This window comes from Amphiprion ocellaris, chromosome 16, assembly GCF_022539595.1.
Source record: "Amphiprion ocellaris isolate individual 3 ecotype Okinawa chromosome 16, ASM2253959v1, whole genome shotgun sequence".
Lineage (NCBI taxonomy): Eukaryota > Metazoa > Chordata > Actinopteri > Pomacentridae > Amphiprion > Amphiprion ocellaris.
Window position 1 is genome coordinate 7,364,319 of NC_072781.1, and position 72,089 is coordinate 7,436,407.

The 72,089-nt window shown below is 39.4% G+C and overlaps 2 protein-coding genes across 3 annotated transcripts; one reads left to right on the top strand and one right to left on the bottom strand.

Moving 5' to 3' along the window:
• The first annotated feature begins 9,262 nt into the window (after positions 1 to 9,262).
• Positions 9,263 to 15,885, top strand: LOC111566901 (indoleamine 2,3-dioxygenase 2-like). The gene is made up of 10 exons (XM_023267711.3): positions 9,263 to 9,413; positions 10,263 to 10,358; positions 10,466 to 10,585; positions 11,256 to 11,374; positions 11,518 to 11,532; positions 11,654 to 11,753; positions 11,894 to 12,011; positions 12,127 to 12,178; positions 12,421 to 12,569; positions 12,742 to 15,885. The coding sequence occupies exons 1-10, from the start codon at positions 9,324 to 9,326 to the stop codon at positions 13,116 to 13,118; spliced, it is 1,236 nt and encodes a 411-aa protein (XP_023123479.2). The 5' UTR covers positions 9,263 to 9,323; the 3' UTR covers positions 13,119 to 15,885.
• A 59-nt stretch (positions 15,886 to 15,944) lies between these two features.
• On the bottom strand, positions 15,945 to 40,001 carry insyn2ab (inhibitory synaptic factor 2Ab). Of its 2 annotated transcripts, none has more exons than XM_035946998.2 (6): positions 39,769 to 40,001; positions 39,388 to 39,550; positions 31,347 to 32,517; positions 27,189 to 27,260; positions 17,501 to 17,956; positions 15,945 to 17,348 (listed from the first exon to the last, which is right to left on the bottom strand). In XM_035946998.2, the coding sequence occupies exons 3-5, from the start codon at positions 32,510 to 32,512 to the stop codon at positions 17,773 to 17,775; spliced, it is 1,422 nt and encodes a 473-aa protein (XP_035802891.1). In that variant the 5' UTR covers positions 32,513 to 32,517; positions 39,388 to 39,550; positions 39,769 to 40,001; the 3' UTR covers positions 15,945 to 17,348; positions 17,501 to 17,772. The 2 variants fall into 2 exon arrangements, with proteins under 2 accessions (XP_035802891.1, XP_023123488.1); XM_023267720.3 differs by lacking the exon at positions 39,769 to 40,001 and having other exon boundaries at positions 15,945 to 16,422; positions 17,186 to 17,348; positions 39,388 to 39,756.
• Positions 40,002 to 72,089: the final 32,088 nt, after the last annotated feature.

Below are 72,089 nucleotides of genomic sequence, written 5' to 3' on the forward strand. Positions count from 1 at the left end.
AATAGATTAAACCCTTTCTGCTATCATAACAATGTATGAAGGCTTAACATACACTCAGACCCATGAATCAGTATAATATACCATTTAGTGTGGTAATAGAGGATGCAGGCTTACCTTTTAACTGTACATAAATGTTTCAGGGTCTCAGTGTGGTCCCAGTCAAGTGGCACTATATGAGGGTTCTACAGTGATAACGCAAAGGTCAACATGCATAAGGCTTTATGCAGCATAAGCATTCCTGGAGGGAAAAAAATGCACAGGCTCTGCTAATGGCACTGTCAAAACGAGTATATAAACAAACACACTTAACCTTTTCCCCAGCACTTGCCTCAGTGCCCCCCTGAGCAGTGTTATGCTTATTATCCATTTAAGAATGTGTGCTCGTTCTGGACAACTTGCTGTAAATGATCCAAGACTGAACAGGAGAGTGAAGAGCCCGAAATTCAACTTCTCTTCAGCTTTGGTTTCCATTATTTAACATTTTTAAGATTTTGATTGTGACTTTTAAGTGGGTATGAGATTAGCTGCAGGATATATGACTGACCTTCTAACCCCATGTGAGTCTGAGTGCACTCTGTGATCCTCTAGTGGGTCTTTGTTAGTGTTTCTGAAAGCTGAGGTTAAAAACCTTCCAACTGGACTTTTCCAATGAAGGTCCCGTCTCTATGGGATACAGTAACTCAGCTCTTTATGTTCTTTTTTTTTTTTTAGGAAAAAAAACTAATTTTAAAATATGCTACATTATTAAAAAGCAATGTTTGCACCAGCCTAATTTTTTCATTTATTTATTTCTTCTTAGAAAAGTACTTTACCAAGTATATGTGAAAAACGCATTACGAGTAACATAAATGTGCTCGTGTTTCATAGATGGCTTATTTTGTTGTTTTGTTGTTGTTGTTATGTGGCTAAAAAGTAAAATTCTGGTTGTAGTTGTAGTAATTGCTCATGTTATTTGCGAATCAGAAAGGATTTATTGCAAAGTAGGTTTTCATATACAAGGAATTTGACTTGGTGTTTTAGTGCATAACGTTGAACAGCAACATACAGATTAAAAAATGTTGCCAGTTGTAGGTATTAAGTGGAACAAGATAAATAAGAAGCAATGTTATTAGTCAAATTAGCAGTAAGTGTAATCAAGGGTTTGTAAATTGCAAAAAGTAACAGAAATATTACCATGGTGGAGGAATGTGCTAATTAGTCACCTGTGACTATACAAGGTTACATGTCATGTAATGACTACTGAAGTGACATGTAGAGACTACATATAGCACAGAGTACAAACTGAGAAACTCCAGTTTGACTACACCAGGTCATCACTCAGCGCTGACTCCAGACCTCCTTGTTACGGAAGCAAACTTCATATTGTCTGAATGGTTTGCTTCCAGTGTTGCCCTCAGCTCTGGGCTCGCTGTCAGTCCAGCTGAAATATGGATGTAGTTCAGGACAAACACAAAGGGAAGGCTTTCTCTGTCCATCCCAACAGGCAAAGACAGAAAGCCGTCCTGATATCGTGCAGAAGAGATACTACACACCCAGCTCATCCTCCAGCTTTGACTAATGACTCACCCTTTTTGCTGTGTCCAGCTGCAGATTGTGGATGTGAAAGTAACAGAGAGGGTGGCTTGTGTTTGCATGCCTGTGTGTGTTGACATTGCTTGTGTGGCGGAAACTGAAATTACAAAGACAGATGGAGGGAACTTCAGCTGGCTGTGTTCTTTATCCTAAATGTTTAGTCTTTGTTGTCGTCCTCCGCTGACACGTCGCATATGTTAGAGGCATGACAAGGAGCAGAATGGATTCTGTACTTGTCTTATGTGACACCGTCTGGAGATATACTAGACACAGTGGATAACAGGGAGACTGATAAATTGGCTGTCATAATATGTCATGCCTCTCATTGTTCAGCAGACTCATAGTTTTCACAACTCAGAAGGATACTCTGTGTGTAATGATGCACTTTTAAAGGCCCTTTAACAAAGATAATTGAAGGTTTATGATGATGATTGTCGTTAAGCTTGCTGCTTAATGAATTCTTGAGCCTCAGCTCTAAATTATTTTGAAAAGAGTATATTTATGAAGTATGTATTATTGATATACTGTATTACATAAATAACTATTTGCTGTGGATCACATTCTACACATTTTTTGCCTGGTACATGCGAGATGATCAGTGTTTTAGCATAAACTTACACTAGATACAGATATGTGTAGTTAAGAATCCATCCATTATCTGTACACTGCTTAATCCTCATTAGGGTCACAGGGAGGCTGAAGTCTATCCCAGGGTCAGTATATAATTGCGGGACTTTTTGAAACACAGTTAAGTATCATAGTTGACATTTTTGCTGTTTTCAGGCCTAAAATCAACATGGCTGCCTATAACCAAACACCACATGGCATTTTTACACAAAGATTCTTCTAAAATATTATATACACAATTGAGTAAAATTGAAATTGAAAGTTATTCATAAAGATATTGTAGTAAACCTGCTGACATGTGATAAATCCATACTTGACTCACACACTACTTTATATTAAATAACTCTGGATATGGATTGAGATAAAATCTGGTGTAGACATACATTGTAAGCAGATAATGTATCTCCAACAGGTTGATTAGTAGCTTTGTGCTGATATTTCTCCACAGTTCTTGAATAGAGTGCCTATCAGAATGAATTATAATACTGAAAGAATTGTAAGGGTCAATATATAATGGCGGGAATTTTTGTGACATAGTTGTAACAAATTGAAAGTTATTTATAAAGATATTATAGTAAACCTGTTGACATGCCATAAATCCACACTTGACTCACACACTACTTTATATTAAATAACTCAGAAAGCCTTGGAGTCTGGCCAGTCTTTTCTTCAGGAGGAAATGACATCATGTGAAGCAGGTCATGTGATCTGGAATTAACACACTTGCTTGAGAGGTGTTTTTGTAATGGGTAACTTAGTGGAAAGTGATTTCTGGGACACAGATACAATTTGCTATTTTCCATATAAAATTTGATATATTACCAAAAAAAGAAATATCTGTCATGATTATCTCAACTTAATAAAAAAAGAACACAATCAAAACAATTTGTGAATAAACTCATTTTATTATTGTTTAGCTAATTAGAAGGTGGCTGTTATTAAATTCGGATGGTTATTTAGTTGACATTTTAGTGATATCCAGTCATTTTTTATTAATAAGTGATTGTTTCCATAATAAATAATTATGGAATTTGTAAAGGCATGATCATAATGAACATAAACATTACTTTTTTTTCTTTTTTTTTTTAAACTTTTAATAAAAATGTATGCAAGATAAATCCCATGGACTTCAAAAGTCCCTCAGTCATATATTGACCCCCCAGCTGACTTGGGGACACCCTGGACAGGTCACCAGTCTATCGCAGGGCTGCACAGACCCAGACACACGTACAGACAATTTAGAAGTACCAATTAACTTCTGCATACGTAAACTCTATTCAGAAAGATCCCAGGCAGGGACACGAACTGGGGATCCTCTAGCTGCAGGCGACAGTGCTAACCACCGAGCCACTGTGAAGCACCTAGTTAAGAATTTAAGTTTAATTTAGGGTGTGTTTAATCTCTCTTTAAACATTTGTGTCATTTTTTTTGTATAAGTACTTGTTTATTTGTTATTTTTCTTCCTGCTGGGCTTCTTGCCAGGTCATCATTGTAAATGAGAAATTGTTCTCAACTGATCTTACCTGGTAAAATAAAGAATTTAAAAAAAAAGAATCCTTCAAACTAAATTCTCCTGCTCAAATGAATCATCTCAAAACAGTAAAAAGTCAGCCAGAGAGTTTTTTTTTTTTTTTAAATCACTTAACTAATGTTTGCTTAATCAGCTGGCTATAGTTTCAGCTGATGATATCTGACAGCAAAATTGACCAGCAATGAAAAGAAATTAAAGACCCACTGTTTCAAAAAAGGGTGAGTGGTTGTTATTAAGGCACCACGAGGATACATTTTGGCAGGCACTGCAACAATAAGTAAAGGGGACGGAACTTAACAAATGAGAATCTGATTTGTACTTCATGTGACATTTCACATTATTCTCAGTTAAAATATTTTATTTAAATGCACTATACGGAATATGTGCTACTTTATCAAGATACTGATTCATACAAAGTCGTATGATTGACTTTGTAAATTATAGTTATTAAAGTGTCGCAGTGAGATTTTTGGACACCTTAACTGTAATCCTTTGTATGAACAAACCCCTTATTTGACCCAGTTTAACCCCAATTAAGCATTTCTGTGTATGCTGAAAAGGCTGAGCTCTAAATCTCAGGTTGTGATAGTTCTCATAGGCTTTCTCAGAAAACAAAGATCCTGAAAACTTAGCCAATTATTGCAGCAGCAGTAGCTGTAGCATTCGGAGTTTGATGGCTTACAAAAAAAACTTCTGTATAAAAACGTCAGCCAGGATTTTGTTACTGAGTGCAGTGCAATAAGCATGGTGCAGCATTTTCTGAGGCACCAACCACTTTCACATAACATGGTTAAAGCCAAGCGAAGCAGTGTGTAGGAGTGATTTGCTGTGAAATTAGTCCAGCGGTGGGTAAGTAAAAAAAATAAATAAATAAAAAAACTGGAATTAGGCAACATTTGAAAAAAAAAAAAAAATCCCCCAAGGATAGGACTGTCAGACTTAAACAGGCTTATGTTTGACACTTGGATGGTGCAACATTTGACACATTTCGTAGTGAACATTTAGACAAGTCCTTAACCTTAGCTGCATTGCTTAGCTTGCCTGAAGCCAGGATGACTGTGCATGGGGAATTATTTTGAATGAATTACAAATAAGGCAATTTGCAAAACTCACCACAGGAGATGACAAAGCCAAAGACCTTTCAGGAGACTCTGTTAATTGAAAACAGAGATTTAAATGAATCTAATCGTAAAAGTACATTATTCAAAAGAAAATATATATAATACATTTGAATCAGATTGATTTAGTTTAGATCTTGCACACCTCGTGGGCAGAATATCCTTTGTAAACATGTGCATATAGAAAAACATAATGTATTAGATGCACATATTTTGTACAAGTGAGAAACGCTTGGATCGGTAATATTATGCCTTATGGGATTAGATTATAACTATAGGAAATGAGAAATACTTTCCACTACATGATAATCTCATTCTTATACATAATGTAGCACAACTAACACTCAAAGGAGCACATGAAGGAAGGCATTTTGCTGAGCGCCTCTCTTTCCATCAGTAGATGTGCCAGTTGGACTCCATACCTTTGCCTCCAGACAATGTGGATGTGGGAGAGGAAGGAAAGCAAGATGAGGAGTGTCAGACAGTGAGCAAGAAATAACAAGGAGTGAAGGATGGCAGTTAGAAGGGTTCGGGACTGAAATGTTGCACAATTCTACAAGATGAACCTCAGCTTCAAGCCCTGCTGCTCTTGGTCCCACTTCTTTTCCCACCTTGAAGTATAACATTGTACAGATGCTGCCCTGACTTTGAGTTTCTTTTATCAATTCGTCTGCTTCTCCCCTCACCTGAGTAAATTTACTGTCACTTTGCTCCCCCTGCGTCTGATGCCTCGTCTTGAAATTAATTTGAGCACCACAGCTTTCATCCCTCCCGCTCCTCTCTCAGTCCTGCTGGTCTCTCCTGCTGTTTTTGAGGGTTAAATGGTTTGAGAGATTGCTGGCAGTGCCAGTAGAACTTGCCGACAATGGGAGGCAGAAGAGGAGGGCTCACATGATAGGTGGGGGGTGGAGGAGGGACGCTCTACTAATGTTGCTGTGATGCAGCCGTTTGACAAAGAAGCTCAAATGTGGGTCTAAACTCCAGACCTGATCAAATCCTAGAGAGAATTTATCCAGGACCTCCTGCTGACAGAGGACAAAGCAGCCTCCATAAAGCGGTCACATGTATGAAACCGATTTACCCACTAGAAAAAAAAATCTAGCTGCATTTTTGTATGGACAATAAGATAAGTTCCATCTCATATATAATGCACACTGACTTCTAATATCACTTTAATAATGATTTCCATCTACAGGTATAAAATGCACATATACATTGTGGCTGAGAGCCAAATATTTTAGCTGAGATTCCAAGAGTTTTTCTGTAAGAATAAAAAAGAATGATGCACTGATTTAGCCTTCTGGAAATCCATTCTGCTGATGAGATGTTGCTAATTATTTGGACTGAGCTTGCAGTGAAGTGTAAAGCAGAGAAACTGGCACGGCCTTCCTAAAGGCTCACATTTGGTGCACAGCCTTGATCAACATTACAAGTTTCTTTTTTCTTTTTACTTGGCATCTCACTGTTCCCCACTGGGCCTTGATTGTGGAGCTACTGCAGATGCATCTGAGTCCATATAATACATGCATTTCAAATGGAGAAAAAAAAAAAGAAGCAGAAAATGTGCCAGGGACGAAACAGAACGGAGCAGTTGAGTTAATTATAAAATCTCACACAAATGTTACTGGAGATCAAAATTCCCACTTGTTTAATTTCATGCCGTCATAAACTTATGACGGTGGATACTAAGCTAGCAGTTGACTTTTTTTATACGAGCTGCAGTGCAAAGTAATCAGATGAAGATGCTGTGGTGGGATTTACAACACAAACTGATGTTTCCACCTCTGCACTGAGTGTATTCTGTGGTACTGCATGTAGTTTTGGGAGTCAAACATACTAGTCGGACTGTGCTGCTAAAACGAATATTTCTTCTACTATTTGTTGTATTATAGTAATTATCTCAGCAAAACCACAACACACAAATATTTGTCACTACCAAAATTATAAACCTTGCTAATAGGGTATTGCCTTAAATAAAATTATGTCTGAAGTAAATAGAGTTTCATGCACGATTATTTGTATAACTTAGTGTATTAGATATATCGCTGGCTGTGCTTGTACTTCAAGCAGGACCATCATACATCAAAGCTTGGTCAGCAGGAGTCTGGATTTACATGAATATTAAAACTTAGGATGAATTACCTGCTGAACTACAACAACATGCTTCTTATACAGTCTTAATCAATACCATAAATATGAAACCACAACCAGCAGGTGATTGACTTTGCTTATGTAGCAACTGAAAAAGGAAAACAACTATTTGCTTAGTCGCAGTTTTAAGAATCTGTATCTCAGCAAATTCAATGTAAATTCATTTAAAACATGGTATCTTGTTGGTTCAATTTAAACACAGTATAAATATAAATGAGGTTGTGGTTCATGTAGATGAGTTATATGTAATAAAATACCTGAACATCTGTTTCAATTCCACAGTTGTGGTTGTGTTTAAAAACTACAATACAGGGGGGTCCTTGGTTTACGACGTCATTGACCTACAGTGTTTTGTCGTTACATCGGAGCTAGTTATGGGCCGGTCTTCGGTTAAAGGTACGGCGTTATGTCAGAACTGGTTACATGGAACTATCTGACGAGTGTAGCGGACAAATACGTCATCACATGACGGTATAAGATGCTTTGTTTACATTCGCCGGTTGTACACCACCTTGGATTGTGCTACATTCACTAACTTTTTGCCCTTCATTATGGCTCCCAAGCCTAAGTCAGGCTCTTCTGATGGCAGTGCTTTGAAGAAGAGGAAAAGGGACTTACGTAGATGAGCAGGAATGGAACTCTGACTTAAGTCGAGGACTCCCTGTATCAACACAATAAATACCACTTTAACTTCCATCCATCCATCCATTATCTATACACCACTTAATCCTCATTAGGGTCACAGAGGGACTAGAGTCTGTCCCAGCTGACTTAAGGCAAAGGCAGGGGACACCCTGGACAGGTCGCCAGTCTATCACAGGACTACATATACAGACAATCACACTCGCATTCACACCTACAGACAATTTATATTTGACAATTAACCTGAGCATTTTTTTAGACTGTGGGAGAAAGCCAGAGTACCCGGAGAAAACCCACACATGCACAGGGAGAACATACAAACTCCTGCAGAAAGATCCCAGGAAGGCGGGGATACGAACCGAGGATCTTCTAGCTGCAAGGCAAAAGTACTACTGTGCAGCCCAAACTTTAACTTTTATTCTTATAATTCAAAGGCCTAAAATATACTAATTATAACTTCAGGTGTATCATTTTAGCACAGCTGAAGGGTTTAATTTTAATCAAACATAAATGTGCAAAGTCAAATATACATTATACATGAAAAACTACTATTTCTATGTGTTTAAAGAAATGCAGGAGACAAATAAAATGCATTAAAAGTTGATGAATAATTTAATTAAACACAATCGCTCGATTTGTCAAAGCTTAAATGATCTCGCCTGGAAGACATCTTTTTCTATGGAAAATTTAAAACGGTGTCATTGTCCCACTTATATTATTGTCACCATCTGTTTGCATTCATATCACGTTGTTTTTTGCCGTTTTGCTGAGGATAAAACGTGACCTAGTCTGAGACACCTTTCTCAAACTCACACCCTCTGTTGTGTCATTTGTCAACCACCAGAGAAACAAAAACTGAATACATTAAGGATGATTTTTGGAGGTGCTCCATCTTCAGTTAATGAGCTGGAAGGATGATTTGGACTCTTTGGGGTTTGTGGGTTAAGTTTGTAAATTTTAGTCTCAGTCTGGTGTTTTAACTACACCTCTCGGTCTTATTGTGGACTTTTAGAACAACAGTGATGATGAATATCTAAATATTGGGTTAATATGTGATACAAATGCAATGACCTGCTTGTAGATGCACAGTGGAGTGGAAAGGAAATAATTCAATACTTTTATCCGCAAAGAGCTTTTCTTCTGATATTACAAAACACATTTGAGCCTCTTCAGTTTTCAGTAATTCATGTTGTGTTTGGAACAGAAAGCAGATATGTATATTATTCAATCTTTTGGTATTTGTGGCAGTAACTGATTCACATATAAGCATCACTACTGCAAAGGCTGAGTCGCATAAACGTAGCAACTATGGTTATGTCATTGAGCAGTGTAGATTGAAGGTTACATAGGGAAAAACCCTCATACGGGATGGACTATGCACTTCAGTAATTTTCTATTACAGTAGCTGGTATTGTTTTCACTTTCTTTTGTCAAAAATGGAAAATTGGAGGATATTCTTTATAATGCAAGCTGTAGAAAGTAGTTCAAAGTTTCAGCTCAGTTCTGTGAACTCCTGACATTACAGAATGAGGAATCTGATTGGCTCTTTGCTGTTGAGAGTTTGCAGTTAAAAAGGGATGTGACAAAGGTAGTGAAAGCAAGCTCGGAGCAAGTTGAACAATTGATATCTGTGTGTCAGACAGTGATTTTCCTCCTCAATCCAAGCTGCTGTGGTGGAGCATATGGAGACTAACAGCAGAGAAACACTGCAGGCAGACTTTGATACATTTGATATTTCTGAAGAGCTTGGGTTTGTTCTTGAAGAGCCACTGGTGAGTTTCATTGACATCTTTTTTATTTTCTCACACAGCAGACATGCTCTCTCTATATATATTTTTTGCAATATATCTCAAAACAGATATGAAACAAGGCCACAAAATGTTAAAACAATGACGGTACTGTAGATAGTGTACAAGCAGAGATATTTTTGTTTACCCTTGAGGGTTATTTCCACTTTATCTATCTCTTTTATTGAAGTGTTTGGTCAGCAGCACACATAGTCCCTCTGGGCTGAAACTGATAATTATGCTTGTTTTTGAGTTAGGTTATAGAGGTTTATTGATCTGGTGAAGGTCTGTTTCTTCAAGTTTCTGTTGAGTCTTTCACATGACTGGGCATGTTCGCTGTCCAGGACTGTGCGTAAGAGTTCATTACCCTCACAATGCCTGATGTGGACATTCTTGTTAGTAGCTAGTAGTCTTGGGAGTCATTTTATAGAAATATTTAACTGTATGTGGCTCAGATTTGTATAGATTTCTAAGTGTTATGAAATCTGCATATCAGCATCGACACAAATGATCAAATTTTAGTTAAAGAATTAATCATTAGCATTAAGAGCCTACTTGTTTGTTTATACAGTATTTCCCCTTCTGGGCACCCCATGTTTTCTGCTTGGTTGATTTTTTTTTTTCAGTTTTTTTTTTTTTTTTTTTAAACTGCCTTCTCTTTTAAATTGCTTTCTGTCTCTGATTGATAGCACCAGTCATTCCCTGACATGCAGGTCAGGCACCATGACAAACGTGAGCTGATGATGTTGCTGATTACACTCTACATGAAAATCCTCCACACAATAAACAGTCAAAAATCAATGAGCAAGTCATTTGATTCTTATTATCTTCTAGACTCACCTTCCAGACTATTATCGGGTGTGGCTGGACCTGGCAAACAATCTCACGCATCTGATAGAGTCACGTAAACTGCGTGATCTGGTTCATAATGTAAGAAGGAGTGAAGCCTCTCCAATGCAAACATGAAATGCAAGCAGAAAATGTGTAAATTTGGGCAGACGTCGGCTATTAAAACGCGATATCTGACCACAATTCAGATGCCGGTCTTGAGTCCTGATCTTTTGACCAACCACCGGGAGCTCAGGCTGGCTCACTTGTCACTTGGATTCATCAGCATGGGATATGTATGGCAGGAAGGACAACATGCACCCGCTCAGGTAAAGCACCATCTCGGTGGAATGGCATATAGTAAAAATGATATATTTCTGTCAAAGATGCCCTGACAGTGTGTGACATATGTTGAATATCCATCTGCACCCCTATGAGCAGCTCTCTGAGGCTGTGCTTAGGCATAGGATTGCTTTGAGGTAGATGTTGAAATCAAAATGATAAACTGTTGAAGGTACAATTTTAGCCATCTTGGTTTAGCTGCCAAAGTTTGTTAGCTAGTACTCAGTAGATGGGAATGTCAATGGACAACCTTACATGTTGTTTTGATGATGGTGCCAGACAAAAAGTCAGGAGAAGCACCAAAATAGAGGAAATGCAATTTATCCTGAAGGAGACATGTTCAGAAGAAATTATATGGCAATCTTTGTAATAGGTAGCATTGGAAGAAAAGTGTTACAGTATAAATTGTCTAGGAACCATGAATACCTATACCAACCCATGTTGTAGAATGTGTTTTATTCCATCCAGGTAGTGCTGACTGAAGAAAAGTCAGTGGAAACATCAGAGTCAATTGGATTCATCCTCTAGGAACAACATTTCATGTTGTTGAGGTGGACCAATCCCCAGACACATGCCGTTAACATGGCTAAACACCACTGAAATCTCAATAAGGCAGCATCACTGGATTGAAACTTGACTATTATGTTTCCTTGACAGATTCTCCCAAAAGCCCTGGCCTGGCCGTACTGGCTGGTGTCTCGCAGGCTCGGCCTTCCTCCCATCTTGACATACGCAGATTCAGTCTTAGCCAACTGGAAGTTAAGGGATCCCACAGGGTGAGTAATTTTTTCCACCTAATTTAATGTCTAAACTTCATGACCATAGTCCACAGGGCCTCCTTGATTGCAATAGTAACATTACAAGTAATTTTGTCTCCACTGATAATGATTGTGACTCTTTCCTTTCATTTTCATTTCAGGGATATGGAAATTAGGTAAGTGGAAGGAAAAGAGGTAGTTCCTTCTGTCACTCAGCACTTTCACGTATTTATTCATTTATTTTTGTGGTTTGTTCATCTCATATGATGTTTTACTCATGTGTTCTCAAATAAAAAGGAACATGGACTTGATATTTTCCTTCCCTGGTGGAGAGAGTTGCCGGGGATTTTTTCTTGTGTCATTGCTGGTTGAGATGGCTGCCAGTTCGGGCATAGCGGTTAGTATACAGTACAGTCTTCCTCTTTTTCATGTTAGCTGTTTCTGGTCCTATAGCCTGCTGCTGTCTGTTCATCATACAGAGTGTGGCTTTGTCCCTTGTAACTTACTTACTGATTTTAAACTTTCGACTTTAACCAGGGGGCCCTGGAGGTGATGCACGCTGTGAAAATCTGCGACCTCATCAGCATACAGAAAGGTCTCATCAAAGTAACTCAATCTTTGAAGAAGATGAAGGAAACTTTCAAACTCATGCACAGTAAGTTTGAATTAAACCTATCTCAACATGAATTTAATCAATTTACATGCTGTGTCTTTTATTAAGGCTTGGAAATTCAAGGTAATTAGAAAGACCAAATTTGTGCTGTTTCCAGATCATGTGGAGCCGACTGCATTTCATGGAACGCTGAGAATTTTTGTCTCAGGGTGAGTTTGGTGACTATTACAGTGTCCTGCATACTGAAATCGTTATTGCTTTTAATATTTCTCTCATCTGGTGCAGATTTATCTCATTATGAGGCATCAGAATTACCTCCATCTTCTGTCCTTCAGTTGTTCTTATCTCCAACGCTGCACTGTACATTTCAGTAGATAACGTTTAAAATGGTACCATGTGCTTCGAATTCTCTGTAAAAGGAGTTCCATAGTGCTTGTTTGAATTGTTTCAGATGGAAAGACAATCCAATGCTGCCAAGAGGGCTGTTGTATGAAGGCGTGAGCAGTGAGCCAATTTTATTATCGGGTGGAAGTGCAGCCCAGAGTTCAGCCATTCAGTGTTTTGACGCTTTGCTGTGCATCCAGCATGAGGATGAGACAGGTAAAGATGCATTTCCCTCAACCTTTGGCCCCTTCAGATGCTTGCCATGAATGAATCACGTTGTTTGTGCAGTCAGTTGATTGCTCTGGTAGATAATGTTTCCAGGAAAGGCTCTTATTTTCATTCTTTTAAAGTCTCTTTTCGGCTCTCTTCATTGATTCACCCTATCTAGGAGCCTTCCTGACACGCATGAGGGATTACATGCCTCCTGCCCACCGTCAGCTGATAGAGACTCTGTCTATCTGTCCATCTCTGCGAGACTTCATCCTGTCCCGCTCCAGCTCTGACCTCTGCCAGGCCTACAACTCCTGCATCTCTGCGCTGGTGGATTTACGGTGCTATCACCTCAACACTGTGACCAAGTATGTCATTGTGGCCGGTAACCATGCTCGGTCCATGGGCTGCCCGCTCAGAGGCGTGGGCACTGCGCTGAACAACACGGGGACTGGTGGATCCAACATCATGGTCTTCCTCAAGAGCGTTCGTAACACAACCCAAAAAGCACTGATCCTAGAGAGGCCATCAACGTCAAGGGAAACTGAAATCTAGGCATTAGCTTCTTGAGGTTGTATCTATGAAATGAATAGTATCAACAGATATCTCCACAGTATTTCAAATCAGAATACTATATGTATATCTAGCTTTAAAAAAATTTACCAAGCACTTCAATACCTCACTGTATTGTACTTAGAACCCGGTTTCACTCCAAGTTCGTCACATCCTTGGCGCTATATTGTATTGCTCTGGGTGCCATTTAGTGTCATTTTTCAGCTTGCAGGGTAGTTTGACACACCTATAAAAATCTATGAATATCAGAAATAGATTCCATGAGACGTGGCCAGATGATCTCTACAGGTATTGCCACTGTCTGCCTTTTTCAGGCTATTACCTTTAAAGGGTGTAGTTTAACCCAAGCCATGATCTTATCCTAAACCTAATCAAGCAAAACTTAACCATGAAAACAAAGGTAAGCAGTGAATAAAAATGAGACTCATGTCATAAAACGAAGCTAAGTGAAAAACTAATAGTCCAACATGGAACGTGAACTTAAGTCTCCAAGGTGAAAGTCTTGTGACCGACACCACCATAAACCCTTCAACTTCTTCATGCAGTGCTTTCCATTGGTGTTAAATATGAATCCAAGGCGTACTGACGCTAAAGGACATCTTGTATCTCTAAGACCTCAGTGAATCTTACATAACGGCAGTATTTGATGCCCTCGGAATGAGGACGAGCTGGTATCTGTTAGATTGAGCTTTAACAACCATGACCCTCAGATAAATCTAGAAGAGCAACCTAAAACCATCTCCCAGTGGTTTAATTTTTCATTTTGTTGCAGTGATGTAAAAGTGCACTGAAGGGTGTAGTCCCTTCATCATAACATCCCTATAATGGGTATGGTGAAAGAGATTGTTTGAGCCAGAGACGGCAGTGAAACGCTGCTTTTTAGCCTGAATTTACAGTCCAGACTTCCATAATTTGGACCAAAAGAAAAAAATAATAATAAAGTAATGCCTGATGAAAATAAAAACGCTTACGATGAGCCAAAATGATGACCTATTAAATAAATGCAATAATGGTGTGATTTGTCACTTACTATGTTAAACAAAAAAATGCCAACTCTTGATTCCATTAATTAAAATGCACTTTACTTTGGCATAACACTCTAAGTAATCAGGTGATAAGATGATGTGACAGAGAGGCACTATGTTTAATGCTATATTTGATTTATTCTGATTCATTTTATTTTATTTAGAAATAATTGAGTAATTTGGAAACTCAAAAGTATCTAATCACATTTGAATCCTAATTCTATTTTTGAGAAAAATTATTTAAATGCAATTTACATGTATTCATGAATTGTGTATGTATATTATTCTCTGATAAAATAATGCCAACATAAGGAGGAGAGAGATGGATGTTAAGAAAACATATAGTGCTATAAGAATCAAATAATTGAGATCATTGTCAAAATAAAAGCTGACGCTATCAGCTGAGGAGAGTGGCAGACGCTCAGTAGGGGTGATGGGAGAGAAGATGGATGTTGGATCAGGTCACTCAGCTTGATGGAGCACAAATCCTCCACTCTCCTCCTGGACTTGACTTGAAGGTTTGTGTGTGTCTTCTCGCTATTGAAGACTAATCACATTAGAGGAGAGAAGAAGGAGCTCAGCCGCACAGCTGCTGAGCCCTTGTCATGGTCCAGCTCTGCTTCAGTAAAGCACAAAAGACTTGAAATGTGAAGTGTGTGACACCGGTGAATGTAGCCCTGCCTGTTACTACACCCAGCTCTGGTGTAGTTGTCTGCTGTCACGTAGAGCTGCGAAGGGGAAGAGGCTGCTGCTCCTGCAAGTTCCTTTTATTTCCTCCCATTCCTTCCAGTGAATCTTGTTGTTTAACAAGTGATCTGTGTCATCCTGAAAAGTCAGCTTTTTCAAAAACCCAACATGACTCAGTTCATAATTTTTCTTCCAACAAAACTTATCATTTCTCTGATATGACTTCAGCATCCGATGGCTTGTTATTGCTGTGTTTATAGCAAGAAACTAACATTTTAGGACTGAAATTAATGCCTCCATGATAAATGAAAGAAAATACAGTAAAATAGTGTCCAGGTTCTGACACTTGTCATTGGAGGAATGTATAAAAATAAGACATGTCTTCTGATTCATCTTAAAAATAAGACTTTTATAGAGAAATTTGTAGCTTTGTGTGGTACATCTCACCTTCTGAGGGGTTTCTTTTCCTTTCTCTCTGCTCAAAACATGCTCAAATTTTCAAATAACTTGCCCTAAATGCTAAAACAGTCCTGCTTTATGATACCTAAAAGAAATACTACCATTGGCATGACCATTATTTTAGTCTGTATATCCCTAAACACTACAATACCCATGAACCTTGGTTGCTATCACCATGTAAAAACCACATCAAGAATTCAGATGGCTTTGGGTACAGTTACAGACCGAATAAAAGTGTATAAAACTAATTAGCCAACACATTCAATTAGTTCAACAGATAACACTGAAAGGAATGCTTATTTCAAGTGATTGAAGCAGAAAAATGTAAAACAGTTTTCTCAACAGCATAATTCTTTGCTTTTACCTGCCAATAGTGGTGCATGTGACAAATTTTAAGCCCAATGACTCGATTTTTTTCCCGCAAATGATCGTCTTCATCACCTTTATTTTTTTGAAAAAAGCCAGTAATTATTATGATTTTAGAGTGTCATGCCAGTCATAGCTGTTAAACTGTTTCAACTGTTTTTGGGTCTCCAAACATTGTAAACGGGATATTTACTTTATGTGCCCATAAAAGCTCCTTCCTCTTCGCAACTCTATTTCCTCTTGCTTTCATCAGACACAGGAGCACACCGGATCACCTTTGATTGAAAATGTTTTAATTGTGATGTAGAAACAGTAGAAAAATGCATAATATTGCACATAATCACTAAATTGCACTTTCTCAAGGTACAGATCATTGCATGAAAAATGGTGACCTGAAAAATGTAATCTACTGCGTAATCTAACGATGGGAGACCAGTGTATGTCTTCCAGACATTTCTTGTACATTTCCATGTACCATAATCTACATGAGAGCTGCTGTTATAAAATCACTCTAAGAATTCATTAAATACCTGCTGTGTAACAGCGTGCAAGTTCAGAATCATTGCTACATCACCAACGTTTTGTTTGTTGTTTTGTACTTGACCAAAGCTGGTTTGTTTTTTTCTTCTGTTAGACTGCTACCATACTCCTTTAGCACTGTGTATAGCCCTTCTGCTCTTGCTGCAAGTTCAGTGCACAGTTGTTTGTGTGGGTTGGTAGACAAGTGTTTGGTGTTCTGTGACTGTCTTCTGCAAAAAAAAAAGGAAGAAAAAAAGTGGTAGCATTTTGCTGAATGGAATCTGCAGTTGAATGGAAACAGAAATCAATATTACAAAGCAGCACTTGAAGTGTGAGCTAACTGCACATGAAACAAGTGACTTAAATATAGATTCTTGTCAAGACTTTACACGAGAGCTTCGCTGTGGCACACTGAGTGACCGAGAGGCAAGGCAAAGTCTTTGTGGACTCAAAGAGAAACGTCAAAATAGTCTTTACTTTTTGTTGCAAATTCAACCTATATAACAATAACCAACCCAAGAAAAACACCTTTTAAGTTATCATAGAAAATATTCTGCCTCAGAAGTAGTCAAAACATCATATCTGCTGATAAAAAATCTGACCAAACCTTGATACTTGTTCTATGTTTTTAAACTGCTTCAAGAGGAGAGGCCCAAACATATATATGTATATATTTAGTAAAAGTTCATCTCACAGTGCTTTGCTATAAAGATATTCTAAAATATAGATCCTGAACATTATGTCAGCTTAGGAACAGAAAGCAACAGGATGACTGAGGCAAAGTTGGCTGGCTAGTCGGTTAGTTGCACAGTGAGCTAAATGAAGACGGACAGAAAGAAAGATAAAGGGACAGTTACAAAGAGAGGGAGGAGACGGGTTATTAGCAAAGGCAGGCAGATGTTCAGTCAGACAGACAAAACCGAGCAGGATGGTAACAGATAAGGAGGAAGAGGAGGGGAAAGTACGGGGGTTATAAGAACAGCGCTGACATACTGTCGTCTACTGTACTGCGTTTCAGTCTTTGACGCATGTTCCTCTCAATAGTCAAGTGTTTGTGCTTGAGGTGGAGGTGGGGCTGACGTCCGTTCAAAGATTATAGCTTCACTCATAAAAGGCCCTCCACATGGTGCCTCCTCTTGTAGCCAAGCAATATGCTCTAAAGGAAAAAGACCAAAAGTGCATTGCATTCATTGGAAGATCCAACAAGAATAGACATAAAGTGAGAGGTGCATTCACCCAGCATATAAATAATGCCCACTTTAACACACGATAAAAAATACATGAACAAAAATGTAGGTCAAAGCTCACCTAGTTTCTGCAGGCGTGTGTCGATCCTGTCCAGCAAACATGCCAGAAAAAGGTTAGACTGAATGTAAAATGTTCTTTTTTTTTTTTTTTTTTGTGTCTCTGCTGTCCCCCAGCTGACCTGACGTACAGTCTCAACTCGGAAACCCTAAATCAACTGGTTTCCATCATCATCCGTTCTCGTGGGGTTGATTACCCCATCTGAATATTCCTTCAACCATTTTGAGATTAATGTGCCCAATAAAAAGGCCGTTTCCAAAGCCTTCATGTTTTATTCACAGGAACCAGAGTTTCCAGCGAGCATGCTTTTTGGACTCTGTCTTGGACTTGCGTTTGGGGGTGGATGTAAATACTTCATTGGAGTAAGGCAGAGCGGGACATTGTTGGCTGTCCAGGGGGCAAAGTCTCTTCATCAGGGGCTGCAGTTTATCTTCCTGCAGCTTGAAGTCCAGCTCGACACTGTAACACAAGCACAACAGGTAGAATGTTGAGATTATTGATTTTATTTTTGTGCTTACTCACTGACAGGAAGATCAGGAAGATTAATCTGAGTTTTTGGAAGTTGGTAATTTGTCTGTTTGGTGACTATAACATTTATGACTCAGTTTTTGACTTATTTTTCATGTTAATAATCCACAGATGTCCAGATGGAGGCTGGGAGGGAGGCAAACGGTTGAAATTTACTGACAGACACCCTGGCAGCACATATTAGTTGCGGCACATATCCATATTTCAGAGAGTCCTCCGAGTAATAGAGTTGCTTAGCATCATCTCTGCATTTTTTATGCATTCGGTCAAAGGACTTTTCCTGCATAGTTTATATTTGTTTTTTGTTTTTTTTAAAAAGAGCCAGAATGTGGGTTGCTCCTGACATCAGACTTCCACATCAGCGAGTGTAATCCCAGGCTGGTCATCGTCTGATTTTGCTCCGGCACCGCAGTTGAACTCTCTCTCCGATTAAATCTCTCAGGCCTGACAGAAATGTGGGGCTTAATCCCATCCAAATGAAACCATTGAGAGGCCAAGCAGATCCTGATTAACTGCCTGTATTCAAGCAAGGGATAAATGCACTATTATACACCATCTCCTTTCACTTTATTGCTATTGATTTGTGGTACTCTGTTAATGTATTTATTCTTGGGGTACGCAATAAATTTTGAAAGCATCAAAGTGAAAATAAAAAGAGAATGAATCATCAGGGCCTGCCAAAGTGATACTCCTCAACAAACTTTACACTTGATAACCAAATGTTCTGTTGCTTTTCTGGTTTGGGGCATTTCTTTTCCTGCCTTTAACCACTTAGATTACTCAACACTCTGCATGTGAAACAGGGAAGACTTGCAAAGCTCATTTCTGTCATTCAAAGGAGAGGATTAAAGGTGAGAGGAGAATTAAAGCTGCCAAAAGAGATGACATCTGACAAGTCAAGGTCAAACATGGAGTCTTTTCCCTGTCTGCGGGCAGACAAATAGACATGGAGGTACAAAGCCTGGCCTGATAGGGTAACCACTTTGATGGGCAGCGTAATTAGTTCACTAAAGGATATGCTCTACTCAAAGTGACATAATGAATCCTGGAAACTGTCCTCACCCTTAAGATAAGTGTCAGTTAAGAACAGAGCTCTATTAACGTCTTCAGGGTAGAGACTGGATGGAGGGCTGGATAGCAGTTCTGGCAAATCACTGAAAAGTCAAGTCAAAAAAGTGCAGGAAACTCAACATCATTATTAATATAAAAGGGGATTTTGTTGTATCAAAACAAAACCTCCTGTACCACGGTGCTTTTTTTTTTATCCTTACATGAGAGATTTTTTTTTTTTTTTAAATTTCCACTTCAAATGAAATCCAACACTTACAGGTCTCCTGAATACCAAATCCTTGACAATGAGAAACTCGGTTTTTAGCAGAGCGATGTCTTTATCTTGGCAGAACTGCTGTTTCTTGCAGTATGCGATTCACATCTCCTATTTATATTATGCATTGTTTCATTTCTACCTGCTCTTATCTCTATTTGTATCTTTTGCTTTATGGTAAAAACTTTGGGTCTTCTTTTACGACTGCCGTTTTAAATAATGTTGACTTGACAGAAAGTGCAGCCGAATCGCAGCGGAGCAGAGGAACACAGAATAGCCTCAGCAATTATTAAGCAATTAATCACTTGGCAGATCACCGCAATTACTGTACGCCGTGGACAAATGCCTTGGCGGGAAGCTGAAGGCAACCCTATGCGATGCGGGTGGCACTGGGGAGCAGGTGCTTCAACAAACAAAAGCCCTATATCTAAGATCATCTCGGTACACAAACAGATTGAAGCGGCTGGAGACAGGAAAGCTTTTCTAGGGCATTCAGCAAAGCAGATTAATCATCTCTTTAGCTATGCAGTGTGAGTAGCTGTTGCTGTGATCAGTGGCGAGCCGTTTTGTTTGTCTGTGGTCGTGGTGTGCTGAGCACCATTCAATGATTGTCGCTCCTGTGAGGGATATTGCTACCGTGAGATGTCTTTTTAGCATGGCACACTCTATTCATTCAGCGGCGTATACCTGCTCACTTCCATTCTGTGTTCTTTCTGCTAGTGGCACCTTTCAACATAGAGTCATTTCCCTCCCATGATTTCCCCTTCGGCCATTCACAGTTTAAACTCTCCACTTGACAAAATGAGTGGTTCGGGCCCAGAATAGTGTAACATCTTCAGAAGTATATGATGGGGCATCATAGATTGAATCACCAGAGTGTGACAGTCATTTCCTCCACTGACAAGCAGCAGTTCAGGCAGAAGCTTCCCACAGGTTATGTAAATGAAAATGCAAAAATATGTCCTCCCTTGTCATGTATATCCGATATAAAAGCCACCTCCGTTGTCTGGTACGCTGCTTTCTGCTTCACAGACGCATAGAGAAAAACCTAATCTCATTAATGAGAACACAATAGAAAAGGCAATCTTGACAATTGTTCAACAAAACAACCACAGTTCCACCATCTCAGCATGGGACACAAGTGCTAATTAGCTCCTTCCGTCTCATCATCCTGAACTGCAGTCGCCTTCCCCTGAACTTAACTGTTTTTCAAAGTCATTGTTAGCTCCAAATTGCAAACACTACATTGCATACTTTGATTCGAGTGTTGGGTCTTAGTCAACGCAGCATGATAGGAATAGGAGCCGATAATACTTTGATGTGAGCATGTTTTTTAATACAGGCTTCCTGCTGTAGTCTTGGTTAACTCAGTGGTGGGCCTCACATAATTTGCAGTTGATTTTCTTGTAAATCTTGTTTGATCAACACGTGCTGATAGCGAGAAAACATACTTGAGTTGCTTTTTTGCTGGAGCACAATATCAATACAGTCAATTATCGTTTCTATTTCCTTCATACCTTTCTGCTCTCTTCTCTGAGGTGTTTGGGTTATCCCTTCCTTCAATAAAGAGCTATTGAAGAGGGTGGGAAAAGCTTTTGGAGATAGCAAATTTACCAGTAGCTAGGATGCAACACAGCTAATAAGCTATAATAATGTCTTCTTTTGGAGCTTCTGGAACATGCTGTGTTTCAAATTTGCGATGTCATTACCAGAAATTAAGTTTAAATTCTTCCGAGGAAGCAGCAGAAAACTCACAAACTAGAAAATTTGACGGACAAGATACCAATAAAGATAGGTGAGAAATGCTGGTTTTTGTAATACGAGTGAAGCGACTCTTTATGGAATCCTTTTCGTTTGGAGTTCTTGCTATAACTTATTGCCTATAGACTCTTCTCCTGCTCTGCCATATGTATGCCCTATTTGTTGCAGTGATGTATGAGATGCTGCAGTGTACCAGGGGTGGGTGGAGACTGTCAGGGGAGAGCCGACTCCTGGATAAGACCCATAGATTGACTACCTGAGCTCAGCAGCTGCTAGAGACCTGAATTTATCGGACATACCGGACATGGCGGACCGCTCTGAAACTAAGAGCTACATCTCAGGGGCTGATAATATTGGTTACAGTTGCAACATGCAGTCGCTGTCGAACGTCGAGGGATAATTGGTCCCAACTTGACGCTCTCGGCTGGGTTTAATTTGCCTCGCTGCACTCAGACCTCCTTCTCCACGTGTCACACAGCAGCAGTCTGTCCAGCCCCCTCAGCAGTTTAACTCGGCGGATTAACAAACTGTACGGAGATGCTGGTGATGGGATCATGCAGCAGTTTTGAGCAATGAGGTGGTTTTATGTGACAGCACAAAGCACATCTGAAAATAAAGTGCAGAGATAAACAATAAAGAAAAGCTAGCATTCAGTCTCGGGAAGTTTGTGCTGCTGGGTTATGCTGAAGAATACTAAGCAGCAGTATTTGCAGAATTTAAGATATTTCTGACAATTGCTTTGGCAGAGATAGATAGGACCGTGAGAGATTACTACCCTGCTTGCCAACTGCAGCTCTGCTACGTTCAATGACTGTTAAAAAACCAGTTGGATGAACTGAAATAAAGAGCTATTTAATGATAGAGAGCACAGATGAAATGATAATCTCCCACTTTATTAGTACTCTGCAGAGTGCATTTTTATTGTGATTTTATTACTATATGCCACATGCTTTGGTTTAGTGACAACAGACTGAAGACACGTCTTTTGCCATCATAATTTGCTCAGGGTTTTGTTAATTAAGCCAAGTTGCTTCACCGACATACAGGACTGGCACACTTTGTCTTATTAAGATACTATCAGCGAAATGAAAAATAGAAACTCAGCTGTGCGCTTTAAATTGCTCCTCTGTGCAGTAGGCTTCTCGCCTCAGTCTTGCAAAAATATATTGCTGCTACATCAGTAATGTTTGCCTCTTGGTTCGATGAAGCCCAAACGTACCCCCATTTATCAGCACGGAGACATAATTAACAACAGGTCTAGTCAAAATCCCATGGCACAGATAATACCCGGCACACTCTCATATGACCATTTATTTACAGACTTCTAAGAATTCTTTAATATCCACTTCACTTAAATCCTGATACTGAAAGCCACTCTTAACTTACAGTAATGGCTAAACCCATGAAAGCAAATAAATGAAAAGGCCCGTTTGATCAATAACAAACTGACACACACACACACACACACACACTCACTCTGCAGCATTCTGGCTATAGCACAAAAGAGCTCCTACTGTGCTATATATAAAACAGTCTTAGAAAAATAAACAAAGGAAAAGAAAGCATATTTAACCATACAGTAACTAGCCCAAGAATCTGGTCTATGGCAAATTTTGAACCACAGATCTGTTTCGAATGTACCCACCACTCATTTATGGAGAAGACACATCTACCATCGCACTATATCATGTCTTCTTTAACTTTATTTACTTAAAAACACCGTTGAAACCGAATATTCTCTAATTGTGTGATTTATTCTATTCTTATACCATAAAAATATGCAAATTGCAAACTAGTCTTCCCATTTAAAGCTGTCTGCCTGCTCATCTTTGAGGACTTGATCAGTGACCTCTAGTCTTCCTGCCATAATTGATTCTGAAGCTCAGATAACTTTATAGAGTTATGACCATCCCCCAATTCTGCTTTTCAGTTAATAGGGAATTGATGGATTTTAATGTTTATTTTGTAACACTGCATGTGGCTGTGCTTGCAAATGTGGATTCTGAGACGGTGTGAAGGCACCATATATGATCCTGCCTATGTTGTTTTACTTTTTCACTGACCAACAATTGCCTGTCTCAGTGGGAACGTGGGAGAATTTGGTGGGCAGTTCTCGTGAAAAGTTCCCCTCTGTCAATACTGCCATATATAAATACACACAGGCACAGCATAGACAACTTCAAGAGCCCCTAAAATCATAAATGTATTTAATTTGGCCCACACTGGAGGATCTAAAATCCCTTTCAGTAGATATGTGTAAAATTAGTCAGACTCAGTGATCTAAAACTTGTAGCCGCTGTACAAACGTATATAATTTTTTCAAAATGTTTTGGAAAAAAGTAGTATTTTGAGTGTCTATTCTGTTGCCAACTGGTCAAATTTGACCAGTTAAGAATGTGATCCTTCTATAAAATGATTCTTTGTCATTGTGCATGTCAAACTGTGTGTGTGTAGTCAGATTAATTATTTGTGATTGTTGCATGAGTCATAGAAATTCTAAAATCATTAGCAGTGACAAAGGTTCTAATCATTTAATACTAGAATTGTCATTTCTTTCTGACAGTGAAAACTGCTGCAATTTGTAATTTTACGCTTTTCAAAGCCAGGGGTTAATGAATTATTTAACATTTATTTTTGTTGGCTTCTCTAAGTTTATTAATATGAAGATAGGAGCGGCATTGATTACATGGAACTTATTTGCCTAACTGGATGATGAGGGCATAACATTAATTTGCCTATAATGAAACCAAACCTTTGCAGTGCCACATTGATCTTGTTTGTTAAAAGTGACATTAAAATCAGAGGAATTATGTTATGAGGAAAGCATTCAACAGTGTATTACAGTAAACGAGACAAGTGTGAATGTGTTTTTCATACTTGTGGCATGAGAGAAACGGAGACCTTGACTTTCTCGTCCTTTGAGTGAGAAAAGTTCACATCAAAAGTCAAATCATTATCACAGATCACCCCCGGACTCTTAGATGGAGATGCAATGCTGAGATAATGCAAAGCAAAACTAAAATGAGGTTCTTTTGTTGTCGTCTGTGTCCATCTAATATGCATAGTATGTTTTGTCCTTATTTAACTTATAAAAGTTTGGGATTATCACAATAAACACTTTTTTTTTCTTTTTACAGAACCCTCCAAGTTCTAATATTTACCTAATAAGTTAATTAAAGTGCATAGGAGACTGCAGCAATTACATTGAGAAATACCATAATTTGTGATTTTTTCTGGTGTCCAAAACTGTTCTGATGTTGTTTACCGCTTCAGAGAGAGCTGTCTTTGGGCAGAGCTGTCTTAGTTCTGTCTTCCTCTCCTATTTTCTAGCTCAGTGAAGTGCTTGAGACTAAGAGGGTGGTTTGAGCTTGAGCAGAAAGAGGAAGAAGGCAACAAAATGTTTGGGAGAACACACTCTCTTCTCTTCTCACCCACCTTGGCCTTGTTCTCTTCTTTAGGGGAAGAATGTACAGCTCGATGTATGGCTACGTATATTAAAGGTGAACAGCTTCATCCTGGATCTTTTTTGGAGGAAGTACGTCTGTTTAAAAACTTTAGTTCCACATGCACAACGACTTCCCAGATGGGTTGGTAGATAACATTTTAATACTCGCTTTAGATCAGACACCAGATCAGCAGAAAAGCAATGGCCTTAAAATTCTAACTGCTGACAAACGTCAGTGTCTCTGATAGGAGAATCAGATTTAGCTCCAATAATCTGGCATGGCTGACATCTGGTGTGTTTGTTTTGCTTTAGCACGAAGTGTCGAGTCAGTTTCTCATTTTCTTGCTGAGAAGAGGTGATCTGCCTTTTGCTTTAGTGTCGACGGTTGTTGAACTGATTCTTTGATGGTGATTCAGGCTCATTCTGTAGAGGCTCGAATCTGTTTTCCAGTTTTATTGACTACAGTCCAGCTGCTCTGTTTTGCACTGGTGTGGAGGAGTGAGAGTGGCTGTCGCTTTGCAGCATTCTGTCTCTGTTGTCCTTGTGTCTTTTTTCGCGAGATATCGATGGAGGGAAGCATTTTGTTTCTATTTTTTGCCCCTCAGACCAAAGACTCTGTTTTGCCGTACAGGAGCAGAACATGAAACAGCCTTTAGTGTTGCTTCTGAGGGGAATCAGCAGCTCTTGTCTGGGTCGGTGCGTGTCCAGTGGGTTCTGATGAGTGTGCAGTCAAGATTCATGCAAGAACAGTTTTAGATTCTTATTTAAAAAAACATCCTGTATACGTTACAATGTGATGAATACCACCTGTGTGGATCATTTGCGTAATCCACAAGTGTTTTTATGTGAAAAGAATCATATTTTTGCAATTTTATGGTATTTGGACATTGAAAATTTAGAAAAATAGAGCTGTGATTGGTGTGTCATCTGAGCAGAGCCACATGAACATAAATTAAGAATGGTCTGACATGAATTTAGATGCCATGAATGTCTTTCTAGAGTGAAACATTCGTGATGCGAGGAGGTTTCCCCCGGAGAGAGACTTTCATTTGATCCCGCGGCAGCTGCTGGAGTGTGAGAAATTAACTTTTTATACCACATTAGGTTTGATTTTATTGTTTGTTTTAGCTGATTTCAAAAAACATGTATAAACTACTAATTCATTCCAGTTAAGGTTTGTCCTCCCTGTGTGTGGACTGCGTGACAGGCAGGAAAAGCCTGCACCACGAGGGAATTTGGTTTGGAAAGAAAAAATCCTGAACATGTGCAAATTGGGGAAGTGCCACTCATGATCAGATTTATTTATACGAGTGGTGCTTGCATGTGACCCAGCGATTCTCATCCCCATGTAACCCATATGAGAGGGAGCTCCTGCTTTCAAGTTCCACTATAGTCTTTCAGCACAATCTGGGTCAGCTTCACACAATGCACTCAAGGAGGGAAAAGAGAGGATGCTCTGTAGAAAATGTTACATAAAGCAAAAATCCTGAAGAACACGTCAGTTGTGGGGATTGTCCTTTTCTTTGGAGTGAAACATGTTCACAGATATACTGTATGTCCAAATGATGTTAAAAAATGATGGTTTTGTGGTGTTTTAGAGGATTTAAAACTACAGCAGAGTAAAACTGGACTCATTATTATCTTATCTACAGTGCTATTGTCTAAAAAAAGGGAAGCACAAAGCAGAAGTTGGCAAGAAGATCTCTTTCCTGCAACAGAATTTCATATTCAGAAAAGTTTCAGTTTATAATTTGTCCTCGTTCCCTCACTTGTGCCCATGTGAAAACAAATGACAAGTCCCACTGTACAAAGTGTATTTTCAGGGCTTGAGTGTATTTCCCAAACAGTTTAATGTTTCCCGTTTCAGAGAACAAGGTAACAGGGGGCTTTAGCAGCAGAGGCTTTTAGATAGAAGTGACAAATGACACAAGGTTACAGCTTGAGTGGATTTCACAGCTGCTTCCGAGACATTTTTTTCCCCAGCTCCGAACATATCGGAACACTTACCTCATAAAAAAACATTGTGTAGTTTGACAAAAATCTAATGTCTTTCTAAAAAAGAGAGAAAGAAATCAGTTGGAATATCGATTTGGGATTTGAAGGGCATACAGAGTTAACCTAGTCTGGTTTTAAGTATCTGAAGTGTTTTATGTTTCGTGATAAAATCCCAGGTCTTCATATCTCTGCGAAGGGGTCACAGCATTTCCTCCTATATTTATATTTTAGTCACTTCCCACTGCTGTGTATTAGCCTATTACCTTTTCCATCACATTCAGGCCATACATTCCCCCAAAACCCTTGCAAATGATATTGGAGGCATTATTTATGCCATTATTCAGTAGTAAAACACCTCCTAGTGCAACACTCAGAACAGCCGATATTGTTTTGTTGTCCTTTCCATATCCCTGATGCTTATTTTAGGATTCCTCTGTTTTTGGATTGCATTTACTGTTATACAAGAAAATATAATTTGTCGCCGCAGTCAGATCACTGTAAATCCAGTGCTGTCATACAGTACATTTTCTGGACAGAAACGCATTATCGCAGCAACCAACTCCTGTAAGAATCCCTTCCAGACTGAGCCAATTTATTATACAGAAAAAAAATCATTTAATACAGCATTAATGTCCCACCTGTAAATGATGCAGGCGCTGTTTCGACAAGTGTCACAATTTGCTGTGTCTTGTCCTGTTCGGTAGGAGAGCCTGTAAAAAAAAAAGAGAGAGATTAGAAGATATATGTGATCTCACCTGCATGTTTTAACACCTGTGGGTACTAGCTATCAGACAGATTTGTTCAGCTTTGTTTCCACCCAGCATCGTTCATTGCTAACAGTTGAAAATGCAGCAGGGGTTCAGATCCTGCAGTTCTCCCAGATTTGGCTAATCAAGTGTGTAGACTTGCTGATTTTACATAATAGGATTACCTTGTTTCGCCATAGTTTCAAGTTTCTTCTGTCTCTATTCTATAGCAACTAAATGCTGCATGACTCCTGTGTAATGAAAAATCTCTATCTTTACATTATGTGCTATACTGTACATCTTTTTTACTTTTTACTTTGGTGCGGACACTTTTTTCATTAATACTTTATCAGCTCGTTTTATAGCAAAGGCACGTTGCCTCGGGGGTCTGTTGTTGGTATAAGTGTATATATATATTTTTTTATGTTGGAAACTCTTTTCAGCCAGGTGGCACGTAAGGCTTATGTGTGCTCATGTTTAAGAGGGCACCCTGAATATGAGCAGCTTTTGTTGGTCTGACAGTCTCTGCCTTTCACATCGCCATTATTCATAGTTGCCTATTTGAGCTTACATAAGCATGCAGGTGTACATACTGTTATTTGTGCACTATGTCACTGCATGCAGTGTTAGGCTGCAGTGGTATGGGAATGATGGGAGAGGCAGTGTTAGAGGTGCACATGTAATTGCTTGCTGTCACGGTAGCCCTTCACCCTGATGGATGACATGTGGAGGGGTTGGACCTCGACTGTACACTGTGACATGAGAGGTGACCTCATTGGGGGAGACAGAACAGCGTCTGTGTGGATCGAAAATGCTGATGGGGGCTCAAGGTCAACAAGTTCATCCATCCTGCCCTGTTCTCAAATAAGTCTCTGAACAGCTGTGAGCAAGGACAGTAACTCACTGCACAGACAAGGTGCTGCTGCCTGGCTTTTCATGTACATCCTTGTAATTTAAAGAGCTTCGCTCTAATAATCAAAATCTATTAACCTAAATTCATAATCACTGCATGTGCTCAGCGCAACAGTTCTTTTTCCTATTCAGTGTAAAATGCTCATGACTGGTTATAGTGACACTATACTGAGCAAAGAATGTTACAGGGAACAATTTCATGGATTTTCATGGGAAAAAACTGCACCTCTGAAAGTCATTCTCTAAGCTGACTGTTTGTTGGCACAGATTCACTGCTGTGTTGTTTGCCCACGTCAGCTGTCCAGGGATATGTCCTGCCCTCATCACACCCCCTGTCTACGTGCCTGCAGCTCTGCCTGCCTGAGCGCTGCATATCGTGTGAACAAAAACTACATTAAGGTCAGGGCACACCGTCTCCAGTGGCTTCTATGTTGCATACATAGCGGAATGTACTGTATCTGTCCTATATTTTGCACGTCTTGTATGTACGATGACCATAGCAGAGAAACGCAACCTTTCGTGAATAACATTTAGTACCTACAGCTAAATAAACTAAAGCTGATATATATATTACATGCAGAAAAAAATGGCACAATGGATTGTTATGGTTATTATGAAATATGGGATCGTACAAAAGACGAATATTCTGTGTGTGACTGCAAAGTATCCCGCTTTATCATCTACAATCACTTTGAAAACCTTGAACACTGGTTTATATAACGCATAAAATCCTGCCGTGCCTGAGTAAATAAACATTACAAAATATAACAGCTGTGATGTTTTAATTTAGTACATCTAGTGTCATTGACACACTTTTTCTGAGGTTTGGAAAACCTTAAGAGAAGTGAAACACATGATGAGCAAATGCATTGTTGTTACTTCCTCTTTGCAGGCTGTCATTGAAAAATAGCATCAAAAGAAGAAACACATCAAATGCTTTCCTCTAAGTTCCTGTTTGCAATCGGCTCATGGAACATGTGAGGGACATCAAGTAAAATCCCCCCAAAAGTACTCTAATGTTTTTTTCCAACATAAACAATAAAGTGGTGGGTGACTTAATAGTGAAGTGGTTAGCATGCATAGCACATAGCTGAAATTCCAGCAACAGTTTGATGTCTGGACAACAATAAAGTGATGATAACGCTTGTGGGTAAAATACCTTCCTACAAACAGTGTGCTGGATGAGAGGATTACTTTTGTCACTGCATGCTTAATAAAAGCATAAATGGCAAATGTGGCAACAAAAAAAAAACAAAAAAAACCGAGTGAACATCATATATTTATGGCTGGTTGGAAAAGAGATTTTTTGGTTCAAGAATAGCATTAAAGAAGCCTATCTGACTGCCCAGCCATGCAAGAACAGGCAATGAGCATTTGGGAACGTACTATGGAATGGAAGGAAGGCTTTGTGTCCTGTAACTGCATTTCTCTAATAACACTGGAACACAATACTGAAGCACAACACACTACGGCAGGCACAGTTTTGTGGAGATGAAAGGCAAAGTGTTATGAGGCTGCACTAATTGGGCCTTTAAAACCAAGTTCCACAGAGTCCCACTAGGGTGCCTTGTTCACCACTGGATATGGATAGAAGACTTAAAGACAATTTACTTTGTGTTGCTATGGGTTTTGGAGATGGAGAACATTGATTCTTTTGCGTCACTGTGAGAGTCTAACCGTAGACACGGCTTGAGGAGTTTATGAAGTTTGCTATTGTAATTATTAGAGGTACGCTTGGTCTTGCATTGAAATTACACAAGGAAGACAGTATTAACACATATTACACTGTGCATTTGAAACGTCCCATTAGACCTTCAGGACTGATGATAATATCACACTACTAATCTAGTTTTTCTGGTCATGGCTTGGTGACAACCTGTTGGGTTATCCAAGGAAATAGTTCAACATCTTCTCGATGGATTGACTGAAAATTTTGTACAAATATTTGTTTGTTTTGAAGTTGTTATATTCAGACAATAACTTGTTGATCCCATTCCTCTACAGTCACCATGAGTTTGGGCCTTATTGAAATATCTCAACAACTGTTGGATGGATGGCTGTGAAATTTGGTACAGACATTCCTGGTCCCCAGTGGATGAGCAGCAACACACAGGAACCCATACTGACAGCAGGCCTAACTATATAGATCTGGGCAAGTGAGTGATGTGTGGGTTTGTACAGCCATTGTTATATCAATTAGTATGTTGGAAAAGTTTTTTTATTTTAAAAAGCCAAGCTTGGGGAATGTAAAGTGCATAAGAGGACTGATCTCCATTAAAAATCAGCGACTGATCTTTAATCTACTGTCACAATCAGGTAAACATTTCTGTTTGTCTGATATTTTATGGCCAAATACCTGAAAAACTGTTGGCATTCCCATCAGCCTCAGTTGTAAAGTTTGTTTAGTGTCAGCTGACATATATTAGCGTGCTTATAAGGCCGCAAAAACACGCAAAACATGCCTGCTAAATTTCAGCATGTCTGCTTTTCCATTGTGAGCATCTTGTCATGTTGGTGTGAGCTAAAACAGAACACCCTTACAGAGACACTAGCCTGGATGTTGATTCTCAGCCCTGTCAAAGGATAATTTCTGTCTCGCAGAGCTTATTTTTGTATTTTGGACCATTATTGCAATTGTTCACAATAACACCGTAGTTACAAAAAGGTAATTGCTGAAATCTGGTGCAAAAGGTAATTGCTAAAATCATATCTGATGAGGTGCAAAACACTAGCGCTCTGACAATCATAGAGGTTTCAAACAAAGCTTGAAGGTTACAGACAAACTTATTTTCAAGGGAAACCAAAGTTTAAGCTGTCAGAATGTACACAGTTTTCCTCTAAGATGAGGGATTATTGCCAATCTTTCTGATCTCTTGCTTTTGGATTTACCTGTCAGCTTGCATTTTTTTGCCTGTCAAACCCAAACTCTTGTTGCGATATTACTGTGTCTCCAGATATTAGCATTTATGTTGGTGAGTACACTATTATCAATAAAAATTCTGATCAAAACCATGAAAATAAGCCTCAAGTTGTACAAAAAACCTACCCTTTATCATGGATTTTATCTGTTTAGCATGAAATGTGCATACACTGGGGGCATGCAGTTTATGTTTGCATTGTACAGCTTCTTCTACTCACCCCTCTCGCTGTGCTTCACCTTTCTCCAGCTCCTGAATAACTCCAAGAAGGACCTTGATGGTTTCCTGGCTTGAGCTGATGAGAGTCTCCATGGCCTGCAGCTGTGCTTTGATATCCTTGTCTCCAGATAAGGGCATTATCTGCTGGCTGCTCCCCATGCCTGGGGCTCCTTTGCTTCCTGGAGGAAAGCCCTCGTCCCCCCCAGCCGTTCGCTGGAGTTTAGAGGAGGCTGACACATGCCTCGTCCGACACTGCCCTTGTGACTGTACGGAACATTGGGCACTGTGTGGAAGTGTCTGTGACTGCTGTTCGCTTAGCTCTGTACCCTTTTTCCGTTTACAGCTCACAGTGGGGCTTCCTAAAGACTCCACCTGTGTCAAAGAGTTCCACGCAACAGGGCCCGTGCCCTTTGGTTTGTCCTGTGAAAACTCTGATTCAGCCAACTGGCGCTTTGAAGAAGTGCCAGCATCCGTGTCTTCTTTGGGTAATCCTTTGTGTTTGGTCCTCATCCCACAAACCGGGTATTGTGGTTCACTTTTCGAAGGAGGGCTGCTGGGGTGAAACTCCTCTGAGAAATGTGAAGAGTCTGGACACGAGGGTCCGTCCAAACAGTTGGCACTGGAAAGCAAATCCTCCGTATCGCTGCTGTCATCAGTGTGGTGAAGCAGTGCTTTTGTCTGCCCCACAATCTTACCCTTGTTCTGAGAGGACTCCCCGATAGGTTGTCCGTCCTCTCCACCGGCCTTTATATCACTCAGAAACCCATTGTTTTGTCCTCTGTAATCTTCCACTAAAGCAGTATGTTTAAATGTGTGTCCTTTTTTCCTCTCAAAAGGGAAAGTCTTGTATCGCTTGGTGAGGTCTGGCGAGGTCTGGACACCCGTGCTCTTGGTCACATTGGGAATAGAGCGTCTGGCAGGCATGGTCATGTACTTTCTGTGCGTTACTTTGCAGGAAATGGACCTGGAGCGTCTTCCCCGATATTCATTCTGAGCTTCACAGATATCCTTAAAACGCACTTGTAAGGCCTTGTTTCTTTTCTTCACCTGCTGCTTGCCGGATTCTCCTCCAGAAGTCGTATCAAGGCTGTGTGATGGGCCTGTCTCGGAGTCTGATTCATCTGAATTTGAGACAACAATACATTTGGCGTCCTCTTTGCTCACCATATTTCCTGAAATCAGGTGAAACAGAAAAGAGTGTGTGTGTTAGTTTAATAGGAAGGAAATTATTTTGTGATCACTCCAGTAAGATGCATTTGCAGATGGCCTGATTCATTTCTGTTGTAACTTTGTATTCTGATAAGACAGGATGAGCCTCTATTAAAATCCAAATCTGAACCCAAGATTCAAAAATGAAAGCACAATTTCATCTACATATGTAGAAAAACTGAAAATGTAGCGCATCAGAAACTGCACCACAAAGACAAAAAATAATCATATTTTATTTACAAGATTAATATCCTACTGCGAATACATAAACTCCAATGAATCTAGTTATTCAAGTTATTGGTTTGGAAGGTGTCCTTTTTCATGCATTCTGTAGGTTAATTGTTTTTCTTTTAATAATATACTCAATGTTACATAACATGGAAACCCGGGACTCCCCCCTTAATGTAACTATCCCATAGGTTTGTCTTATAGCTGCCACATTTAATTCTTGTACTCTTTTTAGAAAGAAGTCGTCATGTTCTGTTAGTTTGATGTTTCTATATGACACTATAGTAAGAAACCTCAACCTCTGTTGCTATGCCATTAACAATGTTCATCAAAAAAACTGACCCTCAATATGAAACTGAATTTATTCTGGCTAAAAAAATGATCTTAAACTTTCCCCTGTCTCTAGTGGTACACATAGCAGAACTGAAACTCTATGATGGGATGTTTCTTGTGGAAACTCTTACCTTCTTTTTTTGTTCTATCAGCACTTCTGCTAACCCCACAGACCCTCTCACAGCCACTATTTATGTACAGTAGCATTTCATGAGCAAGATTCTCTGCCAACTGTTTGATAATTCGCTTCAGGAGACCTTTTTTTTGCGGTAATAATTGTGTTTGTGCTGCTCTCCTTGCTGCTCCTGGCATCATTCAAATACTCCGTTTATTGACTCTTCTTTATATCAGTTGTCAGCCCCAAATACACACCTCAAACTAGAAGTTCTTTTCCTGTTAGCTTGGGGATCGCTGTTGAGATGCCAGACTGCTGTTTTACCTCATCCCGCTAAGTATTTGGTGGTTGTATATAAAGTGTGGGTTAATGTGTTTAGGAGAAGTTTGTGTGCTTGACAATATCATTAACTTACCAAATTGCCAAGGCTGCTGGCTGTTATTGCTCTCCCATAGATGTACTTGTGAATGATAATTCTGTACAGCTGACCTTTTTTCTTTTGGCTTTTGATTTACAAATGCATTATGACACATTTGTTTTCATGATTTATGAAGTGGTAAATTAGAAAATGCTCATATTTTTGCATTTGCAGCTTATTTCCCCCTTGGCTAGTGTAATTTTGAGGGTTTTCTATTCAATCCCTGCAAGCTTTGGCCCTTTCTTTGAGGTAGTAGTCTACTTTAGTGGTTTAAACATAACATCCACTTGTGGTACCTCACTTCTGTTGCACATGAAATTTACATTTCATCCGGCAACACATTACGGAAACATACCAACTCAAACAAATGGGCTCATATGACAGCTCGCTGCACTGTTCTTCATATCATAATTACATCTAAACTGCTGTTCTCCGCTCAGCATTGATACACTCAGACGCACTCATTGCTAACCTTGTATTTCACCTTCTTATCAAACCTACAGCACATTTCATGAGGAATATCTTTGCGAGCTGCTGTGTTTAGATGGCTTGATAGCATTTTCCCCCACAATGGTTGGAGGTGTTTTGTGAAGGAATGACCATAGAGTGGGCAGCCCCTCTAGCTGGAATTGTTTGCTATGTAATATATTCCCTTTGTGGTCTGAGATCCCTCGCAGAGGAAATGGCCACACAGCAGCTGTGGCCCACACATACTGGACTATACATAATAGCTGGCGTTGGTGCTCATCCACCTGTATCCACCTGTAGGCTCTGAGTCTAAGCTCCCTGGGCTGAAATTTATCATCATCACTCCCTGATCTTGTGCAGCGCTGAGCGGAGTGACGAGGTCAGAGCCAAGACACCAAATATAAACTGTACATGTTCTGCGATCACGTCATAAATCTGTTCCATAGGAGTTGGCTAAGTGAACTGACCTTTTACTTTAAGTGTTTCTAGATTACTGTTTGTTACAGCTTTATATTAAGAGCTGCAGAGCTTGAAAAACAGAGTTTAGAACTACTACAGATGGCTTGAAATCACTATAGCATATCTTTACATGAGGAACAACATATACTTCAGAGTAACTGTGTTAAAGTCAGAAAAGTATTGTAGTTATAGTGCACATTTTTCGAGCAACTTTAGGATATTTTGTATAACGCAGATGTTTGTAGGACAATTTAACAATAGAAATGTGAATAATTGCTTTGAAGAATTAAAACCGCATTTTTTTTGTGATAAAAAAAACTGAATCCTTTACATATAAATATATAACTTCATGTGTCTATAAATCCAGCACTACGATTAATTTGAATCGGTGTGCTTCATTTATAAAACTTGTCTCATCTGTCTCACAAATGGTACTTCAATCACCAACATAAATTTGTCATATAATTAGCAACTCATTTTTCATGCTTTTATTCATCATTTCCACACATTATTATTATGAAGTCATTCTGTCAGTTTTACTTATTTCCAGCAGCATGGCTTCATTTATATTGATCAACGAATGAATCTTAGTGTTTTGATCAAACCAAGGAGCAATGAATGACTTTTATAACACTATAATAACTGCAGCTCTTTCATAGTCACTCCCCATGTAGGTTTTCAAATTAAGGTCCATATGATCAAACAAGAAAACAATTACATTTTCTGTCTCATCTGTGATGAAACACATTTCATAGCTAGTCCATGAAACATATCAAGCAGCACAAGGAAATGAAGTGATGTCTGATATGGTTGAAAGGAAACATCAGAAAGAGCTGGTTAATCATTTTCATATGACAAGACACCACGCAATAAATAAACTCCAATGAATCATTTATTACCACACAAAAGCAAAGCTATTCATGGTGTTGCAGCTTCTCTGAAAGTAATCATGTTTTATCATTCAGAGACATTGTAAATCCATCAATGTGATTGTTCTGGTGGGGAAATTCATACTGAAGGGACATTTCCTTACTGTCATTTTCACTACCCCCATGAAATTTGCAAAAGGAAAAGCATGAGTGGATTAGATTATTGTTAATTTCTCATTTGCAGTTGATTTACAGCTACAGCGCATGTAGAGTTCCAGTGAGGTAATGACTAATTATGTAAGAAAATATTTCGAAAAGAATGAATAACTCAGTCTAATATGAAAAATATGCACATTTTTTAATGATGGGCAAAATTGCCTGCTTTCCATGTGCTTCTGCTTTGTTTTTTGTGTGCGTATAAATACACTAACAGGACCATTTGTGTATATGTTTGTATATCTATGTGTAAAAAAGAGACAGAAAGTGTATGTGACTATTAGTGGCTATAGGCCTTGTTGCCACCTATTCAAAGAGAGGCCTTTGCCAGTATTTTACGCTGTATGAACACACACTCACACACACACACACACACACACACACACACACACACACACACACACACACACACACACACACACACACACACACACACACACACAGCAGACAGGGGCTGCTAACAAAAAGCATGAGGTTGTATTTCTTGGGACTCCTGCCATGTGTTTCACCTTGGAGACTGTCCACTCTAGCCTAACTCTCAGTTCTGACTGTTGATGAAGTGGAATATATTTAGCGGCAACTATGTTTCATCTTGCTTCCTGTCAGTGTTGGAAGACAATGCATGGCAACGGCTCCTAGTGTCACTTCAGTGACTGCGACGCTTTCGGTGCCAGATGAGGGAGGGAAAAAAAAAAGACACAAAACAGGCAACTAGCTCAATCTCATTATACACGAACAATATGGTGTGCTGTGTCATGAATTTACACACAGTTGGAATATGGAACAGCTGAATTTTATTAGGGGATGGTATTTGTTCTAAAACATAGCTTAGTATGCACTTTGATTTGAGCGTAAGTTGTTTGTCAGAAGCGGTTCCACGGATAAAAAGAATTAGTCTGAGGCTGATTCACATGGGATCATACTATTTCACACTCAGAAATACCAATCTCACACTACTGAAAAGGTAATCACATCTGCAGGAAGTGTCGTCTAAGCGCATACAATTTCTTATGCAGTCATGTAAGGCATGTAAAGCAGCTAAATGGTAATTCACACAAAGAGAATCAAGAAAAGCTCTTCAATGACTTATTATTGTTGGAAGTCTGATACACAGAGAGAGTGAGAGCGAGACGAAAGACCGACTGAGAGGGAAACTGTTGTGACACATGGATACATTCAGATAGTTGAAAGAGAATCTCCTTTTTCCTCATCGTCGTCTTCTTTCTCCTCCTTCTCCAAGCCCTCCTCCTCAAAGCAAGCTATCTCTGCTAATGACCTGAGGTCCTTCCCTGATTTGGCCTCAGCTATCCAAAGGATTATGAATAATGCATTGACTCTAAAATTGCAAAAGTAATCCTCTGAAATCTCCTTATGTACCCAGGCAGACCACGTTGTCTGTTCCAATTGCCCTTCAGTTTTTCAAACTAAAATGCTGCATGCATTAGGGGTGGGAAAAAAAAACACCTTTAGCTACAGTATCGTGATTGATTGTCATGACCACAACGGTGTAGAAACGTGGCTGTTTATAAAGAATGTTAATGGGGTTTGGATCCATTATCCTTGCAATAGCAGGTCCGCAACACTGCTGACTCATGATTTATGCCCCATCACAAAGCAGAGAGAAAGGGACGGCTTTGCTTGGGTCGCCTTACAGCCTTTTCAGCGTGCATCAATGCAATAATTACTGAAGTGCATCTGTAGGATATTTACATATGATAACGCTGTCTAGCCAATCTCATTAATGGTGAAGTAACTGTCGTGGCCTCCCACGCGTCAAACATCACTACGCGCTGATCCCATCATAAACATGAGGATGTTTCTTCAGGGCTGCAGCTCATCGTTTTAGAAGTATGTGCTAAAACGTCTGTGTGTTCCAAAGTAAATACTCGCTCTTCATTGTTAAACAGGCTGATGCTGTGCTCATCACCCTCCATGCATTGTGTTGTATGCATTGTTGCTGTGCAATGTATCCTCTGCGAATGAGGAATTTTTAGTCACTATTAGCATAAATTACTGAGTGTGACATTGCACCAAATTTGCCCTCATAAGCACAATGTAAAGGACGAGATGTCAGTATCTGCCTTTGTCCACTCCATGAGGTCGTGCATGTGGTCCTATGCACTGCTATAGCACTGGGCATGAGTGCAGAGCAGTTTTAGCCTCTACACATGCCACATTGTAGTAATATTGTTCTCAGCAACAATGTGGGCCACTTTGGTCCAAGATCTTTATATTGTCTCCTGCTCCATTTTTGAAAGCAACCCCAGCCAGTTTTGACAGCTCCACAGTCATGCAGACACACATATACACACACCCCATCTTATTCCAGCTGTCGTCCAGAGCTATCTGTATCTATCCTGGCTGCAGGCTACACCTGTGAAAGTTTGCTTTATGACTTTATTGGCTTCAAACATTTATCACTGAGCAGCACTTTCTATTATTGGGGGAATAACGTGAGGTTTTAAAAAGCTCCCATCTCTGTATCTGCTGGATGAGAGCACTGGCTGTGAAATGGATCCTTGGGAAGAGTAAGTTTGAAGAGGGTGATATGAAGAAGGGCATTTGGCTTTTTTTTCTTTTGTGTGTGTGTGTGTGTGTGTGTGTGTGTGTGTGTGTGTGTGTGTGTGTGTGTGTGTGTGTGTGTGATCACATGCTCTACTGCCAGTGTGGACCTTTTTTTTTTTTTTTTTGTATGATATAATGGAGAAGTCAGTATCCGCCTTTAACACTTTAGAGCTCACATCTGTAGCCCATTACCCTGATTGGATTATTGGTTGATAAGGAGGTGGGTTATAGGCATACACGTGTACTCAGGTCGAACTGATAATGAACTCAGGTGACATGCAGAGGACGATTTAACAAGTGAGAAGACGTTTAAATAGACAAGTGGCTAGTCTGTGTGGCGCCTTAAAGCTGTACCGTGTTTATGTTTCCTGTAAATTTAGGTAGTCAAGGAATGACGTGGAGAAAATAAGAGGGACAGAGAGCGAGAGAGAGAGAGAGAGAGGTGGGGGGCGGGAGAGGCAACGGCTGACACCAAATAAAAGTGCAGCTCTGTATGTGATGCAGTACTCCAGAGGCTTCTAGATCACACATGTCATTAGTCATGATAAGTCTGAATCCACCTTCCATCAAATTCAGCCGTGAGGAGCCCATCACTCTTCGCATACATGAATTTGTCACGTAGTTCGCAGCACTTAGTACAATAGGTGTTTACCCGTAAACAATCCTCATCTTGACAGTGCATTGCAGTACAATATATAATATTCTATTAGTAAGCGCTCATCAATATTCTTCACTATCAAGCCCAGGCAATTCACAAGTACAGCAATCTCTATAACCAGCCTCTGCTGCTCACTGGATAAATACTGCATGACTGTCAAAGGCTGCAAAGACACGCATCATGATGAGTGTATTAATCAAAGTCAAATTACATCACCATTCAATTTCAGTTGTGAGGAAGAAAACCTTTGACGTGTTCTCCAGATTAGTCATTAAACCTGCAAATCCTTGAATGCAGAAATGCCCCCTCCCTGATTTATCCATATCTAATGCAAGCAGGGGATCATACACATGCATGCAACACAAGGACTTTAACAGTATTTTATCATCATTCATGCATGCTTTTGATCTCCACTTTGATGCTGTTGAGATTTTTAAAAGGCATCCCTCCACACACACTCTTATTGCAGTATCTGTGAATATGTGTGCAACTCCAAACTCTTACCTTGAGAAACAGATCAGAGGCGCAAAGGACAAGAAAGCGCAGATCCCCTGTAGATCCAGCGTTCATCCATGTATTCAGTGGGTGCCAGGGCACCGTCCAGCCACTGGAGCAGCTCTCACAGGCTGCAGGAGTGCTGAGAGAGAGGCAGCCGGTGCAGTGACAGCTGGAGTAGTTGTGGCACATCCGGCAAAGATTCAGGTTATCGGGATGGGAGAGGGGAAAAAGCAGACAGACATTGCCTCAAAAACCTCATCGGGTCCTCACTCACATCCACCCCCTTTCCAGCGTCTTACTCCGTTCTCTCCCCCCCACCTCCTGTTCTCCCTCATACACCTCTTTCAAGCATCACTGACACTCATTCGCTCTTGTCCCTGCACTCACCGGGAACAGGCACTCACACACGCAGCGGAGATCTCCATCTCGCGGTGCTGCTGCTGTTGCTGCAATCCCTGTGCATTCGTGATTGAGTGTATATGTGTGTATGTGTGTGTGTGTGTGTGTGTGTGTGTAAGGGAGGCAGGGAGAGGGTGGGCTGGTGGGTGGGTGGATGTGGCAAAAGGAAGGAGGAGGAGGAGGAGGGAGAGAGAGAGGAAGGAGGAGGAGTGAGGGGTAGTACGCAAGCTGCTGGGGAAAGTCCAGAGTTGGTGAGCTGCATCATCAGCGAAGACCCCCTTAACTTGTCCTACACAGACCGGCTCCCTTGACACTGAGCTGTTATATAATCTGAAGGGCTTCAGGAGACGGCATAGAGAGAGGGAGGGAGGGAGAGAGAGGGGGGGAAGCTGTGAAATAATAATGCATTGTGCTTTTAATTGGATGTCTCCTGCCCCCCCGTTAGTTTCATACATCTGACACATTGTTTATGAGAGGTGGTGAAGGGGGCTGAACAGAGCAAAGGGAACGAGAAAGTGGCTCTGTAGCTTCACAAAAGGGGGGGAACAGAGGAGGCGAGGAGCCAACAGGGCAGCAGTGTTAATGAGAATCCGAGACAAGGGAGAAAATGAGATGACGGGAGGGAGTAATAGAGACAGTGAGACACAGAGACAGAGGCAAAGAGAGGAATTTACTTCACTGGAAAAAGGGAAATATTGATTGTGCAGAAATCTTAAATTTCTCCCGTTTCTCTGCATCTGCTAAGGAGTTCATAGATTAATGACGTCCTGTTTTTACAGGGAGTAAACACAGGATGTAATTGTGAACACACGCTCGGTTGATTAAAATCACATTAATTAAAAGGTGGTGGAAGATTACATCAAAGCTGTCAAAATGAAACTTTGCATGCGACAGGAAAATAGCACACACGTATTTGCTCCTCTAATTTTCATCTTATTATGATTTATCTGTTTATTTGAATTGTTTTAGTTCTGCACTTTGTTTTATGTAAATTTCCTGTGAGCATGAATTATCATTTTCTGTCTTTGTGCCTCCTAGTGGCAGAATTTAAAAAGATACTGTTGGAATCAACAATCAGCATTTGCTAGGAGATGCAAACTGCAGAGCAACTAAGTCAGTTTTTTTTTGCTGCCTGCATTTACTTTTCAACAAAAGAGAAGAATTTTTAAGATTCTACAATTAAATTACATTTAGTTTATTTGTAGCTAACATTTGTTTCTAAAATCTCCAAATGTTTAAAACTAAAATAGTTGCAGATTTCCTCTTATTTGAAGAGCAGTGAAAATATATGTTTTGCTAAAATTCAGTGTTAAAAAGCTGATGGATATGTAAGTAAGCCCAAGGACCTTTTAAGAGACCTATGTTTTTCCAGGAAGTTTATTAATTAATTATACAAAACAACACACAACTCAGAGACAAACATAAACGGTACCTTCAGCACACCAAAGATTCCCCATATTTGCCAAGCTTCCAGCATAAATATTTAGTCAACACAACGCTACTCCTCTATATGTATATGCTGCATGCCTGTTGACTGAGTGATGGATTCTTATCTGTCACCAGCACCATCAGAAAAGCATCTGATCATCCCAGATTCCTTGTGCATCCCATGACAACAGCCCTGCTATCTTCACTGACTAGAAGTACAAAGAGCCCTGCAACAGATGGTCTGACCCCCACGGAGCTTTCAATTTAAAATACAGAAGCAGTTGGGGATTACATAAGGAGACTTTGGGATAGCTCTTCAAGATGCTCGGAGCAATTTACCTGCCAAGTACCTTTAAAAACTCGGCAGAACTGTAACAGGGAGAATTAGTGCTGCTGTTTGAAAGTAAAGAAAAAATGACCAAAACATTTATTTGATGTGGGATTTTTCTGTATAAAGCAATTTATATGAAGTTAACTGATGAATAAATGGGAGCATTGTTGAAAACATCCTCACCTTAGTCGCCAAGACCTCGCAGTGCTGTATATGTAAACTGATGTGCCAAGAGCTCCAACAGGTGGCATCAGCATTATTTCAGAATGACTGCTGTCATTTTAACCACTTGGTAGAAGCATCTTTGAGAGGACACAGTTTGCAGGGTGGCTCTGGTCAGCAGTGTTACCTGCACATAGTGATCTGAAAAGGGGCAAACCACAAACCAGCCACATGGTGTTGAGTGCCCAATCCATGATCAGACACACTTCCCTTGAGCATGCAAGTATTTGAGGAGACTGCAGAACAATGTCAAAGTGGTTACTTGGCTAATTGAGTCCGGTTTTCTTTCATACCACATGGACAGCCAAAAACAATGGCATCAGGCGTCACTGTGGAAAGAAGACAAACTGATGGATGGAGTGTCATGCTCAAGGCAATGTTCCTTTCTGACACCCTGGATCTGGGACTTTAGTTCAGACCAGGTGCTCGTTGTGTTCCCTGACTTTAGCCTCTGTTGACAAGCTATTGTGCCTTCTCACTCTGCACACATTGTTTGGCAATAGTTCAAGGAACACAACCAAGAGTTCAAGGTCTTCCCCTCCCGTCTAAGTTTCCCAATTTGTTCAAGCATCTGTGGCTTGTGCTGGAACAAGCTCAATTGTTGGTGGCTCTGCTGCTAACACCTTATCCCAGACACCAAAGGGTACCTTCAGAAGTCTTGTAAAGTTTACGCCTCGGTGGATGTGACTGTTTGGCTGCACATGGAGGACCAACACTGTATTTGGCAGGTGGTCACAATGTTTTGGCTCAAGAATGCTGTGTTGCTCTCTATATATTGTGTATGTAATTGCTCCCACTATAAACCTCAGTTGAAAAGGTAAAGATGTTACGCAAGAGAACTGGCCGTAAATTCAGACAGAAGATACTATAGTTGGAGTCCATCTGTGGGCCGACAGACTCAATAGAGAGGCAGCTGAATTACTTTGAAGACTGCCATAATGATGACCTGGCAAGCCTACAGAAAACACAAGATATGATTCTCATTCGTAGCTTATGTAAGCAACCTGAAGCTGAAGAGGAGAAAAGCTTTTTCAAATTAGTTTTTCTTCCAGAGGCTGAAGGGGAACTGGTAGCCAGTGCAGTGATCTGCTGACTGCTGTCTTATTGATTTAATTGTCTGTTTTTCTCCCAGCCCTGCCTGTTCATAGACCAATGATGAGCTTCTGACTGCGCCCACCGCCTGTATGCCAATCCAAGCTGCCACGAACCACAGCTCCCCCTTAGTTTAAACACCGGATTAATCTTACTGTGCTTAATGAGTGGAACAGCACAGAGTTGACAAGAAGGCTACAAAAAAAATAAAAAAAACATCCCCCCCTCCACCACTTTCCCCAATCCCTTCCCTACTTCTCCGTTTATTGACATGCTGAAGACTGTGCGGGGAGTGTCCAGATTTATGCAAAAGGTTCTCACTACTTGCTGATGACTGTCAGCTTAGCCATTCATTATGGTTGGATCCCTGAGGACAGCTTGAGCCTCTGGGCCACTTTAAATGCATATTTTAAAGTCATACTCCACTGAAATGAAGGCTTGGGAAAGTAAAAAACATGTGAATTGTAAAACAGTAGATATTGTATAAAAAACTAAAAGATAAGGTTGAGGTTCAGACACAAACACCGCTCTATTTCTTCTGGTCGATTTCTTGATCTCTGAATTTTTGTATATCTCAAAGGTGAGAGAAGGCTGCACTGTCAATTGCTTCTTTCAGATCCACAGAAGATCCCTAGGTGAAAGAGAAATGTTTGTATTAGCATATGAAACAGCCACAGCAGTAAACATACATTTTTATCTTTTATCTAAATTATTCATGAGGATTTTTCCTACTGTATGCAGTAAACACATGGGGATCAGAACAAGTAAGATCACTGGATATAGCCACAAACATGAATAAACAAGGACTTTCTCACATTCTCTCTGCACCTGCTGAAAAAATAAAAACAGTTTTTGCTGAATTGATATTTGGAGCCAACAGGAAGCTAAGCAGCACTGAACATGCACTTTGGCTTTAACAATATATCTGATGACATTACATTAGATGGTAATTTTATGCAAGTAGTGTGTCCAAAAGGATCACGTTGTTAGCCGGTGGGTCCAACAGTTTGTATCTCAACAAAAACTGGATAAACTGCACTAAAAGTTCATCCCATGAGGATCGATCCTGCAGACTTTGCCGATTCCCTTGCTTTTCCTGTGGCACCGCAGGCTTGTTGGGTTGCTTTTAGAGAAATATCTCTATTTGGTGTTTTGGTGCAGCTATCGATGGTTCCCAGCAGCTTCGGTGATCGCTCATCCCCTTGTCTGTGAAATGTCTCATCTACACTATGGATTGAGATAAAATCTGGTGTAGACATGCATTGTAAGCAGATAATGTATCTCCAACATTTTGCTGCTGTGGCACCAACAGGTTGATTAGTAGCTTTGTGGTGAAATTTCTCCAGTTCTTGAATAGAGTGCCTATCAGAATGAATTATATTACTGAAGGAATTGTAAGGGTCAATATATAATGGTGGGAATTTTTGTGACATAGTTGTAACAAATTGAAAGTTATTTATAAAGATATTGTAATAAACCTGTTGACATGCGATAAACTTGACTCACACACTACTTTATATTAAATAACTAAGAAAGTCTTGGAGTCTTGCCAGTCTTTACTTCAGGAGGAAATGACATCATGGGGAGCAGGTCATGTGATCTGGAATTAACACACTTCCTAGAGAGGTGTTTTTGTAATGGGTAACTTAGTTGAAAGTGGTTTCTTGGACACAGATACCAGCTGTTATTTTCCATATAAAATTTGATATATATGCAAGATACATCCCATGGACTTCAAAAGTCCATCAGTCATATATCGACCTGTAATATATTGTGATCTCTGTACGTTTCACATCATTCAGTTGTACAGCATCAGCTATATTTAGTGCTAATTAATAAGCATTAGCATTTTAACCTGCTAAACCAAGATGGAGAACATGGAATTAAACTAAACATCATCATGCTCAAAATGTGGCATGACTCTCAGTCTTTCCAGATGACCCATCTCTTTTAAATACTGAATCCTCTCAGACCAGAATAATTACATTATTTGTGAATTTACAACACACACATGCACACAAACGTTCAGGAACTGCACACCCTGTTGAACACAGATGGTGGTCATTCTCCTGCCATAATGTTAAATGATATTGGATTTGTTCAGGAGATAACATGATAATGCATTGACTCCTGCTCTTTTTTCCCCCCACCAAACTGCCCCAACACTTGTATCCCAAAAAATAGCATTAACAACATGGCACTGTTAATCACTATTAATGTCTCTGGAAAATTGGTTTAACTATGTGTAAAATCTCTCACAGAGAAGCCAATGCTGAGTAACTCATTTCCATTATACAACACAGACATGTAAATACAAAACAAATAATCAACGTAATATAAAAATGTTGCCTAACCCTTGATTTCCCTGTTGGCTGCAGACGTTTAGCTGGTAACTATTTACTGTCTTGTATAAATACACTGACAAATTGGTTGTAACATGTTGCTGTTCTGAAGTGCACTCTCTCTCAATCATACCTGTGACACCACTCAGTCATATCATAATCAAATCTATCACATAATTCAATACACTATAATCAAGCCTCTGACTGTCCCTGGCTGTCTCTTTGTTCTGTGTGATCTCCTTGCAGTGATGACGGGTCTCTCCTTTGTGGTCCCCTTTTGTTTGAAGACTTTTCAGTGTAATTGGTTGTCTGTAAATCTATTTGCATTCGCACTGTGTGCCCAGCTCTCCAGAGACCACATTCAAACACACTGAATCTGGCATCGGGGACTTGGAGCCGCATGCTTTTCCTGGATCAACAAACGGCAGATAGGGAATGAGGAATGAATCTCTCTCTCTGTCTCTTTTTTTTCTTCTTTTTCAATGTTCTGTATCAGTGAGGACAATAAGCTTTTTGTCAGAGTTGGTTTGAGTATTAAAATATGCTTTAATGTTTAATTAACGGCAACTTTGGGAATTTTTAGGAGAAATATTGACAGGAATATGTTTTAGTTGACATATGATGCTGCTGCTGCTATGCTAACAGCTCTCACCAAAGTCAGTGTTTCATCCTGTGGGAAGCATAAATGTTTATTTCAAAGGATTAAGTTGCATCGAGCCGTAAGCTGCAGGTTGTAACCGTCTGAATACCCCTCGACTCATCCTGACCTTAATAGTGTGCAGGAGAATCCACGACAGCCACTAAAATGTAGAAAATCCTTCCGGCCACTGTCTGGTTTGTGCACTCTGGACTACTGTAGAACATGATGCACTCCATGGATGATAACCTGCTGTCTCTGCACCTGTAACGGGCTCATTCTATGGTAATGAAAACATTATTATACATTAATGAAAACATTACTTGGAAGATTAAATTCCATTTGTGCTAATACATCTCTTTAAATCCCAACATTGGACCTTTAATAATTAAAAAATGACCTGCAGGTGATGATAGAGGAAAAGTCAGATGTCATTAGAATTAAAAACATTATCTATACAGCTACATCTGAGGCAAAGTCTGTCAACATATTTCAGCTTGGACACCAGAGGAGTCAGGGTAATCCCTAAGTTTGTATGTTTTATCCTCTCGGGACTATGAATATCTCTGACAAAATGACATAGGTGGCAAAGGAACTGTGTTTCTATCATAGCTTAAAATTGTATTGACATAGATATCAACTGCTTAGTGCTGTTTATATTCACTCTTAAGATTTTATTTCTTAATTGTTATGTTTATTGTAAACATAAAGCTCCAGCATTTAGAGTTGATGAAGCATGTGGCAGTTGTGCAAATGGTTTGACTTTCTCTGAGCAAACCCTTAAAGAATGACAACTTACTCTCCTTAACAAAAATGTCAGTGAGGCAAACAATTAAAGATCAAAAACTAAATACACAGATAAACAAAGAAGTGCTAGTATTGCAGTGCAATGAACCAGTCTCCCTCCTTTCTGGTGATGGTTTTCAATCACACACTGCCCAACAGCCACTTCAATATTTGCACATTAAGGTCCTGATATCGTCAAATTATTTTTAAGTCACTGCGGTAGTGCTGACAGCCTGCTGTCCGCGGAGCTCGGAGTGGAGCAGTTGTGGTCTCTTGGGTGCCTCCTCTTCCATCATTAAATACATAATGGCCCAGATTTTTTTTTTTCTGCTCCCAGTCTGTGTCAACACAAACTGCAGTCTCTGGTCGACAGCGGACTTCAAAGTGGGGAAGGATCTCTGAGCCCCAGTGATGCTGGATGCGCTTGGTTCCGTATCTCATCACTACTTCAAACTGGGAGATGTTTGTTTCCATGGCAGCCCGTATTGTTGTGACTAATCAGATATTTCCGGATGTGCATTGGTTTTGCAGTGTTTTTATCTTATCGGAATAAATATATAAAAATTATTCCTCCCAGAATAGCAGAAGAACAGAACATATTGTGTGGAATTAGTAAAAAGATATACTCTGTGGAAGAGATGAGCTTCGAACAATATTTAATCACACATATGGCTAGAACTTTGATTTATCTCGGCTAATGTAAGAACTCCAGAAAACCACTCTTAGCCGGTCATCACTTGTGACTCACCAAATACGGCTTTGAAGTTTCCTCATGCGTGAAGATGACATCTCTGCTCTTCCAAATTAAATCACTGTTACTCATCAGCTTTTCCATTTGAGCTCATATGCTATCTCAGTGGTAGCTAAAACCCATTGGCCATTTAGTGAAGTAGACATACAGACTATGCTGTATGTTGCTGGAATATCAGGGGATTAACCCTTGACACAGCGTCTCTGAGCCAGTATTTAAGATGCTTTATTACCGAGGAATGCAATATTCCATGATTCCCTCAGTGGCTTTAACCTCGCAGGCCACATCAGCATGAATGAGTATTTAAATTACGTTTAGCATGTCACTCAAGACCACGCAGGCCTGTAGCCGTTTTCCATTTACTGCTCAGAGCACGGTTACCTTTTGCATATGTAATATACTGTACATGTTTGAGAAATGGGATTTTGAAACCTCGAATTGAATTTTTTTTTTTAACACCTGTAAAGCCGGAGTCAGCCATTCTAATCTAATACATCGATTTATGCAGCACTAATCCAGCATGTTGTGTGCACGTTTGGACTCATGCACATTTGAGCTTGTGGACAGTACAGCATGAGATGGAGGGGAGGGGAAGATAGAGAGAAAGGTAGCAGTGGCAACGCTGGCACATGACAACAATCCAAACATGCTAACTAACTTAATATCAACAATCTTTCCTAGAATCACAGACTTTATCTTTGAAAATAGTGGAAAATCTAATGAAAAATCTCTTTTTAACATTAAATGTTGCACCAGCTGCAACTGTACCTACTTTAGAAAAATAATTTTAAAAGCTTTTATTTGTATTGCTTAAAATATTGTTAAATTTCAGCCATAACCTTACTCTGTGGGCAACTGTGCTTGACTTATTTTTGGAGAAAAAGCACAGAAATACATAGAATAGAACAGAATATTCTTTATTAGCTCCACAAGGGGAAATTTGCAACGTCACAGCAGCAAAGTGACAGTAAGAAAAATCAAGAGAACACATCTATAAATTAAAGACATAAGATATATATACACTATATATACAATATAAATAAGAAAAACTGAAGAAGACAAGGACACTAACAACACAAATTTCAGAATATTTACATTTTTTAATGATTATTTATGTTTAACGTTATTTATTATGTACTAGCAGGCTGCTTAAGCATACTCCATAAATTACAGCTGTCCATAAAATTGGAAATAATAAAAAGAAGCATTTCAGATTTTTTGTATGGATAAGGGTTGATAAATTCTTGTTAAAAACTGACAACCAATAATGAGCAACAATTATTTATTGGGGCAAACTACGCTGTTAGCAGAGTTGTCTTTGCTTCTCCACTGTGTCTTGTGAGTGGAGTGTATGTGGTTTTGAAGGGTGAGAGATGGTGTTAGTAGTGTGGTAGTGGAGTACAGTTCCACACAAAAGAATAAAAACCCTAAATGCACAGCTGTCTTCCGATATTTTAGGCTCTTTTGAAAAATGTTGTATAAGGAGGCGATTTCAAAATAACACCATAAGTCACATCGATATTTGGCATTGCAGCACCTTTTGCAGCACCAGCTCTCTTTGATACATTTACACAAGGTTTCTCCAGGTACTTGGCAGGTAGTTTGTTCCAAACATTTTGGAGAGCTTACCGCTGTTGTTCTGTGGATTTAGGTTATCACACTTGCTTCAGTCTCAAATGAAATCTCAGACTGACACAAAGATGCTTAGATGAACCAGGGTGCACCATCTGTTCTTGCTCTTCTAGTCACAGAAGTTAGGGCTTTATTAATCAAGATTGTATGTATGTATTTGGGGCTGTTGACATGCTGCAGAAGGAATCCAGAACCAATCAGACTGAAGGCACATGACGGAAAATAATCAAAACATCTGTGTGCTTCAAACTTTTTCACAGTATCTTATTTTGCGTGAATAAACAAAGAAGAAATCAGGCTTATACACTAATATTAATATTAAGCTCACCATATGGCCCCCTGTTTTAACGAGACACTTGCATGATTACCTGTAGGCAGTTAGACATTAAGACATGCGGGGCGGGAGGTGTACACACACACTATCAAACATCCCTTCAGAGGACATTAAATTGACTTCCATTCATTTTCATGGGGACTTCCTCTAACGATTACCTCCTACTTTTATAAACCTAACCTTGTCCTGACCTTAAAAGAAGTCTTTCTGCAACAATACACACAGACACACACATTGCATCCTCATTCCCATCACACACTGTGTACACTAATATATGCCGTCAGTGATTCACATGCATACACAGACCTGCAAACACACATTACCTGGAACAGAAGACTTTTCTGTTAGGACTGCAGTAGCAGAATAGAAATTCTAATCACGGTGATTCATGAATATATCAGCTGCTCTAGGGTTGAAACCACTTCCCGCATCACCTTTTCCAAACCGCTTGCCATTTCTTAATTTTTTTTCTCCCAATCATCCATCTTCCTGCATCCTTCAGTTTCCGTGGACACAGACATGACATGCCGGTTACGCTTACTTGGAAAATCCCACTCGGACGAATGCATTAGCAGGAATACTTTGTCTCGCAAGACCACTGTTCAAGGCGTCCCCCGTTGAATTGCAGCGGATTGCATTGAGGACTTAATAATGACAGTTCTGAATCACTCCCCAAATAATCTGTCTCAATTCATACACCCTTGAGATGAAGCTGCAGCTCGGTATTACTGGAGAGAAGCTGTCAGATCTGTCAGGAGCAATAGTGGAAGTGCTTACTCATCACTGGGTTTGCACACTGTACTCTTGAACACCCACTGCTGATCTCTCCACAGACCGGACATGTACTGCTTATTGAATGTTTCATTACTGCATCCAATGCCCATTGACTTGTTTTTTTTTTTTTGTTGCCATAACAGGTTCACTGCATAGTAGCTTAATATCTCTTATACAGTATTCTATACGGTATGTTTGTCACATCGACCAGAGGCACAGAGGAAAGGCTGCTTGCTTTAAATGTGTATCTGGCAAGTAACAGACAAAAAAAAAAATCCATCAGTCGTTTTTCTTGCATTCCAGGCAGACAGTACACACACGTCCACATATTTCTTCCAGCTGCTGTGACTCAGCAGAATCCTCACTAATTAAATTTTTGGGGGGCAGGGACCATGATTTTGATGGAAGGCACAACCCTGATGAAAAGAGATCTGAAATCAAAAGGGAATATTCCCAGCGTAGGAAATTCAAGGTACTGGCTGTAGGGTGAGCTAAAGATCTATCTCTAATTGGATGGAGGTAATTGTAGCGGTGCGACACAGGTCACAAGTAAATTAGACATTCTGGCACAAGAAGCAGGAGGTTTCCAATTATGTAACCATAAAAGCTGTGTATTCCTCAGCCTTTGTAGCTCTCCTCTGCTGTATTTACAGTTAAGTGCCATGTACACAACATTAGACACAGTGTGTCACAGAATACAGATCAGACCAGAGAGAGAATACAGTTGATAATATTCGGAGGTTTAAGGGTGTCATGAATGGTGCAAAATCAATTTGGAAAAGCACTAACATTGTAGATCAGAGTCTGGCTCAAAGGTGCTTCAGGTAAGCTTTATAACATAACAAAGATACCAACTTGGGAGATGCAGGCCTCAGTCTGCATACTAATGTTCCCCGAGTGCTACAGAGAGGCAGTGTCAGTTCTTAAGAGTTCTACTTCAGCAATGATGGCTTTCCTACAAAAAAGTTCTATATCCCAACAGCAGGCAGGTTGTGGGTTATAAAATTGTAGCATCTCAGGTGTCAAGCTGATTCATATGCCACTCTTTTGACTCCAGGTGTGACAGGATGAGGATGTAGAAAAGATGCAAACATCAAGTTTAGTGGAAAACACAGGTTTGTGCAGAGAAACTTTGTGCATCGCAGTTTATAACAATAACACTACTGATGGTAATTTGAGGGTTTAAACATCATGAATTAAAAATGGATGATTCTCTGTAGAAAACTGCAGCAGGACTGTATACGCAACACCTAAGGGCATCTTTTAAAAAGTCGTGGGTATTATCAAAAATGTGTTTCTAATCTGTGAAGATGAACATTGTACATGCAGGTCCAAGTAGTTTCCACCCACTCGCTCGCTTTTAGCTCATTATTGCTTTTGTCTTGCCTATAAACACTGACAATGAGGGCACACGGATATTTTAAGCATATTTCAAGGCAAACACAAAAACAAAAGCATCTAATAAATTATCAGTGATATGCATCCGATCCACCAAAAAACTTTCGTCGACATTTCCATGCTGAGAATTTGATTGTATGCTCCTGAAAGGCAGTGAGTGAAGGACAGAAAGATGCAGATAATGATAAGATAATGGCTCGGCTCAGCTGGTGGCCTGTGTCCCTGTCAGGTAAGCAACAGCAAATGTCAGAGATTCCCATTAGTTTCAACAATGCTGGCATGCGTGTGTAGATAATGGCGATAATGAGCACATGCAACGGTGGAATGAAAAGCTTGTCATCAGAAATCCAGCAGATACAGTTAGGGGGATAATGGCACCGACTTTCAGGCAGACTCCTCGGTCGAAAATTCACAGTGTTGCACCTGGTTGTTCGCATGAAAAGAAAAAGATATAGCTGTGTAACGAATGAAACAAAAGAGACCTAGAGAGATAAGTTTAAACCCCTGGCTCTGTTCTCAACTTTGACCAATTACAGCATGAAGTAAGTGCAGTTCTGACGGAGTGAACTGGTCCGTTTAAGTGTAAAAAGTGGAGGTAAATTGTACAAGTGTATGGATTCAAAAAAGAGTCTATCACTTATGTGGCAGTTCTATGATGCTGCATGTTAGCGCAACTGTATTCCAATATACAATGACATTGCTAATGTGATGATGCTAAGTGAGTGTGTATGTGTTCACCATTGTAGTTTAGCCTGTTGTTTTTTTTTTTACACTCATGAGACTGGTGAGAATGTCATTGTCAAGTGTTCCGTCATAAACAAAAGTGGATGGTTTAGCTTTGACTATCGTGTCAGGTGTGGATGAAGTTAAAAGGATCATGAAAGTGACCCTGTTGGCATATGAATGTGTGTACCAGCCCAAAATATCAACTTCATGCAGGCTCATAATGAATTCTCAGAGGACCACCAAAGTCTCTGTAGTTCTTCTTTTGGGAGTTTTGTTTCACTGCATCGATCTACAAAAGAAGGAGCCTTCTTTCTCTGCAGCTGTTCATCTGACCTGCTTCACTCTCTGCATGTGTACTGCTGGAGACTCAAGAAAGTTCAGCGTTGACTGTGAAGCCATTTAGCTGAGCACTTCTCTAATTTTGGCTTAAAGTATTTTTTCTTCTGAGCACTTCTCTAATTTTGGCTTAAAGTATTTTTTTTTTCTGTTCACAGTGGTATGTTTTCAATGACATCCTCAGCAGGGCCTTCATCATCAGAGGACATTAACAGTGTGTTCACAACAGCTTTCAGATGCATCGTCAGCAGGCTTTTACAGCTCGAAGCTCACTGCCTGCAGCTCATTCGGTCTTTTGCTTGGTCCTACAACCCAAACAGTAAGCTCTCTTTAGTAACTATTAGCTGTCACACGATATATATGTGACTATGTCAAAGCAAGCGACTGACAAACCTCTATCAACCCATTCTAAACAGGCACTGCACTAGTCCAATAAGAGTTTAGCGTTAAAGTGAAAACGTTCAACTGCTGTTGGAGCTAGAGAAAACATCGGAGACTCACCAACGTTGTCAGGACGCATCCCTTAGGCAGCGTGAAAGCCAACGCATCCAATAATTCTTGAGATGTTTACCAGACTGAGATATGACAGTCAGATGAATCAACAATCCAATACTGCCATTCGTAGAACGATGTTTTAACACTGCTAAAAATCTGCACTCCATCTTTATTGCTCACTAATTAACACATTTGCTTGATTAATCTGTATATAAAATGTTAAAGATAAGGATATCTGTTTTTATTCATCTTACATGATGTGCTATTTCTAGGCTGGGTACGGTGACTTCTTGAAGTATGTGCTGGTTGCTTGGCAACCTCATATGATGACAAGACTCTTGTTTTGTACTTTGATTTTTTTTTTTTAAACCACTTTTTGTTACCGCTGCCGCTGCTTATTTCCATTCTTAAGGTGGCTTGTTAAATATCAGTGAAAGTGAAACATCATTTCCTTAGATTCGAGAAATCATCCATACAGGCTACATACAGTATGTCATCCCTGTGGGATGAAGGAGACAGATTTTCAGCAGAAAACTGTTGAGGGCGGCAGTTATCAAAATCTAAGCTAAAACAAGGGTGAATGGGATGGCGCTTTTGCAGGAGCAGGTGGTAATAGTCCAAAATCCTGCAAGAGCAGGTGGGAGTGGGATTAAATGCAAGCAGTCCCGCTTAAACCCCTATCTCCTCTAGTTACTGTATGACAAAGATGAATGTGTGCAGACTCCTGATCAGGGTGCCCAGTTCTTTCCTCATACTTTGCAAAGAAAGGCTGCCACACTGATCAGTATGCTGCTCCTCTTTCTACCCATTCAACAAGCAAACACACATAAAACACATGAATCCTTCCCCTCTCTGATCAGTTGTCAACAAATATTGTGCTTTTTGGAGAGATCTTTTCATTTATTCAGCAGATGAGGGGATGCAAGCTGCTCGAAGTCCCTCGTTGCTGCATTTGCACGTGACCCATCAGGCCAGCCTAGAAATGCTGCAGCTGCTCTAATTGCCTCTTGCTGTACTGTCCTGTTTGTAGACTTTCATCTACCTGCACTCGCTCATACGGAGTAGATGCAGCCAGAATATGTTGTATAGAAAGGATGATAATGGCTGTGGATAGAGCATCATTAAAGTAATTCTGTAGCTGTAGCATAGATACCCATCCTCTCATCTTATTTCAGTCTCGCTATTCAGTCCATATGATTTATCACATTGAGTAAGATTCATATAAAAAGCTTTCACCACTGCTTAATCACAGGTTCTGTAGTGTAGCAGAAAATGTACAGTGTCATGTTGAGTGTCACTCTGCCAGCTGTACCACACTGGCAGCTCAGATATTAAAGAGCAACTAACAGAAATGCAGCCATATATACTTGTGGCATGTTGTTGCCTGTCAAGAGACCATCATTAGGATATTACACACAAGTGTTTATGTCTGTGCCAAAAAGTGTTTGGCTTTAGTGTGCAAAATATAAATGCAGCCGCTCCGTTTAGTTTTTTAATGGATTCCCTAGCTGGAAACAAAGAGCATCTCTTGTCAGCTACACTTCCACTTGCTCCCCTCTTGGCGGCATTGATGTAAATGAAAGGCAGTGTTTTCATTTTGTGCGAGTTGAGTAATAGCCCACTGTGCATGCCCTCCTAATTGTTCCTGTCAGGCTTGTAAATCACGGGAGTCTCCCCTCCTCTCCATCACATGCAGCCTCTTCTTGCATAATCCTATTAGCCGCAACACTATCAAACAGAATGGAGCAATATTGCTTACAGGGATGGAACCATTTCTTCATTTGGTAAATATCCTTCAGTGCTAGTAAAATGCAAAAATATTCTCACCAATTTAGTGTTGAAATTCCAGATGTTTGTACACGAAACTTCCGACTTCAGCAATATAAAAGGAAACCATTTAACTAGATTCCACACATGCAAGGCAACTGATTACAGCTTTACTTATTGCCAGGATGGTGAATATATGTCTTGCAGATGTGCCTTTATTCCTTCACAGTTAAACAATTCCCCACGCTATTGTGTTGTGCTGTGAATGATTCAGCTATAGTCTCAGTAAGTTTCAAAAAATTAGTAATGTGATCATGGCCTTGGACATGAAAATCTGTCAAGAAAGATTAAATAAGACCTGCACATAACTGGGGGATTCAATAATAATTAAGAACCAAATATTTCTTTTGCAATGTGCTCTAAAGAAAGCACACTTCTGACATCTAGCACATCACAATCATCATTCCTTTTCTGAATCATCACACTATCTGTATGAAAAATCACTCTAACCACCACTGTGTTCTGTATGAAAGCCTCTCTGCAGACTCATTGATGGTGAGCAAAGAGAGGGAATATCATAGATCAGGGATTCCTATCTCTGATTGAAAACAATAATTCTATCATTCAGTCTAAACAGTCGAGGTTGCCTCGTGTTGTTGGGGTCTAATGATGTCATGACCCACCTATGACTCCAGATGTTTGCCATCCTCTTGACCTAAATCAACTTAACGTGATCCAATCCTGTCCTGATCAGCAGCCAGGAAATTAAGTTTGGGCTGTAAGCTGCCCCTGTGGCAGGTCAGTTTTTTCCCCTGTTAAGAGCTCCAAACACTCAAGCTATTAAGCTTTTTTTTTTTTTTTGTAGGGACAACCAGGATGGATTACACCATCTGTCAGTCTCTTCATTACAGCTTTCCTTTTCTAATGGCTTTATGCTTTTTTTAAATAGTGGTGGCAAGATTGAAGCTACTTTTTATCATTATATGCTGAACGGGAGACAGAATTTAAAATCTTCTCAGACCATCTCCTGGAGACAGACAGGCATGTGCTTGAACAGCCAAAGAGAGCCAAATGACTCCATTTCGAGTCCATTTGAGCAAATTGTGGAGAAAGATACTAGATGCTTGTGCTGATGTTCTTACAGGGGGCTGCTGTTATAGTTGCTGGGCTAAAAGTCACTTTTAACTTCAAAGCTACATGAAAATGCACATTTAAATACTGCATACTGCAATATATGCAATATTATTTTTCATAACTACATTGTACAAAGTTAAAGAATAAGAACAGGTAGTGTGATTAACACTGGAGCTGTGTTCTCTTGAGAGCAATGGATGAAATCTCCTTTTGGAACCCACTCTGAGGTATTTATATAATTTCTTGACATGGATTAATACTAATGGCATTTCCTGCCATCACAAAGCTCTTGAGTAACATGAACAAATAAAGGTACATTTATTTAAAATGAAAATCAAAACAGAAAAACAACCCAATATGAATTACTTCATACTGCATTCTAAAAGGGTAATAAAGTCCAAATTGTGATTACACTGTGTACAATAGTGGCAATAGGCTTAATGGGTTTAATATCTGACAGTTATTCCATATCATAATAAGCTGTTCAATGCTGCAGAACATATAAGCTGCAAAACTGTAACCCATTCTGAATATTTCCTGAGTTTTCAAAACTTAATGAAAAGAAAAAATCTTTCCATATCCTAAAACAAATGTTACTGCTTTGTACTGTTGCACTTCTAATGTTGTTCAGATAAAACAGTTTATGTAAAACTTTGTTTGACCCTTCAAGGTACTACTGAGTGTTTGTTAATTTTTCTGTCTGAAACTTTGTAATGATCACAAAAAGTTATCTCCTTCCTAAAATGCCCTCCATACAAACAGAGGGAAGGTTGTACTGTCAATCTGACTGTATTAAACAGTCCACTGCACATTTCTGTGAGTGCTTTATTCTGACAGGCATTAATCATGCATCTAAATGTTTGATATTGCAGAATGGCACAACCATCCCATTTGCTATTCCATTATCTCACATTAAGACAGGGGTACATTAATCTTTTATGTATAGTGAGTTATAATCAAATGTCATGCAATCCTCCCTTTGAAGTTCTTTCAGGTGAGCCATGATATTGGAGGCCCATGAGCCGGTTTTGCAACTCTCAGATGCTTAACAAAATTACGATCATGCTTGGATAACGGCAGCTCTGTTCACTTTGCTTTTATCAGCTCCCAGTTGGTTTATCTGCCTCGCGTTCGATGTAATGCCATTATACTGGCCAATGAGTCTTTTGATGGACCGATTGTTTGTACGAGGTTTGATGCTTCTTCTCTGTAAGGCAGCAGATGGTGTATAGTGCGATGAATGCATCGACTCAAACATGTTTCTTGGCATCAAAATGCTAATGCAGAATTGATGATTGCCATATTGTTTTTGACTGCACCCAAGCGTACTTAGAAGGACAATGAATCTATAGGGACTTGAGCAAAATGCCTGCATATGGACAATGATGGATGCGTGTGTGTGTGTGTGTGTGCGTGTGTGTGTGTGTGTGAGAAACAGGCCTCCTTGAATATTAATTTACATCCACAGCTATGTGAAAACATCCTCCTACTTCTCAGTACATCGAATAAGCATAATAGGCTGAACATGCAACCTAACATACTGAAAAAATCCATTTTATCCCCCAATACAACGGTGCTTATCAATACTGAATGACGTCTCATTGTTTTGTGAGTGTGCACTCATGCAATGTTAGTAACATCATGCTACACTCATGCAACAATATAAGTCTAATAAATTGCTCAGTGAGGATTTCTGTCCAGCTTAATTGGCCTTTCCCTGATGACTTTTACTTCTGGTCTATGACTATAGAGATTAATTAAACAGTGTGTAAAAGATCTTTCTTGGTCCGATTCTCAATTACTTTGTAATGAAGTGAATTGTATGGATAGCACATGGTTAATTGTGTTTGTGCCTATCAGTTTGTTCAGTGCACTGTCAAAATCACTAATGAAATTCAAATCTATTATTAGTGGCTGAATACTCTTTTCAATTCCCCCTTTTTTTGCAATTGCTTTATCAAACATGCACCAAGTTGATTAGAAGTTTTCATGAATGCATGTGTACACACAACAGGTGACTTTGATTTTAAAATGCTGCATTGATTCAGCACCCTGCTCTTAAAACATGGGCAAAAAAGACATCAAAATGAATTTAGCAGAAGCAGAAATGTTGTCCTAGTTTTCCCACCCGGGCTTTGTCAAATCCTGTTGTCGATGCTACCCACAATGCAACTCGAACGCTCTTTCATTTACTGCAGTCGAAGAAAGTCTCGTTCTGAAAACAGCAGCTAATGAAGTCTCAAGCATACACTCCCGTTCTTACTTTCTAGCTCTCACTTTCCAACTTCCAGTCAACGGGCCCAGCTGACACCATCAACCCCTCAAAGGCTTTTGCAATTTTGCTCCCGAAGACCTGTAAACATACTTTGATGCATAAAACCAGCTGAGTTCTTCTTTAAGATAAGGAGTGGAGAATGTGTTAAAGCCAAGAAATCAGACGTTTTTGTGTCACAGACTAATTGGGTCTCGGTCTGCGGTTGCAATTCATGCTTCATATTCCAGATACAGGAAAAGGAAGATCATAGTTTGATCAGTTGTAATGTTCTGTGACAGTTTCTGGGGCCCTACTGAGCCTTTGTAAATCCCCACAGGTGCTTTCTTTTGGACTGCGTGGGTGTTTACAGACTATGCTTAATGGACATCTTGCAAAATGTCACAGCTTACATCTTTGCTGTTCTTTCAGTAATAACTTCAGGCAATGGGCTTCTTTCTCCTACAGTAGACATTTTAGCATATCAAAGCAGAAAGGCAAAGTTGTAAATATTAAATCAATAATTGCTGAATTCCACTGAGCTGTGTCTGTGTCAGGGCTTCCGTATTGTTCGTGTTCGCTCACTGTCGCACAGTCATGACTTACTGGGACACTAGAATACAACAGCGCCATTGTTAATCTTATCAGCAACACCTGTGCTTTTCCTGCTGCGACAATGCAGAGTGCCTCCTGTGAAAAAAGCCTCCCCCCGACGGCACACTGCTGTCCGTATTCTAACCTGGCTAATCAACCAGAACAAGTGAAAACACCAGTGTTGATCGGCATCACCCGCTGCGTCTGAGTGTAGAGAATCAAACATAACTGATGCTTTAAAGCTGTTATCTGTAAAAATTCAACTAAAAGTTCTAAATGCTCACAGATGACAGAGCATTTGGTTCCGCACTTTGCTGATGTTGATAAATGGTAAAGACGTCACAAACCAACTATAGAAGGTAAGTGATCAAACCAGATTGCTTGATATTAGCAGCTAAAAGCCCGATTAGTGGGTTAGCCAGGTATGTTGAGTCTAAAGTTAGAGTTTTCAGTGTCGTAGGTGGCCCTCTTTTAACCTGACTACATATTACCATAGTAACTAATTATTTTCCTCATGAGCCTCTTTGAACTGAGAGAATATGACAAATCTGCAAACCTGTTGAGCTTTATGCTGCTTGTACATTTGAATGAAGCCAGTATCAGACACTGTGTATTGTGTTGACACAGGAGGCAGAAACACTCAAATATGTTCCTATGTTTGGTCTTGATCAGCTGCCAAGTCTGTTTGACACTGCAGCTAATAGAATACTGATTAGAAAACTGATTAGTCTATGGGTATTTATAACCAAGAATATTCAGTCGAATTTCACTTTGATTTGGACAAAAGCTAAATTGAAATCCTTCATTTTAAGACAGCATCAGAGCTACATGCACTTCCTTAATATCATGTTTAAATGTATATAGTTTAAGAACTTTTGACATGAAATTGAAATTTTGAACATTTGACACATGGTGCATTCCTCAGGTGTGATGTTAAATGTATATATGCATAATTTATAGAGAAATAATTTTCAGGATCGCTGCAAACATAGTCATGAATGTAATTCTGTAGCTTTGAGCGGGTTCATGACAAATATCTGAAAACAAAGCTCCTTTTAATGACCCTGAACTGCAAAACTCAGGCTTAACTCGAGTGTGTCTTCCACACTTGGGTAGTATAATAAAAGTGTTGTTGTTGGAGGATTTACTTTGTAATCCTGAGGGTGAGAAATATGAGCGTGGAGCAGAGGGCTGTGGTACAACGCTGGCTGAGGGTGAAGAGTGAAGGGTGGCTCAAGCAGCAGCAGGCACAGCTGCAGGTTATCAGGTTGATTAGCAGCCTGATAAATAGCGGCCTGATAAATAGGCTTTTCTCTGGAACTGCAGGCACATCCACACACAACCACCGGCCAGAGCAGAGATGAAGCTGAGCTTTGCATTTCGTGTTGTTTACGTTGTGCTTAAAAGAAGCAAGCGTGTGCATGTGTGCTTGTGTTCTATCCATCTCCTGTTGTATGTGTGTGTGTGTGTGTGTGTGTGTGTGTGTGTGTGTGGAACTGTGCTGAGCCTAGATGTGGGTTCATTTGAGGACTCTAATGTGTTTATCTAAGCAGCAGAAATCAGAAAAAAGCAAAGCAAGGGTTATTTTTTTGCTTTCCTCCACGAGCAGAATGCTGAGTCTCAAATTTGTTATCGTGATTGTCTTTTTTTAAACATATATATATATATATATATATATATATATATATATCTATACACATATATATATATATATATATATATATATATATATATATCTACACACATACATATACATATATATTGAATTGACTTTAATTTGGGGCTGCACAGTGGTGGTTAGCACTTTCGCCTTGCAGTTAGAAGAACCCCGGTTTGTGTCGCAGCTTTCCCGGGATCTTTCTGCATGGAGTTTGCATGTTCTCCCTGTGCATGCATGGGTTTTCTCCAGGTACTCCGGTTTCCTCCCACAGTCCAAAAACATGCTGAGTTTAACTGGTGATTCTAAATTGTCTGTAGGTGTGAATGCACGTGTGATTGTTTGTCTGTATATGTAGCCTTGTGATAGACAGGAGATCTGTCCAGGTGTCCCCTGCCTTCACCCTAAGTCATCTGGGATAGACTCCAGCCCCCAGCGACCGTAATGAGGATTAAGCAGTGTATAGATGATGGATGGATGGACTTTAATTTGTACTTTTTGCATCCTTTAGTGATGGAAATTTGTACTGTTAGTCCTCTCTTTCAGATGGGATGCACTTCAGCTCAGCTTCTGCTGTTTTAAATGTGACTTGACATGACTGCAACATCTTAAATTTGGGTAGAAGGTGGGAAGCATTGATTGTGAGGTACATGAAGCATATGATTTAACATCTATTTAAGTCTTTTCACCACTTAAAAGATGAGAAATTGTGCCAAAACATGACACACATGGTACTGTAGAAGAGTTTTAACCTCCCACTTCAGATCTTTCAATTTCTATCCTTCACACAAAACTATCATGGAGGCGTCTCAAAATCACTCTGCAGGATTTCAACAACCCCAAATGTTTCTGAGAACTATCTTGACTCTCAAACACTCAGACAGCTTAAATCTACTGACAAACTGCGGCAAGTTCTCCAAGATACTTGGAACAACCTGCCTCCTAATTACCTTGAAAAACTGTGTATGAGCGTGTGTGGATTAATTTTTAACAGCAAAGAGTGTTCACATCAAATGTTTGATTGGATTTAGGCTTTCATCTTTTCCACATTTTGCAGAAACATAATTAATAAATCAAAACTGACCATGGCAACACTTCTGAAAGCATCCTCAATTTACATTCTTTTTTTATGGGTGCCTAAAACTTAAAAGTGCTCGACCAATAGTGACAGTAATTTGTCCTGATTGATGCCTGAAACAAACATCCATCCATCCGTCCACCATCTGTACACAGCTTAATCCTCATCAGGGTGGTAGGGGGCTGGAGTCTATCCCAGCTGACTTAGGGTGAAGGCAGGGGACACCTGGACAGGTCACCAGTCTATCGTATGGGTATACAGAGAGACAAACAAGCACAGTCGCATTCACATCTACGGACAGTTTAGAATTACCAGTAAACTTCAGCATGTTTTTGGACTGTGAGAGGAGGCTGGTGTAACTACTCTGGTCTGATGTATAGAAGGCCACGCATCATACAGATATCTTTTACCATTTATTTGCTCTTCAGTCAGTGGATACAATGAAAACTATGAACATAAACGACATACAAACATTTCAGAAATACAAAGTTTCACAAAAATGTCTCTAATTAGACGAATTCCAAAAAGTCTTTCAAGTTAGTTATCTGTTGTCAGACGGGTCCCACATGCTAGCTTGCAACAACGCTGTATTAAACCGTCCATACAATACACTTCAACAAATAATGGCAATAAATATGAAAGAAAATAAAACGGATCAGTCACAGTTACCGTGTGCACCTCTCAGACCGTGCAGAATAGTTAGGTTTTATAGGCCATGTCTTTTCCTCCAAACCAGGGATTTTCTAGCTGCACGGCAAAAGTGTTAACCAAGCCACTGTGCAAACCCTTAAACAAACAGAAATGCCGTATTTCCATCATGTTCTTCTACTTGATTTTACATTTTTATTATTACGTGGTCTCATTGTGAAGTTACAAACTGAAGAAACAAGATCTAGTGTGACACCAAATCAATAAAATTAAGTATGCGAATGCATCTGAAGTCCAACAGCACTCTGTACTTCAGTGGTGGATTTGTAGTTGATAGCAAAGACAATTGATTTGGACACTGTGACCTTTGTCTTTGGGATTTCTCTTGTTGACTGAGATTGGCTCCTGATGGACTTTGTCAAATGTCATAGATGAATCTGCAGTTCAAATGAACTAAGACTGCAAAAGCACATGCTCGCTTTTCATTTCTACATTTATATTTAGATAGAATTTACAGCGTTTGCTTATGTGCACAATCTTATTTTGGGCCTCTTGTGTGTTTTTATAGTGACAAACAGTGTACTTTGAAGGGGTTCCAGTGAGGCCTTACCAGGGATGTGAGTCGAACATGTACCTTAGTAATTAGGTATGTGTGTTCGTAGCTGTACCAGTCAGAACTGTGACTTCACCGATTATCACATGGAAATGCATCCACTGACACATTCCCACTAACATATGGAGGTCCGTGGAGGTGCACGAATGTTTGCATAAAAGAGAAAAAGAAATGTGGCAGTTGAATGTGTTTCACTTCAGAAGTACCAATGTTTTACACTGTCTTCTGGCATGACAAAAGGAGATCAGATTGGTCCCTTTATCTTTGTAGTTCAAGGCTGGCTTTTTTGTCAGAAGCAGACAGGCAGTAAATTGAACACTGAAAGTTCTGTACAGATGGATGAAAGGAGAAAGAAGACGGTGGGAAGTGGAAGTATGGAAGTGTTTACTTTGTCAGGTGCATTGATATCACTGTCACTGATGCAGGTGCTTTTTTTTCCAGAGGAAAGGGACAAAAAGAAGCTCCTGTGTTCTGGAGGTATTGTTGGACAAGTTGAATTGTTTTAATTGGAAAGTTGAACATTTTGTTCTTTGGCCGATTGTTACATTTCATCAAGACGGTTTTTGGAGAATAATGGAAGCAAATGTTAACATTTAGCACTGACAACTGCATTCCAGTGGTATGATGCAGGAACCAAAGGAGCAAAATAGCAGTCAGTGTAGCATATCAAAAGTTCTTATAGTGTTTTGAAGTATTACATTTTTGATCATACATATTGGTGTAGCATTAAGATCCTGATTTGACTTTGAAATGACACTCTTAAAAGACACTATAAAGGTCTAAACATATGACAAATCTACGTTTTTGGATTCTTCATTGGGAAGTTCTGTGGATGACCTTTCAAGGGGAAAAATAGAAGTAACTGCAGACAGACGAAACAGACGCTGCCCTGAGTGTTAAAATCTGTATCTACTGTTGCACTTCGGCGATATTTGATATCTCTTAGAACACTTGAGCACTTTTATCATCCAAAGCAACTACAGACATTTTATTTTCATAGACCGGATAAGAGAAGAAGGCGAGCGTCTGATGATTTTACGGTGACGCTCTTTTCAGTTGCCGAATTGTTCACACTACACCACTCAGCAATTTCACACTACACAACTCTGTGGTTGTGATAATCTGTGTTTGGAAATGTCCAACAGAATATTCGTTCCCCCTCCACCAGCTTTGCCTCCAAATCCAAGCTTCACTGGTGGCTTGTTAAAAGATGAGTTTTGAACATGCATTGCAAAAGCTAATGTGCGACACATTTTACTCCCTGCCGCAGTCGAAGCTACACAACTTCAGCTTCACTCAGTTCATACTGAGGTCGACTTTGTTTTTCGGTCTCCTTGATCCTCTAGATCCAAGGAGACTTCTCGCTGGAAAACAAAAATGAAGCCATCCTTTACAAGCTGATAAAAGTCATTTTTCTTTTCTCTAACTCTCCTTGAACTGTAAGCGATCACATTTGTCCTCTGCTGCTTCAAGTTTTAACCAGCTGATTTCTTGTTCTAAACATATTAATAACTACGATTTTTGTTTGTTTGTTTGTTTTCTGTCCACTCTTCCATTATTTTGTGACTATATTTTGCTGTTGATGTTGCTGCGTTGGGCTTCCAGTGAAACAGATCAATTGCTCAACACTCTGATGCCGCTCCTAAGCCAGGCACACTCACACTGCATCCAACTAAAGCACAGCTTAGCAGAAAGCAACACTGCAGCTCCTCTTCTTTGCTGCAAAGCGCCTCGCTGTTCAGTCATATGCAGTGCATGTGCGCGCGCACACACACACACACACACACACACACACACACACACACACACACACACACACACACACACACACTCACTCAGCAACACTGCATACCACAACCAAAGAATGATTAAAAAGAGGCTCATACTGGGATAAAAATCTAAAAAAACACAAAGCAGCAAGAGAAGATACACAATGCCCTTAAACATCAGCTTACTTTGCTAACTTGTTGCTTGTTAGCAGGGCTGGTAACCTTGTACACACATTTCACTGTTTTAATAATGCTTTTTGCAGATCTGTGGAAAACATTACGTCAAGCTGACCTTTTTTTTTTTTTTTTTTGGCAATTTAACTGACAATATTTCAAGTTGAAAACAGTTTTAGCAATGCCATATATGTAACTGTCCATAAGATAAAATGAGATGAAACTTTATTAATCCTGAAGGAAATTCGTATGCCACATACTGCTCTGAAAAACAAACTAGTGCCCAAAAGCAGAAAGCAATATGACATAAGTACAGTACATTACTGAAATAACATCAGTAAGATAAAATACGAAAAAATAATGCTGGCAATTATACTGAGGTAATAAGTAATATCACACATGATAATAAAGAAGACAAATGAGATATTGCACCTAAAAATGACATGAAAATAAAAAATGGGCCATTGTATCAACAGTGGTGTACATGAAAGTGAAATACTGCACAGTCAATATTTCAGAATGTTGCAAATGAAAATGAAGTGTTACCCATGACAATGAAATATTACACATTAAACTTAAGTATTGCACATTACATTCTGCACATGAAATGAATTTCTACACGCGATACAAAAAGTCATATTGCACAAACTATTCAGAAGTAGTACTGCAAAAATTCTGATGTTAGTGTTTAGAGGGGCTGTACTTGGTGTCAGCTGGGATAGACTCCAGCACCCCCGCGACCCTAAATAGGATTAAGGATTGTATAGATAATGGATGGATGGACTTTAATTTGTACTTTTTGAGTGTCTGATGTTTATCTGTAATTCCTGCAGAAATGGGAGGAATTATAGAGTTTGATGGCCGCTGGTAGAAACGATCATCTTGTGGCATTGCTCCTCGGTGGTCTCAGTAAACATCACCTGTCTTTTTCTCTTGTAATTTTGAGTTACATGTCTCAACAGCTATTTGACTGATCCTCATATAATGTGGTACAGACCTGCTACCTTGGTGAGTTGTAATTACTTTGGTAATCTCTTAACTTTTTCTGTACTGTCATAATGAAATCAGAATGTCAAATTTCCAATAGTTTGGTTTAATATCAATTTTGTAAATCTAACAACATCCCAAATGGCCTAAGCTGCGGTTTTCGGTTAGTAGAAAGTGCTAGTGAGAAAATGATAAGGAGTATGCATGCTGAGCAGAGGTGGTGGCAGTGTAACATCTGTGCGACTGCAGACACTTGATCTTGTTTACAGATAGAAAGATGTCAGCACCTTATTTCACAGGAAATCTAAATAGTTGAAGTAGAGAAGTGCCAGACTTTCCTTAGTTCATTCACAAGGTGACCACCTTTGCCTTTTGCAATTCCCAGTGACATTTAGAAATTAACTCAGCTTGCCATTTACCTGTATGTGTGTCAGGGGGCAGTCTTCCTCTAGAATTTCGAAGGAGCTGACAGCTCATCACTTCTGACCCTAACATATGCATGCCCTTTCCAGGAACATTCAAATCTGTTCATCAAACCTAATGATTTTAGTGCTACAAGATCAATTCCTCTTCTGTTGACGCACCGGAGGAAATAAAGGAAGAGCTGCTAGTGAATCAACAGCCTCGTAATACATTAAAGCATTTGACAAGACCCAGGGATTGTATTGCAATTCAAATCACTCATTGTAACTTCTAGGGCTTCCCCAAGAAAAACATCTGATGAATAATAAAGCGTGTTCCTCAGTAAATGCATGAGGGGTTTTGAAAGAGTGAACCAGGCATAACTGCAGGCAGTGACTGGCACAGAAGTATTGTGTTGCTCCGCTATAAAGCACCACTAATCAGCCAACATCTGTAGCCCTGGAAATGTTAAACAAGTCTCTCATCAATATAATCATTAAAAAATGTGGTTTATCCCTCTCTTTGATGTACAGAGGTTTCTTAGATCAGACTTTTAAAGTGAATAAAATGAAAGAACTTAGATCTTTTCACCCCATAATCACATGTTTTCTAGTGAAAAATTCAACTTCATTAGTTCAAGGGGTTTGAAATGATGGCATATATTTAGAATCAGTAGCAAAGGCTTCAGAGAAGGTCCTTTTTCTTATCCTGGCCAAGAAAAATAACAATAACTAGTCTTATCATTGTTATAAATCAATGTCAATGTGCAGCCTTTTGCATATACAGTATCCATAGTAATGCTGCCTCATGCAACATTAATCTTCAAATTCATGGTAGATTAATTCTCAGTCAAACCAGAGTCACTGTGTCAGTTTGTAGGAGATGAACAAATGCGGTAGAATTTCAGTTTGCCTGCTTTTTTCTAATTTTGAGGAATCAAAACTTTAGGAAAATGTTGCACTCAGCTTCATTTTGAACTGTTGTTCTATTTTTCTTCACTGTGAAATTATCATCATGCATCATCACGTCTATATTTTACACCTTTTTGATCCTCTTTTTCTTTTATTCGCACAGACTAACAGTTTGACTCTGTAAAACATTTACCTATCAGTATATTAGTTTTTATTGTCTTGACCTAAAGGAGGACCTAACATGCTATTTTCTGCATTATTTGGTATTATACATCACAAAGCTGTCAGCTGCAAACCAGTTTAAATCCTCATCTCAGATTCCATTTCACTCTGTTGATTTACACTAAAAATCTATGCTTTAATCTTTACATTTTACAACTCCCACATATTTATTTTTCAGTGGGCTCATAAACCTATTATCAGCCAGTTCACTGAGTCAGTAATTAAAAGTGCTGATGGCAAAACGACATGTCTGAGCCATTATCACATGGCTATTCTATAAAATTGGATATACAGTAATATAAACTGATTGCCAGTTTTATTTTGTGAGTCATTTAAACTATACTGTCCATTTTAAATTCACCACCATTTAATCAAATTAAATTTTTCTAGCAACATCCATATAGTTCAGTATCATTCATAGTGCTTCACATATGACTGATAAGCAAATAATAAGACAGAAGAAGTAGAACATGAAACAAAGCTATATTCAAACAGGAGTAGCTAAAGTAGATTAAAAAAGTCAGTAAAAACGATATAAAGAGTAGATAAAATAGCTTAAAAAGACAAAGCATGAAAATACAATAGAATACTAAAAACTATATTAAAAACTAGATAAAGCGGATTACACAAACACAAAATAAAAATAAAATATCTTAAAATGAACATAAACAGCATAAAGTAAGCAAAATCAGTGAACCCAAGACTAAAAAAGTATGTTTTAAGAGTTTTTTTGAAGGTTCCATTCTTTTATTTCATTGTCTCTAAAGATAGCTGCCGATGTGTAATTCAGTCTGACAGCTGCAGGATCATCTGGTCAAATGTTCCCGTTTTTGGCTCTTGTACTCCTCATCAAAGTGGTAAAATCCTACAGCAAGCACATAAACCTGGTAACACTGCTGACACAGGTAACACTATGAAGAGTTCAGACAACAAGATGAGGAGAGACTCTAACAAAACTTGACAATTTAGCAGCAATTTTGTGGATCAATATATAATTGCGGGACTTTTTGTAACATAGTTGACAGGTATCATAGTTGACATTTTTGCTGTTTTCAGGCCTAAAATCAACATGGCTGCCTATAACCAAACACCACATGGCATTTTTACAGAAAGATTCTTTTAAATACTATATATACAACTGAGTAAAATTGAAATTGAAAGTTATTTATGAAGATATTGTAGTAAACCTGTTGACGTGATAAATCCACACTTGACTCACACAGTACTTTATATTAAATAACTCAGAAAGCCTTGGAGTCTGGCCAGTCTTTTCTTCAGGAGGAAATGACATCATGTGGAGCAGGTCATGTGATCTGGAATTAACACACTTCCTTGAGAGATGTTTTTGTAATGGGGAACTTAATTGAAAGTGATTTCTTGGACACAGATACCATTTTCCATATAAAATTCAATATATTGCCAAAAAAGAAATATCTGTCATGATTATCTCAATCTCAACAATTTTTCAATGAGCTCATTTTATTATTGTTTAGCTAATTACAAGGTGGTTGTTTTTAAATTCGGACCTTTATTTAGTTGACATTTTAGTGATATCCAGTCATTTTTTTTTATTAATAAGCAATTCTTTCTTTGATAAATAATTATGGAATTTATAAAGACATGATCATAATGAACATTAAAAAACACTAGCTTTTTTTTTTTACTTTTAATTAAAATGTATGCAAGATATATCCCATGGACTTTAAAACGCCCTCAATTATATATCGACCCTTGTATTCCCTAAAATCATGCACAGAAATACAACCTGCACTGATGATTTAGTGATGGTTTATAAAGTAGTTTTGAGTCCGTATTCCTGCACACACTTACTGAAGCAAACACAACAGGATTAATGTCATAAGTAGTGAATCTTCTCGTTTCAATGTGTTAATTATTTTACGATTTACTCATTCATTAGATGTTCTGTTCATCTTTTCTGTGGCATTTTCTCTTTTATTTCTACTATACGTTACATATTTAAATCAAGTTAAATGGTGGGAAATTGTTCTTGAAGTGTGGGAGTAAGAGAAAGGACAGTTCAAACACCAGTAGCAGAGATAATGAATGGTGAAGGTGTAACAGTCTGAGGCTCAGATGAGAGGGAGTGGAGTCTGCTGAAGTGAGAGTCTCAAGTTCTAAAAAGGGCTCTTTTCCCCATCCTGAATCCATCCCTTTCCATTTAGACAACCACTACTGCTGCCTGCCTGGCCGCTAAAAAAGCACCTTTTATCGATCCTGCAGGGACACAAGCTTCCAGCTGTAGGTGCAGGGTCAAAGGGCTGCAGCTCGAGCAGCAGTTATAATAAAAGGTGTGTAGAAGCTGCTGCTCAGTTTCAGCTGGTGATTGAAGAGAAATGTCATCGAAATTACTCTAAAGAGGAGACGGCTGAGACTGCAGAGTGCAGATAATAATGATGCATGAGGATAACTACAAACTGCACAAAAAAGGTTGAATGTCAGAATATCTTTCTGTAACTTTTGGTATTTTTAAGATGTAAGAAGTGTGATAGCTTTTATTCTCAAGTTTACTACAAGGAGTAAAGGTGAAGTCAGAAATATCACTCTTCACCTAGAGGGAGAATCTCCTTTTGTCCCTTCAGATTTGTATTACATATTTCTATGAAGCCTCTGTGAATAGGTCATAATATAAACATAATTAGAACATGGTAAAATATGCTGTGCCTAAATGTTCTTACCATTAAGTGTTGAAAGAAATTGATTTGGAGTTTACAAATGCTTTTCTAAATGATAAATATAGTCCGGAAGCGATTAGCGCTGCGACAGGCAAAGTGGCACGTAATTGTGCACAGCTGCAATGTTTGGATGTCGGGCGAGAGAAACTTATTTTGATCTCGTTGGACTTTGGGTGTTTCAAGCGGATCAAAAATAGCTACCAACTCTTCATCTCCCGCTTATCCCTCGCACATCCAACATGTTCAAATATGGTTTCGAAAGACGCCAAGAAGAAGAGTTGGCAGCCATGTTTAAGACACTTGGAAAAATTAAGTGAGCCAGAGGTGACACATAAACAAGTCCTTTCAAATACCATATTTTGGGTTTAGTTATTTTGGAAAGCTAAAAATGTTAGAGCCTCTGAGTTCACTTATTTTCACACAAATACAGATTCGGTTACAAGACCTGTTATATCCCAGGAAAGATATGTTGTCATTAAAAATACAGACCGTGCTTGACACCGTGCAATGAAAACACAGCGAGGAGTCGGTCCCTTAAGTGATGGCAAGCCTCTCTCAGTTATCAAGCGAGAAAGTAAAACCTAGACTGTCTGCACAGGTTTGCAAGTGGGTTGAAATTAACATTTGACAAGCAGAGCCAACAATGGGATTTCAGGAGAGACTGCACAACCCACTCACTGCAAACTGCATAATCAGTGAAATCGCTCATGACTTCCCCAGAATAATGTTGAAAATGTCGGATTTCTTGTTAATAGCAGAAAAACCCAGCGAACCTTGATGCAAATTAAGAGAGAAAAACACCCATGACCTACTGTGTGTTATATTGCGATTGCCAAAACCACACAAGGTAAAATACTCGGCTGCATTAGAAAGGCAAAATGCTACAACAAAAGGATGTTTGCAAAGCCAGCAAAGCATGGCTCATTTGAGAGATTTATCAAAGGTATCGGATGAAGACATGTACTTGCAATTTGTAATTCCAGTAAATAATTTGCTACATCCTATAAACTGAGATGCATCCAAGCGTGGAGTGTTTTACGGTTAGTGAGGAGAAAACAGAAAGCAGGACTCAGTCATGGGTATATTGCAGAGCCGGTGCATGGGGTCGATACACAACACAGTCCCAGTGGAAATGCACAGCGCTACAGATCTCAGCAGCTCATAGTCAGCCCTTATTAAAAAACCAGGGCCAGGCAAGTCTCTGCTGAATATCACAACCCTTTATCTTTTAATGTGCTGGCTGAGCATTATACCACATTTAGCCAGTCCGGCCAAAATGCAGTCACTCGGTGTCTAATTTTAACAAGTTATTTTATTTATTCGAGAAAACCTTATCGCCCTGAAACACAGGACCGCTGAATCCTCACATTAGACGCCGTTTCATTCATTTCAGAAATGCAGCTCATGATGAGAATTGGAACAGTGTGAGTGACTAAACATCCATATTGGGATGCCACCTGTGTTTAGAAACGATCTTGTGGATGGGGTGGAAAATGAGTCAATTCACTGTGTAAACAGCTGGCCGTTATAATTAATATTATGCCATTTCATATGTCTAAATACGGATGTAAAATTTAGAACATTTTACAGTTAACTGCAGGGACGTTGTGAACTGCAGGTCTTTTAATGGTTCGCTGTAGCACTTGTAAGCACTTATCATTCATCAGCATCCGAGCTGAAATGAGATACACCATCAATTCAATGACCTCCAGTCCTTTACTGATGAGGAAAAATGAACAACACTTGTACACGCAACCTGTGGCTGTATTATGTTTAACTTACTCGTCTCCGCAATAAATGAGATATCCAGTATAAAATGACTTTTATGCTGTCACAAAGACTTTACGATCTGGTTTCAAACATTATGCTTGAGATATGAATACACTTTTATTGTTATTTCTATTCCACATTCAGCCCTCATATAATTTAACAGTCAAAACTACAGCAGGCTTCTCATTAACCCATCAGGCATCACAGAGCGGAATTAACTGTCACCAGTTTGATTCAAATGGCACATGAGTAGTGTTAAGTGTCTCGGTGCTTTGAACCTACCAAAGGAAAAAAAAGAAAAGAAAAGGACTCAGAAATCATTGGCTCGCCTGTGTCGTTGACATCTTTAAACTGC

What these genes read in the sequence shown, in the direction of transcription:
- LOC111566901 (XM_023267711.3), top strand. Translation starts at nt 9,324, where the DNA reads ATGGAGACTAACAGCAGAGAAACACTGCAGGCAGACTTTGATACATTT. An exon ending in TTGTTCTTGAAGAGCCACTG is followed by an intron (nt 9,414 to 10,262) that starts GTGAGTTTCATT and finishes ATTATCTTCTAG; the next exon opens with ACTCACCTTCCAGACTATTA. An exon ending in GACAACATGCACCCGCTCAG is followed by an intron (nt 10,586 to 11,255) that starts GTAAAGCACCAT and finishes TTTCCTTGACAG; the next exon opens with ATTCTCCCAAAAGCCCTGGC.
- insyn2ab (XM_035946998.2), bottom strand. Translation starts at nt 32,512, where the DNA reads ATGGTGAGCAAAGAGGACGCCAAATGTATTGTTGTCTCAAATTCAGAT. An exon ending in GGTGAAGCACAGCGAGAGGG is followed by an intron (nt 27,261 to 31,346) that starts GTGAGTAGAAGA and finishes TTTTTTTTACAG; the next exon opens with GCTCTCCTACCGAACAGGAC. An exon ending in AGCGCCTGCATCATTTACAG is followed by an intron (nt 17,957 to 27,188) that starts GTGGGACATTAA and finishes CTTGTGTTACAG; the next exon opens with TGTCGAGCTGGACTTCAAGC.